General features: G+C 39.2%; 2 long non-coding RNA genes across 2 annotated transcripts; one reads left to right on the top strand and one right to left on the bottom strand.

Annotated features, from left to right (window-relative positions):
- Nucleotides 1-16881: 16881 nt before the first annotated feature.
- LOC123331800 lies at nucleotides 16882-32112 on the bottom strand. The gene is made up of 4 exons (XR_006548578.1): nucleotides 31846-32112; nucleotides 26478-26604; nucleotides 17406-17528; nucleotides 16882-17037 (listed from the first exon to the last, which is right to left on the bottom strand). It is a non-coding gene; the product is annotated as an uncharacterized LOC123331800 (long non-coding RNA).
- A 365-nt stretch (nucleotides 32113-32477) lies between these two features.
- LOC123331801 lies at nucleotides 32478-36132 on the top strand. Its single transcript, XR_006548579.1, has 3 exons — nucleotides 32478-32975; nucleotides 34460-34536; nucleotides 35932-36132. It is a non-coding gene; the product is annotated as an uncharacterized LOC123331801 (long non-coding RNA).
- Nucleotides 36133-72089: the final 35957 nt, after the last annotated feature.

The following is a 72089-nucleotide window of genomic DNA, read 5'->3' on the forward strand; positions in this document are numbered from 1 at the left end:
GGGGACTCACAATAGTAGGAACTGGAGCTTATCTCACTCACCCTTGACCTGCTCTTTGCAATTGCCCTAGCCCCTACAAACCTGCAAACCCACAAACCCACTTAATCATGCCTGTCCGTGTATAAAACACTCTGTAACCCCTTTGTTCGGGGCTCAGAGCTTGGAGTGTTAACTCCTCTGGGTGCACCAGCATAATAAACCTGAGTTCTCCAACTCTTCGAGTGTGGTGCTTGGTTTCTCGAATACTGGTTTCTGCAACACTCTGTCCATGGGATTTCCCAGGAAAGAACACTGGAATGGGTTGCCATTTCCTTCTCCGGGGGATTTAGGCAGTTTAGGGGGAAGGTCAAAACTTCCTCCTTAGTTTTTTGGGTCTGGACTGTTTTCAGCTGCAAAAAAAATCTGCATGCCAAAGAGACATTTTGAGGTGGCAAGTTTTACTTCCCCACATCAGTTATTTCTATACTTTTTATTTTGGGGGCCACGCCATACAGCATGTGGGATCTTAAGTCCCTGACCAGGGATCAAACCCACCCTCCTGAACTGGAATCATGGAGTCTTATCCACTGCACCACCAGGGAAGTCCTTAGTGTGTGTATATATATATAAAAATTCTCTGGGTGATTACTCAGAATGTACTATAAGATTAAAATGACCTTATATTTTATTATATGCATTAATAGTGTGAAATAAATTCATATTTTATGACAAGACAAGAAAAATTTAAACATGAAAAAAAAATATTCTCTGCCCTTTGGCCTACTCTCTCCCTGCACTGTGCATTGTATATCTACATTATGCATCAATCAAGCCTCCCCCATCAACAGAAATACCTGCTTATAAAAAGCAACATTCTCCCAGCATCAACAGGATAACTCCTTAAAGATAACATTTCTTTTTAATCTTGTGAGGGGCCATGATGACTCATAACCCATTACTCACTAGACTGTATAAACTGTCAATAATACATCATTTAATGTACAGCCCTCTGTCTCAATATTTATATAACTGTGCATTGATCCTCAACCAGTGGAAGACTTCTCAGAACTTTCTGAGAGCCTGTTCCCAGGTGCCTACCAGGCTTCTCCGTCCATGGAATTTTCCAGGCAAGAGTACTGGAGTGGGTTGCCATTTCTTCTCCAGGGGATCTTCCTGACCCAGGGATCAAACCCAGGTCTCCCACATTGCAGGCAGACACTTTACCCTCAGAGCCACCAGGGAAGCCCGTTTCCAGGTAATAACTCTCAATTTGACTCAAGTAAAATTTTCCATTTCTTTCTTAGATCAACTGATTAATTTTTCATCAACAGTACTGTATTTTAAGTTTTAACATTTTTAAAAAAATCAAACCTCCAATGTGCATAAAGCTGGAGACTTTATGGATTAAGTTGTATACAATTTAACAGCCTATTTCAATGAATAGCTGGGGTAAAACAGCCCATGGAGGGTGTGAGGTGTGTAACTTTTTGCTCTATTAATAGAATTCATGGAAAAGAGACTGACTTTTTGCTGCTACCAAATCTCTCATAAATGGAAACTTCATATATTTTAATTGAACACATTGTTATACCTTATATATCTCTATGAAAACATTTCTATTAAGATTTATCAGTATTCTATAAGTTTTATCAGTATTTTCCAGTTTTATATACTGAATCATCCTGAACAAGTTCCTTGGGGTGGTGAGGGGAACAGTTCACCAAGAAAATGTATAAGGCAACTGGAGATTGTTTTACTAGCAGGGTCTTCATAAGAAACTAGTCAGCACCAAATTATATGACTTGAATAGTTAAAAAATCACCTAAGTACAAAGAATGTACACATTTGAAGATATATTTATTTTTAAAAGTGAAGTCAAGTGCCTCTAGCAAGTTACACACAAGCAGCAAAGACGAGTCAGTGAGCTGAAAATGACTGACTGGTACTCTAACAGTAGGGAAAGGAGCAGGGCATAAATTTTGAAAGAATGACATAACCCAAGGACACAACATAAACCAATGATTAGAATCAAATGGGACCAAGATGGCAGACAAGACTAGACTTGATCTTCAATGAGCAAGCGAAAAGACACACCCAGAGGTGCCATGACAGTTCCAAGCCACTCTCAAAAGACCAAGGAGTGCGCAGTGGCCCAATTCCTGGAAATGTCCACCCCATCTCCAAAATAGATGGAATAATCCTCCCACTCATTAGCACGTGGGCCTATGAAAACTAACCACACCACATTTTGCAACACATTTGCCCTCTGCGATGGCTCACACGCTGTCTGTGGAGTGTACTTCTCTCTAAATCTGAATAAATCTACTTCTTACCCATCACTTTGTCTCTCTCTGAATTCTTTCTGCAATGAGACATCAGAACTTCGTTAAGTCCTGAAACCAGGTACTGTGGGTTTTGGCTGGGTTTGAGTCCCAGTGACGTGGGTTCAAGTCCCAAGCAGGGTTTTGGCTGGGTTCGAGTCCCAGTCTGAGGTAAACAGTTTCAGTACATTTCCTTCTTTGTACCTGGATCAGTTCAAATATAACCTAAAATTGAAGGTAAGCACAGTTATATATTACACATTATGATTATATATTATACTTGAGAAAACCTAGGATAATCAGTAGGCATGAATATCATGCTTAGGGTCACACGGGGTAGAAAGACATCTGTAATAATAGACCAAAGCTTATCCCATACAAATTCACGCTTGTTTTCACTTGTTAAAGAGTTTCACCACTCTCCTGGTCATTTCAGGAAAACAGTCTTGTTTCCTTCAGTGCTTCCCAGGGCAAACAGGAAAAAGTCTCCTCTGGCTGTTCTAAGCCCCATGCTAAAACATTCCTGGACCTTTAAAAGGGAGGATGCCCTCCTGGGACTGATCAAATGCTTGACCAGCTGCTGTAGGTGTGAAATCATGAGGAGGAGACCCAGAACTAGGGAGACAGTCTGCAAATGCCAACTCTTCCTCCTGCTAATTAGAGTACCTTTTATCTGGTGCTCCAGCAATATTCCCCTTAAAGCATTTATACCCTCACTAACCCTTCCCAGTCTTTTTCCTAAGGATGATGTAGTCTAGCTCTTTTATCTTTGCTCTTATCCATGATGCTAAAGTAAATTTAAGTCCTGACTCTGATGCTAAGCTTCCAGATGTAAAATGAAGCAAAACAAAGCAACAAAATCCTCATGCTTCTCTCTCAAAATACTCAGGTCTTAATAATCAAGAGTCTGTGCCTTGGTATCATGTTTATTGAAATAAGTCAGACAGAGAAAGACAAATATTGCATGATTTCATCCATATGTGGAATCTAAAAAATAAACACACAGAATAAAACCTAGACTCACAGGTATAGAAAAAATTAGTGGTTGCCAGAGGGAAGGGAGTGAGTGAGTGAGTGAAGTCGCTCAGTCGTGTCTGACTCTTTGCGACCCCATGGACTGTAGCCTACCAGGCTCCTCTGTCCATGGGATTTTCCAGGCAATAGTCCTGGAGTGGATTGCCATTTCCTTCTCCAGGGGATCTTCCCAACCCAGGGATTGAACCCAGGTCTCCCGCATTGTAGATAGACGCTTTACCATCTGAGCCACCAGGGAAGTCTAGAGGGAAGGGAGGAAGGGCAAAATTAGAGAAGGGAATTGGGAAATACAAACCCTAAGACATGGAGATATAAAGTACAGCATGGGAATACAGTAAATAATATTTTGTTATCTTTGTATGGTGACAGATGGTAATCAGACTTGTGGGGATCATTTTGCAATGTATACAAATGTCAAATAATTTTGTTATACATGTAAAACTAATATTGTATGTCATCTATACCTCAAGTTAAAAAAAAAAACAACTCTGCACATAAATAAAAGAGTTTTAAAAACTTATCTAGAAACTCAATTGATTCTTTTGTTGTTTCTGAGATCTTTTGTGTCCTACCTTCCCTAGAGCAAATAATTAAATGCCTCATTAAACTCAGAGGACTCAGTGGGAGTGGAACAATGTGAAAGAGTTAGGGGAAGGGTAGAGAAGATAATATTGGCTAGTGTCATCCAATGGGATCCCCCTACACAAAGATATATATTTAAATGACTTTTTAGGCTGGCCTGAATTAGTGATGAAGATTTGACTCAATAATAGTCACCTAATAATTTACCAATAGTCAAGGGTGACAAAGCACAGAGACTCCACCTAATATTAGTCCCCACGGCACCTGGTGAATATTGGAGTTCATCCAACTGTCACTCCAAACTATAACCAATTGATTGACAGTAACAAGGAAATAGCCGAATCACAAAAGTGTCAGAAAATCAGAGAAGGGGAAATAACATAGTACCGTCACTAGTCATTTGTCTTATCCAGAATTATCTTTCATTTATTTACCAGTACCTCTAAGCAGATATTGCCATTACTCAGATAACCTTTGTTAATGGAATATTAACAAAGGTTATCTGAGTAAATCTCTACATCTTCCAACATGAAAAAGCTTAAATAGTTCAGGCTGACTCTGAATCCATTGTGCTGTGCTTAGTCGCTCAGTCGTGTCTGACTCTGCGACCCCATGGATTGTAGCCTGCCAGGCTCCTCTGTCTCTGGGGATTCTCCAGGCAAGAATACTGGAGTGGGTTGCCATGCCCTCCTCCAGGGGATCTTCCCAACACAGGGATCGAACCCAGGTCTTCTGCATTGCAGGAGGATTATTTACCATCTGAGCCACAGGGATTCTAACACAACACTTCAGTGAACCTTACATTCACATACCACATGACCTACCAATAGGTAGATTGTTAACAATGGCTGACAGTTTGTTCATGTCTCCCTGAATCCACAATCTCAAAAAGCTTAATGTCCTTTTTTAAAGTTCAAAAGAAATCAAAACTAAATAATATATGTTCAAAGTAAGAGTATAATAAATACCAAATTTTGGATAGTGAACACCTGAGGGTAGGAGGGGAGTGATGGAAGCAGGGGAATGCAATAGAGAAGGAGCTTGTGAATAATAAGCTAATGTTAAGGATGTCTTGTTGGATTGGTTTGAGTGATAAATTCCTGGCTATTTATTATGTAATAAACAGACAAATGAAAGCCAAGCGTGAATCAGTGATGATAATACATTGTAAACCAATAATTATGTTTAATTGATCTGTTCAGCTGAGGCTCCACAAAATTAACTAATAAATGGATGGCAAAATTATATAAATAAATGCAAATAAAAATAATTGGAATACTATTCCTAATATATTAGTTTAACTGGAGTTCAGGTCACAAGTTTCAAAGGAGACAAAGAAGTACACTTTATAAAAACAAATGGGGACTTCCCTGGTGGTTCAATGCTAAAGAATCTGCCTGCCAATTCAGGAGATACAGGTTCAATCCCTGACCCAGGAAGATACCACATGCTATGCAGCAACTAAGCCTGTGCACCACAACTACTGAGCCTGTGCTCAAGAGCCTTGGAGCCACAACTACTGAAAGCCCGCACCCTGTAACCCATTCTCTGCGATAAGAGAAACCACTACAATGAGAAGTCTATGTTCCACAACTAGAGAGTAGTCTGTGAGGCGAACACGGAGGGAAAAAAAGAGTGAACCAGGCATTCAGGCAGAGAAAGATTTATTATAGGAAGAAAATGACTGACTTTAGAGAGAAACCAGTGCTCACCCTTTACAGCCAACCCTTCTTATACCCTATTGATGGGAAATTGTGCCCCGAAGGGAGGGGGACTTTGCTTATCTTTAGCCTGAAGCTGGGGTCTCTGATCATGTAGTTGGAGGGGTCTCATGGTTTGGGTGGTCACGTGGTCTTGAGAAACTGGCACCAGCAGGGAAAAACAGGATATCACCTTAAGGAAAAAGCAGGATGCCCCCAGAGCAATGTGGCCACTGTGAATTCATCCCTTGTTTGTCAGGTGACCACAATGGGCCATTTTTAAATAATATGCTATGAGCCCCTTGTGGACCCTAATGTAGTTCCCACTCACTGCAACTAGAGAAAAGCCCACACATCAATGAAGACCCAGCACAGCCAAAAATAAAAGAAATTATTTAAAAAATAAATGGCAAAATTCACAATGAAGTTGTAACACTTATGAATAGGAGTTGGTGATGGACAGGGAAACCTGGTGTGCTGCAGTCCCTGGTGTTGCAAAGGGTCGGACACGACTGAGCAACTGAACTGATACATCAGATAACATGGCAAAAATATTCATAAGGCAAATACTGCAAATAGTAAAAGAAAAATGAGACAGACTAACACTGGTGACGGGAGATAATAATTTACATTTCTTGGTCTATAAAAGACCAAAAAGACCAAAAAATCTCTAAAGAAATAGTATATGAAAATAGAATATTTAATAAAATATAAAGTGAACCAAATGCTGTATTATTAAAGAAGACAATACAAATTCTTTTCAAATAACCCAATCTTAAAAAAATCTTAAAATATTCTTAAAAATCAGTAATATGTTAGCCACAAAGAAAATCTCAACAACTGCAAAATGTAGAAATAGAATAAATGATTAACATTCTCTAATGAGAATACATCAAAATGTTAGTAACAAACCCCAGAAATTAAAAAACTATTTTATCTACTAAAATTTTTACATATTTTCATATATTAGTTGAGCCAAAAAGGAAATACTAATGGAAAATTAAGAGTATCTAGAAAATAATCATTGAAAATTATGTATACAGACTGACAACTACAATGAGATATCACCTCACTCTGGTCAGAATGGTCATCATCAAAAAGTCTACAAAGAATAAATGGTGGAGAGGGTATGGAGAGAAGGGAACCCTTTTATACTGCTGGTGGAAATGTAAATTGGTGCAGCCACTATGGAGAATAGGATGGAGGTTTCTTAAAAAGACCCAGAGGGATGGTATGGGGAGGGAGGAGGGAGGAGGGTTCAGGATGGGGAACACATGTATACCTGTTGCGGATTCATTTTGATATTTGGCAAAACTAATACAATTATGTAAAGTTTAAAAATAAAATAAAATTAAAAAAAAAAGATACAAAAAGAGGTATCATATGATCCAGCAAGTCCACTACAGGCATATATCCAGAAAAGATGAAAACTGTAATTCGAAAAGAGACATGCACCCCAATGTTCATAGCAGCACTGTTTATAATTGTCAAGACAGGGAAGCAACCTAACTGTTAAACAACAGAAGAATGGATAAAGAAGATGTGTTAAATATATATAATGGAATATTACAAAGTCATAAAAAAGAATGAAATACTGCCATTTGCAGTAACATGGATGGACCTAGTGATTATCATCCTAAGCGAAGTCAGACAGAGAAAGGCAAATATGATATCACTCCATAGTGAAAGTGAAGTCACTCAGTTGTGTCCGACTCTTTGCGACCCCATGGACTGTAGCCTACCAAGCTCCTCCATCCATGGGATTCTCCAGGCAAGAATACTGGAGTGGGTTGCCATTTCCTTCTCCAGGGGATCTTCCCGACCCAGGGATCGAACCCAGGTTTCCCACATTGGAGGTAGATGCTTTAACCTCTGAGCCACCAGGAAGCCCATATCACTGTATATGTGGAATCTAAAAAATAATAGAAATGAATATATTTACAAAACAGAAACAGATTCACAATCATAGAAAGCAATCTTATGGTTACCAAAGAGGAAAGGTTGAGGTGAGGGATAAATTAGGAATTTGGGACTGACATATACACATTACTATATATGAAATAAAGAACAAGGATATACTGCATAGCACAGGGAACTACATTCAGTATGTTGTAACAACCTGTAATAGAAAAGAATACATATAACTGAACCACTCTGTTGTACACCTGAAACTAACAAAGTATTAAAAATCAACTACACTTCAATTTTTTGAAAGTATCTATTAGGAATAATTAAGTAGCTAACTTTTGCATTAACCAAATCAAGAAAAGGGGGGAAAGTAAATAAGAAATAAGTAAATTTCTTAAGTACTTAAGTAATTACTTGTGAGAAATAAGTAAATAAGAATAAATAAGAAATAGGTGAGGAAATTAAAAGTATCATAGGATGCTATTTTGCTCAATTATACCTAAATTGGGGTGAAATAGATAATGTGCTAGGAAAATTAATTTACCAAACTAACATAAAATAAAGGATATAGAATACTGGATTTCTGTAGGAGAATTAGGAAAAAATTTATCTAATGGCTATTTCATGAAGCACTATTGACAACTCTACTAGGTGAGTCAATCTGGGTTCTCCAAGAAGCACACGTCAAGACAAGATCTGAAGTGCACAAAATCTTTTGGAGAACTGCCTGTGAAAGATCAAGTGTGACTGAGAGAAGTCAAGGGAAGACTTCAGGCCTCAGTGTAGATCTAACATCTGTAAGGTGGAAGGATGAGGAAAGGGAATCCAGTAAGAGCCTTAGACTGGAGCTCAGCTGTGGGAGGGTCTTGGCCATGCTGTCACAAATCCAGCAGCCGCTGCATCCCAGAGGGGTCTCACCTCTGTCAGAAGTGGCCCATTTCAAGCATACCTCTTATCTCCTCAAAAGCATTTTTCTAGAAATTATCTTCAATCTAGCCTACTTCATCAGTTTTTCTCTCTTCATCAGATCCTTCTGATCAGCACACAAACCTGCTGCATGATCTCTCATCTCATAAAAATGTCCCCTGATGCTCTTTCCCAGAGTAGATATGACCCCATTTCTACGCTGTCTGTGGCAGCAAGACTTTTCCCAAAAAATTGCCTGTGCTTACCGCTCCTCTAATTTTTTCTTAGAACTAATTCATTTGATTTTACACCTCCACCACTCCAAGAAAAACATATCTATCAAGTTCTTACCAGCAACCTCTAATATCTCTAAAACCAATGGACAGTTCTCAGTCCTTATCTTAGCTGATCTATCTGAACAGATGTTTTCTTCACTTTTTTCTTCTTCTTCATGTTGTTGTTCAGGTGCTAAGTTGTGTTGACTCTTTGAGACCCCATGGACTGCAGCATGCCAGGCTTCTCTGTTCTTCACTATCTCCCACAATTTGCTCAAACTCATGCCCATTAAGTCAGTGATGCCTTCTTCATCACAGATATATATATAAAGGCTGAGGCATCTTACAGTAATAGATTTATAGATCAATAGTTATAGAATAGTAGCAATTTCACATGGCTAAACTGTGTGTGTGTATATATATATATGTGAGCTTCCCTGGTGGCTCAGATGTTAAAGCGTCTGCCTGCAATGCTGGAGACCTGGGTTCAATCCCTGGGTCAGGAAGATCCCCTGGAGAAAGAAATGGCAACCCAATCCAGTACTCTTGCCTGGAAAAATCCCAGAGGAGCCTGGTAGGCTACAGTCCATGGGATTGCAAAGAGTTGGACACAACTGAGCAACTTCTCTTCTTATATGTGTATGTGTGTGTGTGTGATATACATATATGCATGTATTTGGGTATGTGTTGTTATGTGTGTGTGTAATTGCAAAATAACTATATGAGTTTTAATATTAACAATAAATCTACTAAATAAAATTTTAAGATGACTTTGATATTATTTTTGTCTTTGGAATATAACTCCTCAAGGTTATTCAAAGTACTATGTTATAAAGTTACTTGAAATATTATACTTCCTCTCCCTGGGATTATGCCACCAACTTGATACACAGGTCATTTCTTTCAATTTCATATATATTTTTAAACTTTTCAATACAATTTGTTGTTTTTAAATTTACATGGTTCCTTGCTTACACTGTTGGTGGGAATGTAAACTAGTGCAGCCACTATGGAGAACAGTGTGCTGCTGCTGCTAAGTCACTTCAGTCGTGTCTGACTCTGTTCGACCCCATAGATGGCCTCCTACCAGGCTCCCCTGTCCCTGGGATTCTCCAGGCAAGAACACTGGAATGGGTTGCCATTTCCTTCTCCAATGCAGGAAAGTGAAAAGTGAAAGTGAAGTCGCTCAGTCGTGTCAGACTCTTAGCGACTTCATGGGCTGCAGCCTACCAGGCTCCTCCATCCATGGGATTTTCCAGGCAAGAGTACTGGAGTGGGGTGCCATTGCCTTCTCCGGGAGAACAGTGTGGAGATTCCTTAAAAAACTGGAAATAGAACTTCCATATCACCTAGCAATCCCACTGCTGGGCATACACACCGAGGAAACCAGAATTGAAAGAGACATGTGTACCCCAATGTTCATCACAGCACTGTTTACAATAGCCAGGACATGGAAACAACCTAGATGTCTGTCGGCAGACAAATGGATAAGAAAGCTGTGGTACATATACACAATGGAATATTACTCAGCTATTAAAAAGAATGCATTGAATCAGTTCTAATGAGGTGGATGAAACTGAAGCCTATTATACAGAGTGAAGTAAGTTAGAAAGAGAAACACCAATACAGTAAATTAATTATATATGGAATTTAGAAAGATGGTAATGATGACCCTAAATGCGAGACAGCAAAAGAGACACAGATGTAAAGAATAGTCTTTTGGATTCTGTGGGAGAAAGCTAGGGTAGGATTATTTGAGAGAATAGCATTGAGACATGTATATTTTATATGAAATAGATTGCCAGTCCAGGTTCGATGCATGAGACAGGGTGCTCCAGGCTGGTGCACTGGGATGACCCTGAGGAATGGGATGGGGAGGGAGGTGGGAGCGGGGTTCAGGATGGGGAACACATGGACACCCATGGATGATTCATGTCAATGTATGGCAAAAACCACTACAACATTGTAAAGCAAATAGCCTCCAATTAAAATAAATTAATTAATTTAAAATAAATAAATAAAAAAGAAAGTGAGCCCAAGTTCAAAAACAATAAATAAATTTACATGGTTCCTAGGTTAAATTATAAAATTTTGCACATTCAGAGAGGTCTAGTTTCCATTTCAGTCTCCTCTTTTCCCTTTTACAGTCATATTAATTGCTTATAAAACAAAATTTTATTTTTGAGAATATAAGTGGATAAATTTCCATATTTCATTCAATTTCTTATAAAACATGTAATTAGTAAACGTTCTCTTCTGATCTTTCCTTCTCTTTTTCCTTCCTTTGTTTCTCTCTTTCATGCAACATCTTACAAATAATTCAACAGAAATATTTTGCAGTCAAATTTTCTCAACCCCTCTCACCCCCATCTCTCCACACTGCTACAGAGCAATTGTACAGATGTCCCGTATTTATTCAAACAGTGCACATTTGATGGACTTTAGAGTGATTTTGGTCTCTTTCTCTTACATCAAGCTAGTGCTCAGTCACTCAGTCATGTCCAACTCTTTGCGATGCCATGGACTGTAGCCTGCCAGAGTCCTCTGTCCACAGACTTCTCCAGGCAAAAACACTGGAGTGGGTTGTCATTTCCTTCTCCAGAGCATCTTCCTGACCCAGGGATTGAACCCGCATCTCCTCTTGGCAAGTGGATTCCTTACCACTAAGCCACTGGGGAAGCCTTGTTTGTGTTCTAATCTCGTCTTATAAAGACACCAGTCATTTCATTAGGGCACATCCATATGACCTCATTTACCTTAATTATCTCTTTAAAGGCCCTATTTCCAATACAGTCAAATTCTGAGGTACTGGGGGTTATGACTTTAGCATATGAATTGTGAGGGACCACAATTCAGTCCGTAACACAAAGGGTTAGTCTCACCAATATGTGCTGTGCTTAATCACTCAGTTATGCCCAACTCTTTGTGATCCTGTGGACTGTATGGAGCCCACCAGGCTCCTCTGTCCATGGGGATTCTCTAGACAAGAATACTAGAGTGGGTTGCTTTGCCCTCTTCCGCGGGATCTTCCCAACCCAGGGTCAAACCCAGGTCTCCCGCATTGCAGGTGGATTCTTTACCATATGAGCCACCAGGGAAGCCCAAGAATACTGGTGTGGGTAGCCTATCTTTCTCCAGGGGAATTTCCGGACCCAGGAATTGAACCAAGATCTCCTGCATTGCAGGGGATTCTTTACTAGCTGAACTACCAGGGAAGCCCCTCACCAATATATATACATATATGTGTGTGTGTGTACCCTTAAGAATTCACAGAACATCCAGTTTTCTCTCCCCTTTATATGGTCTCAGGTAACCATTGCCAAACTCCACCCTCAGGCCAAATCCAAGGGGCCTTATTAGAATACAGCCACACCCATTTGTTTAGATATTGTCTACAGTAGAATAGTTAAGATAGAGGTTACACGGCCTACAATGCCTAAAATATTTACTACCCAGTCTTTTATAGAAAAAGTTTGCCAACATGTGGTCTAGGGTACTGACTGGAAGTGATAGGTTTACTAGGGGAATAAGAGTTGCAGGGATGGGCCAGGCTGTATGATGGATAGGATGATCATACATCCAAATATGCCTGGGACGGTGGCAGCTTCCAACTATCATTCCAACATACTTAGTAACAGCATACATTTTTTGACCCTCAACAAACTGGAAAATTCTTAAGAAATGGGAACTAGATACTACTAGACCACCTTACCTGTCTCCTGAGAAACCTGTATGCAGGTCAAGAAGCAACAGTTAGAACTGGACATGGAAACATTTAGAACTGGACTGGTTCAAAATTGGGAAAGGAGTACATCAAGGCTGTATTTTATTTAGCTTATATGCAGGGTACATCGTGTGAAATGCTGGACAGGATGAATCTCAAGCTGGAATCAAGATTGCCAGGAGAAATATCAACAACCTCAGATATGCAGATGATACCACTGTAATGGCAGAAAGTGAAGAGGAATAAAGAGCCTCTTGATGAGAGTGAAAGAGGAGAGTGAATGAAAAAGCTGGCTTGAAACTCAACATTCAAAACACTAAGATCATGCCATTAGGTCCCATCATTTCATGGCAAATAGATGGGGGGAAAGTGGAAACAGTGACAGATTTTATTTTCATGGGCTCCAAAATTACTGCAGACTGTGACTGCAGCCATGAAATCAAAAGACTCTTGCTCCTTGGAAGAAAAGCTATGACAAATCAAGACAGCATATTAAGAATCAGAGACATCACTTTGCCAACAAACGTCCATCTAGTCAAAGCTATGGTTTTTCCAGTAGTCATATATGGATGTGAGAGTTGGACCATAAAGAAGGCTGAGGGCCAAGAAATGATGCTTTCGAATAGTGGTGCTGAAGAAGACTCCTGAGAGTCCCTTGGACTGCAAGGAGATCAAACTAATCAATCCTAAAGGAAATCAACCCTGAATATTCATTGGAAGGACTGATGCTGAAGCTGAAGCTCCAATACTTTGGCCACCTGAAATGAAGAGCCAACTCATTGGAAAAGACCTTGATGCTGGGCAAGATGGAAGGCAAAAGGAGAAGTGGGTGGAAGAGAATGAGACAGTTAGAGAGCATCACCGACTCAATGGACATGAAGTTGAGCAAACTCTGGGAAACAGTGGAGGACAGAGGAGCCTGGCAAGCTGCAGTCCATGGGGTCAAAAAGAGTCGGACACAAGCCAGCAACTGAACAACAAGAATGGTCACTGTCATGGGTTAAACTTTGATCCCCCCCCAAATACATGCTGAAGTAATTATCCTGAGTACTTGTGAATGTGACCTTAGTTGGAAATAAGGTCTTTGCAGGTATATTCAAGTTAAGATGAGGTCATTAGCATGCGCCCTAATCCAACGTAACTGTGTCCATATAAGAAAAAAAAAATTGGACACAGAAACACACAGAAGAAAACACCATATAAAGACACACAGACACAGAAGGAAGATGGTCATGTGACAACAGAAACAGAGATTGGAGTGATGCATGTACACGTCAAGGAGTGCTGAAGAGTGCCAAATTCTGCCAAACATCCAAATACTTAGTAGCTCACAAACATCCTATTCTTGCAAATTCATAAAGTTATAACCCTCTGCCTTTTTTGTTTCTTTGACAAGAAGTCTGCATGAAAGATTCACTTGAGGCACATAAACTACATTTAGTGGCCAGGTTCAGCTAACTTTGGGAAAGACCACAAACTCTTTGTTGAACCCAAGTGTGCTAAACAGAACCCTAGATAAAGATGGACGTTCAGAGGGTTTTTCATGCTCATGCAGGGTCAGAGGCATCAGTACATTCTTTCCAACCAGTGTCTACATATTGAAATACCATTCTTTTCACAGTGAAAAATAATCTCCAATAGCTAATATGCAAATTATTCAACCTTCTTGCATTGCTCTGATATGAGACAACTGAAGCCAAAACAGGAAAGCATACTCTAATTAATCTGTTCCAATGCTAATTTACCACACCTGAAGTATGAATGCTTAATTAGGGCATTTCAAAGTTAACCAATAGTATAGGATTAAATATCACTTTCCAGGCAAAGATATTTGAAAGTCAACTAGAGACACTATAGTAGGTGTGAACTAAGGATGGAAGAGGGTGGTTTTTTCCTACCTGACCTCAATTCTCTGAAAGCAGGGCAGAGGAACAGGCTTAAACTGTCATTTCATTGATCTAGGTGAAACTCAAATGCCTGATAGGCTCTGATGTTTGTCACAGTTATGGGAACCATCCCTCTGAGTGTGTTTATGAGGTCCTACCTGAAAGCGGGGGCTCAGCGCCTTCCAATTCCAATAGTAGCTTGTGGATAGTGTACATGCAGCAATCATTTTTGGATTTTCAAAACTGTTGCTCCTGATTTCTGTCCACTATGTGTATGTGTGTTTGTATATATACATTGTATGTATGAAGTTAGGTGTATTTGTGTGTGGTGGAGTTTTGTGCAATCATACTGACAGAAATAACTATTTTGAACCTTCCCCTATCTTTTGCTACTGAAAATAGGAATCTTTGAAAATATATAAAAATTTCATACCATATCAGACATAACTTGATATGTGACCATTTTATTAATTTATCTCTACTACTACAGCATGCTGTGAAATTTCCACACTCCATTTAACTACCATAGGCATCTATTCTCATGTAAATAACTCCCAGGATATCTAACTTTCTTTGATGATTTACCCCACTTTGAAACTAATTATTATACATGCTTAATTGTGAGATTTAGTTATATGAAAAAAGATGACTTGCCTGATTTTAATTCAGGACTTGTATCACCTGAATTATTATAACTCAGTACAGAGCAATGTCCTCTATCACATTTGATACAATAAAGTGATTATTACTGGGTATCAGTTTAGTGTTGGGTTGCCCACTGAATATCTAGACAGAATTTAAGGAACATCTTTAAATGGTGGGTGTTTGATTTTAATTTGGGGATTTTAGGTGGGACCAACTTACAGCAACAACTCTTATGGGAATGATTTTAAGTTCCAGAAGGCAGACATATTTCCAGGACAGAGGAAATTACACTTTTAGCATGGTGGCCTCAGGGGAGATGGCAAGATGTTGAAGAAGCAATGGAGTATAATGGAAAAAAACCTCAGAGCGAGAATTAAAGACCTTCGCTGCTATTTATTAACTGTTTAACCTTAGGCAATTCACTTGGCTTCTTTGAGACTGAGCTTCCTTTTATTTAAGGATGGGGCAATTATACCTTATGAAGCTCACAGGATTGTTGTGAGGTCCAATGAGATAATATATGTAACATCAGTTCCATTCCTTCTCTGCTATTTCCTCCATGTTTCCAGCTCAATGTTCAACTCTTAATGATCACTCAGTCATTCTCCCTCCTTATCTTGCAGGAATGAAAAAGTGGAGCTTAATTCACACACACATACACAAGGAAAAGAAAGACAAGATTTTGAGCATCCTTCCACAAAAGTATCTGAATTTTTTCTTTTTTCTCATTAGATTACTGGTTTATTATAAGAGGATATAACTGAGAAACAGCCAGATGGAAGAGATGCACAGGGCAAGGTAGGGGAAAAGGGCTCAAGCATCCATCCCTCATAGCTCAGTCAGTAAAGAATCTGCCTACAATGCAGGAGACCTGGGTTCGATTCCTAGGTCAGGAAGATCCCCTGGAGAAGGCAATGGCAACCCACTCCTGTGTTCTTGCTTGGAAAATCCCATGGATGGAGGAACCTGGTGGGCTGCAGTCCACAAGGTCGCTTTCACTTTTCACTTTCATGCATTGGAGAAGGAAACAGCAACGCACTCCAGTGTTCTTGCCTGGAGAATCCCAGGGACAGGGGAGCCTGATGGGCTGCCGTCTATGGGGTCGCACAGTCAGACATGACTGAGGCAACTTAGCAGCAGCAGCAGCAGCATAGTGGTAGGTTCCTCACATTTTGCCAGGAAAGGGGCCATCTCTTCTGGGACAAGCATGGGCCTCAAATCATACCACAAAGGAGTCATGAACTCCAAAGCAGTGCTCTCACCTTGGGCAAATAGAAGACAGCCATTTAAATTTTCATTTACTTATTTATTTTTATTTTAAAGCAATGTTCAAAAGTCAGGATTTTTAAAAAAAATTCCATGGATTGAGTGTTCCAGGAGTCAGGAAACTTTTTCTCTTAAGGGCCACAAAGTAAGTACTTGAGGCTTTGTGGGCCATAGGATCCCTGTCACAACTGTCCCCTTAAGCATGGTAGTGCCAAAGCAGCCATGGACAATATGGAAACAGATGGACATGACTGTGTTCCATTTAAAGTTTATTTACAAAAACAGGCTGTGAGCTGCATTTGGCCAATAGGTCACAGTTTTCTGACACCTATAGCATTCCATCTACTCCTATTCCTTTTTTTACCCTTAGTTACACAAAAAGTAGACATTTTCAAGGGACAAAATATATTGAACAGCATTAGTTCCCACTTCGCCTTTGGCCCCAAATAGTGTACAGAATACAGAATCAGAGAAAGCAATGGCACCCCACTCCAGTACTCTTGCCTGGAAAATCCATGGATGGAGGAGCCTGGTAGGCTGCAGTCCATGGGGTCGCTAAGAGTCGGACATGACTGAGCAACTTCACTTTCACTTTTCACTTTCATGCACTGGAGAAGGAAATGGCAACCCACTCCAGTGTTCTTGTCTGGAGAATCCCAGGGACGGGGAAGCCTGGTGGGCTGCCGTCTATGGGGTCGCACAGAGTCGGACACGACTGAAGCAACTTAGCAGCAGCAGTGTACAGAATTTTCTTGGCCTTGTCTTCACTATGTTCAGCCCCTAAGGCAAGCATGATACCCAGGAGCTGACCTACAACCAAATGAAATAATGATCAGGGACAAATGCTAACAAATCTTTTCATCTACTTCTCCTGAGTGAAAGCTCAGGATCTCAGATGCAGGGTAGGGAGCACTTGTAAAACTCTGCTTGGAAATGTGGTGGTCCCATTCTTCCTGTGGCTAAAATGAAGATCTTGACAACTGTGTGCTTCCTGTGCCTTTGAAACCTGAGTGTTCAGTGCACCAGGACTTAGGGAGAACCAACTGCCCACAGAACTGTACGGGAATACAAAATAAGAGACACATTCCCTCAAGGATCCAACAGCCTAGTTGGGGAAGCAGAACACACACAGAAGAAAAATACTAAACAACCCACAAAGCCAAATGTCAGATTAGTACCTCTTTGTAAAATACGGGCTGACAGCATCAGTGCTGAAGAAGACTCTACAGAGGAATGGTCAGTTAGGTAAGACATTTTGGAGGAACCAAGGCAGAGTGAAATTTTTCCCCTTCCTCTAATTCCTGCCAAAACAAGAGAAAAATCTTTCAGGAGAAAGGAATGCCAATTTCCTTTGCTGACAATGCTTCCCCTTAAGTCCAAGGGTAGTAAGAACTCCGAAGTGCAGAAAAAGAGGTAAGATATCGGGATCAATAGTAATGTCTAGGTACAAACAGGTTTATTTCAAATTTCATATATATTTGAATTTAATACAGTTGGATCAAAAAACTGGTGGGCTGGTCAACACACAAAAACCTATTTAATCCCTAAATCCCACACATCCCATGTGTTGACAGTCAGTCTGCATTTTAATATCTACAATAGATTATGAAATTCTAGAAATTGTATTTGAAATATAACTTGAAACTTTTTCTTCACATTGTGTGGTTTTAATATTACATTGAGTCAAATGGGTATAAATACAAAATTTCCAGGTATAAACTTTGAATAAAAAATATATTGAGAGATTCATAACTTCTATGACGTTTGGATATTAAAACTTCATATTTTCCTGGCTTGCTTTCTATAATAAAGAATGGCCCTTTTCATTCTTTTTATGGATATTAGAAGATGCAAACTATCATATATAGGGTGAGTAAACAGCAAGCTCCTACTGTACAGCACAGGGAACTATATTCAATTTCCTGTGATAAACCATAATTGAAAAGAATATTAAAAAAAATGTCTACATGAGTATAACTGAGTCGATTGGCACAACATTTGTAAATTAACTAGACTTCAATTAAAAGAATGATCCTTTTCTCGAACTTTTCCCAACTATGACATTTGACTATGCCATCTGAGTGTTTTTTCGCTAAGAAACTACCCGATATAGAGTGCAATTTAACATCCAGGATATGTGTGGATGGGTTAAACTCTCTGAGAGGCCCTCTGCATCCTTGCATCAATCTGATAGAGGGAACAAACAAGCTCCTGGTTTTCTAGAATGTTCCCAAAGTTTGATTCTGAACTTGTCCTCTATCCAACCAATAATTTATAGCATTGTCTACACCTGATGTTGACTGAAAATTTATTGGAACTCTCCTAGATTGCTGTGTCTTCCTCCTGTACAGTTTGCATGTAAGATATGGTATGAACACACACAAGGACTGAGGCCTGAGACTTTACTGATTTTACAGGTTGGGTTGAGTTATTTACAGGTTGGGTTATTTTTGTGCCTGCTGACTAATACATTTTGGTTCACAAATGTTTGAAGTCTCTTGAATTCATCTTCAAACTTTTTTCAAAAATGTGCTGTAGTAAAATATATAAAATAAAAAATTCATCATTTTTAATTATACAATTCAGCAGCATTAATCACATTCAGAATGCTATGTAACCATCACCACTATATATTACCAGAGCTTTTTAATCATCCCAAAGAGAAATACTGTAACCATTAAATAATAACTCCCCTGACTCCTTCCCCATTCCCTGGTAACTTCCTATTCTACTTTCTGTCTCTTTGAATTTGCATATTCTAGGTACCTCATATAAGTGGAATTATACAATATTTGTCCTTCTGTGTCTGGTTTATTTCAGTTAGCATACTCTTTTCAAGATTTATCTATGTTATAACATGCATCAGAATTCCATTTCTTTTATGACTGAATAATATCCCATTGTATTTATATACCACATTTTTTTATCCATCCATCTGTTGAAGGACACGGTTGTTTCTACCTTTTGGCTATTATGAATGTGCTACAGTGAATACTGGTGTAAAGGTATCAAACTTGCTTATACAGTAAACTTCCTAATACTGAGATGATGAGGGAAGCCTGTTGCCTTTACCACCCCCTTTAACTAATTGGATCAGACCATAATACTAAGTTTCTTCATTTGTTAAATGGTGGTACTAATAGTACCCAACTCGTAGACTGTTAGGATGATTAAATGTGTTAATTCCCATAAAGTGCTTAGAAATCTATCAGTCATAGTATAAGCATTGAAGAAATACAGTGTCACTATCCTTCATCTTTTAAGGACATATTATCTTGCTGCTACTGTAATTGTAATTTACTGACTACATTTAACATTCTGCCCTAACCTCTAATATGTTCTTGTTTCAAAGTCACCCACCTCCTCAATCAAAACTCTCCTCCCAAGTAGCCGATCTTATCAAGATAAGGAGTGAGACTTTATTGACTCATTCAACCCTGAAATATAAATTACTGACACACTAACCATGGACATCTATATAATGCATACCTTTTGCATCTCAGGCTCCTCCCAGACTTGTGGAAAAAAAAAAAAACACAAAGATGCAACATTTCCAGTAGTTACTTCAGTATTTCCCTTTACCATACTTTCAAAAATGACAATCCAGCTTAAAATTCATGACTTCCCCTCAAGAATAAGAGAATTTAAAGAATCTTATAGAATTTTTCATGGTCAGGGGAGTGATAAACATCTGAACCAAAATCTTTAAAATGGGCAAATCTAAATTGACATTTCTCCAAAGAAGACATACAGATGGCTAAAAGTACACAAAGAGATGTTTAACATCACTACAATGAAAAGCTCTTAGAGGAAAACATAGGCAGAACATTCTCTGACATAAACCACAGCCAGACCCTCTATGACTCACCTCCTAGAATGATGGAACTAAAAACAAAAATAAACAAATGGGACCTAATTAAACTTAAAAGTTTTTGCACAATGAAGGAAAACTATAAGCAAGGTGAAAAAAACAACCTTCAAAATGGGAGAAATTAATAGCAAATGAAACAACTAACAAAGAATTAATCTCCAAAATATACAAGCAGCTCAAGCAGCTCAATCCCAGAAAAACAAACAACCCAATCAAAAAGTGGGCAGATGACCTAAATAGACATTTCCCCAATAGAGATAAACACATGAAAAGATGCTTAACATTGCTCATTATTAGAGAAATGCAAAAAAACTACAAGGAAGTGTCATCTCACACCAGGCAGAATGGCCATCATCAAAAAGTCCAAAAACAATAAATGCTGGAGAAGGTGTGGAGAAAAGGGAACCCTCCTACACTACTGATGGGAATGCAAACTGATACAGCCACAATGGAGAACAGTATGGAGAGTCTTTAAAAAACTAGGAATAAAACTACCATATGACCCAGCAATCCCACTACTGGGAATATATCTTGAGGAAACCAGAATTGAAAAAGACACATGTACCCCAATGTTCCTTGCAGTACTATTTACAATAGCTAGGATGGAGGAGCCTGGTAGGCTGCAGTCCATGGGGTCACTGAGGGTTGGACACGACTGAGTGACTTCACTTTCACTTTTCACTTTCATGTACTGGAGAAGGAAATGGCAACCCACTCCAGTGTTCTTGCCTGGAGAATCCCAGGGATGGGGGAGCCTGGTGGGCTGCCGTCTACGGAGTCACACAGAGTCGGACATGACTGAAGTGACTTAGCAGCAGCAGCAGCAGGACACAGAAGCAACCTACTTGTCCATGAACAGATGAATGGATACGGAAGTTGTGGTACATATACACAATGGAATATTACTCAGCCATAAAAAGGAACGAATCTGAGTCAGTTCTAATGAGGTGGATGAACTTAAAGCCTATGATACAAAGTGAAGTAAGTCAGAAAGAGAAAGACAAATATCATATATTAACGCATATATATGGAATCTAGAAATATAGAGTACTGACGATCCTACTTGCATGGCAGCAAAGGAGACACAGACATTTTGGACATAGTTGGGGAAGGAGAGTGTGGGATGATATGAGCAAATAGCATCAAAACATATACGTCATTACATGTAAAACAGCCAGTGGGAGTTCAGTGTACCCAAACCCAGTGCTCTGTGACAAGCTAGATGGGACAGGGAGGGAGCTGGGAGGGGGGTTTAAGAGGCAGGGGACATAATGCCAATTCATGTTGATGTATGGCAAAATCCATCACAATATTGTAAAAGAATTATCCTCTCATTAAAAAAAACCTACATGAGGTTTCACCCCACTTTGGTCAAAATGGTCATTATCAAGAAGTCTACAAATAATAAATGATGGAGAGAGTGTGGAGAAAAAGGAACATTCCTATACTGCTGATGGGAATGTAAATTGGTACATTATGGAAGTTCCTTAAAACACTAAAACAGAGCTACCATATGATCCAGCAATTCCACTACTGGGCATGTATCTGGAGAAAACTAATTTGAAAAGAGACATGCACCCCAATGTTCATTGCAGCACTCTTTACAACAGCCAGGGCATGGAAGCAACCTAAACATCTGCTGACAGAGGAATGGATAAAGAAGATGAGGTACATATATACAACGGAATATTACTCAGCCAGAAAAAGGAATGAAATAATGCCATTTGCAGCAACATGGATGGACTTAGAGATTATGATACTAAGTTAAATAAGACAGAGGAAGAAAAAAATATCATAGGACATCACTTATATGTGAAATCTAAAAAAATGTATTTATTTACAAAATATAAATAAACTCACAGACATAGATAACAAACTTTCAGTTACCAAAGGGGAAACGCTGAAGGGAGGGCTAAATTAGGAGTTAGAGATTGACATATACACACTACTATATATAAAAGATAATCAACAAGGACATAGCACAGGGAATTCTCAATATTCCATACAAACCTACAAGGGAAAAGAATCTGAAAAAGAATGGATGTATGTATATGTTTAACCGATTCACTTTGCTATATACCTGAAACTAATATAACATTGTAAATGAACTATACTCCAATATAAAACAAAAATTAAATTAAGAAAAACAACAACAAAAAGATTTGTTTTTACTAAAATCTGATAAATATTTATTGCCTCAAGTGAGATTCAGTTATCTACATAGTTTTAAATAAGATTTAAAGTGGGTTCAATAAATCCTTTTTTTTAACTAGCTAGTGGGTGCTATACAGTAATAGATATGAAACTTCATGAGTCTAACCAACTTTTTCAAGCATTATAAATATTATTATCAGTTAATCTGTTAACAGTTCTGTGCTACATTCCTTCAGAGAATGAAGATGTGGATGAATGTGGCTAAAGTATTAGCATTTGGCATTGTAAATCAGGAGACCTGGATTCTAAGGTAGTAAACCATTAGCTAGCTGTTTAAACTTTTGGGGAACTTGGTTTCTATAAAAATTAGTGATTTGGATAATCACAAATGTCCCTTCTTATTAAAAAGATCTACACGAAACAATTAGGTTGGATCCTGTATGATGAAAGATGTGAATAGAGATAAGGATTTAGAAGACACCATCCTGACCACAAGAAACAGTGATTAGCTATGTAACAGTGGATGAGATGGTTGGATGGCATCATCGACACAATGCACATGAGTTTGAGCAAACTCTGGGAGATACTGAAGGACAGGGAAGCCCGGGGTGCTGCAGTCCATGATGTCACAAAGAGTTGGACATGACTTAGTGACTGAACAACACTGAGAATATGTACTACTTGAATATCACATCAGATTGTCAAGGATTGACTTCTCTGTTTTTCCATTTTCTATATTCTCTATCTTAGCTTCTCTACTTTTCTATAAGTTTCTTGAAGGGAGGGATTTTGCTGTCTTCCTTCTTGTTTATCCCAGTCCCCAGCACAGAGCCTTACACATAAGACATTCTTGAGTGTGTAAACGAAGCAGAAGGTCATGATTGGTTTTCGTGGGAGTTCATGCCCACTGTGATCCCACAATAAATAAATATGTGCAATCACCATTAGGGACAAAAGAAATAGCAACCACAAAACAAAATATGCAGAGTGGCTGAGATCTGTGTATTTAGTGCAGGAAACTTCTCGCTTTGATCTTACCTTGGAGAAGCTACAGACCAAAGGCTCTCTCTCATGAGCCTGGTAAATCGGTGTTAAGCTGTGAAGTGCTATGATTACTGTAAACTCAAATGTATTTCTTTCCATATTATTTCAGATAAAGTAGATATGTATGAAAAACCAAAAAGATTTGATGACCACAAGTTTCTAATCTTTAGGTGAGGCCCACTGGTCACATCATAATGTCCTTTCATCTATCTGTCCGTCTATATACAGAATTTTTAATACTGTCTTCATAAAATACTCTTAAATAATATAAAGCAAGTCAGAAATTTGTCTTGAAATAACTGACGACTCATCTCTTCAAGTTTTGCAAGGACATATTTATACTTGGCACAGACTATAAATAACAGCTGGTAATTTTGCCACAACCATTTTTCACTCACTTCTACTTTTTCCCACATTTATTCTTATTCCCATATTCAGTCTCATTTAAACTCAAGTACCAGTTTAGAGTTTGCACTGGATTGTGCCTAGTGACTTGTTCTGTGCTTTAAATCCTTTTTCTAACACATGATAAAAGGAGTTATATATGGCTACTTTCATAAAATTAATATTTTATAAGAACATAATGCTCTTAGGCAGAGATACTGATAATTTGCAGTAAACTGAAGGAATAGATTTGGGACCTGTAGACCCAAAGAAATGACAGAAGCTCTAGTTTTAGCAAAGTAACTTCCAAAATAACCACAAAGTCTGTAGAGAAGAACAAACAAAAAACATTTACCATGCTTTGGAAACTTGCTGTCTTGTGAAATGAACAGAAAAAAGTAAAAATTAAATAGGAGAGCCTGGAGTCTGGGAGGAGTACATCAACAAAGTATGAGCTAGGAGTGAAGGAGTAAAGGAAAAATCAGGGTAAATGCTATTAAGGAAATTTGGGGGCAATTTCATGTAAAAAGGGATATTTAAGTAGGAGGCAAAGGCATCCCTGCTGCTGCTGCTAACTCTCTTCAGTCGTGTCTGACTCTTTGCGACCCCATGGACTGCAGCCCACCAGGCTCCTCTGTCCATGGGATTCTCCAGGCAAGAATACTGGGGTGGGTTGCCTGGAGAAGATCTCCAGGGGATCTTCTCCAGCCAGGGATCCAACCCGGGTCTCTTACATCTACCTGCATTGGCAGGTAGGTTCTTTACCACTAGTGCCACCTGGGAAGTCCAGGCATCCCAGAGGGCTGCAAAAGCCTTGGTTATGCAATGATGGCATTTCGTTCCTCTCCTCCGGCATCCTCCACCCCTAGCTCATTCATAGCCAGGTAGCCCAGGACACTGTTTCTCTAATATCTGCAATACATGTTGTGCATTATTTCATTATGGTTATTGTCACAATTTTTGTCTCCTTTATGAGTCTATCTTATCTTATATCTCTAAGAGGGCAGAAACCAGGTCTTTTTGTTTTGTATACCCCAAACCTAGCCTAAGTCAAACAGTCAATAAACAAATATTACAACAAGAGCTGGAGTATCAGGTTAATGTGAAAAACGGGTTGAGATATAGAAATTGATGACGTAAGTCTAGAAGTCTTTGAATACTAGTCTAAGATTGACCTTATTCCAACAACGATACGAAGATATACTAATAGCTTCTGTTGATGTACCAGAAGCTTTACATAAGTAATCTCATTTAGTCCTCACAACTACTGTGTTAGCTGGGCACTGTTATCTCCATTTTGCAGGTTATGAAACCAAGGTTAGGGAGGTGAAGGTTAACCAAGGTCACTGAGGACCTATTATGTGACAGGTGCTCCTCTGATGCTGCACTGAGACACAAAGAAAAACCAGGTCCTCATACTCCCTGAGCTTATGCTTTGGTCGAGTGAGATTGACTTGACACGAAACCACCGAAAATAAGAAAATTTACAAATGAGGATAAGTGCCCTAAAGGAGAGTAAAACAAGCTGATGTGCTTGGGAGTGACTGGGGGTGAGGCAGAAGAGCCTGCCTTACTCAATGGCTCATGATAACCCCAATATTACATTCTGGTCTTATGTTATTCAGAAGTGATCAAATATTAATTTTGGAAGGAAAGCTAGTGGTAATGCAAAGGATTTTTACACAACAGTATTGATTAGGAGACAATAATTTTTTTTCCAAAATAAAGATTAAGAAAGTGAATGGGGAGGAGTAATAACTGTAAGAGAAACCACTGATATGTTTTATAAAGAGTAAAACTGATTTGAGATAAAAAATGTGGAGGAGGGTGGAGACAATGATGGTAATGTGATGATACTGGTGATAATAGCAATAATGATACATCTTGATCATTCACTCAGTACATGTCCAAGTTTACACAGTTCTCTTAGATGGAAAGCTAATTTTTAGTCACTCAGAATATTTTTCAAAGTGTTGGACTCTCACCACAAGGTATCCAAGATGATTTGGGGTGATATTTAAATAATTTAAATTGCAGTGGAAAAGGCATTAAAGAATGTAACTAACACATAGGGGAAAATGCTATTTCCATTTTAAATCTCTTTCAATCCCTCTAATTATGTCAAGAGAAATTCTCAATTTGAGCTATTTGAGCTATTTTGACTTAACACCTCTCTAACATTTGCTAATCTCCTTTTTTAAACAAAGAGTGAGCAGGCCTTATGTTCAGAGCCTTCAGCAGCCAGCAGTATCTAGCTGAAATTCAAAAGTTTATTTTCATTGTATTTATTTTTACATTTACCCTCTATTTATGGTCAATGATACTAGTTTACCATTTATGGTAGTGACATGCTTTTATCATGCATGCATTTAAGTAAAAGAATGAGCGGATGTACAGAAAAATATTAAGAGCATTGTAGCTAATTTTACTATGAAGCAAAAATGTTGAAGGTGATAGAAGACTGGAGTTTGACAATACTACAGTAAATGACGAAAGCTACCTTGGCTTGGATGAAAGCTCAGAGGTTTGGAGTCACATTTATAGAAAAGATTTTGGGGTCACTTAGTAATTCCCAAAAGATGAGTTAGTAGATCATAGACCATGACAGATTCTGATTTACGCATACTCGGTTTTAGGTGACAAGGAAATATCCTCAAGCATTCTGGCACTCAGTGGCCATTCAAGACAGAAGCTTCAGCCTAGATCTGGATGAGGGTTCTAGGTTTAGAAGTCATATGAATTTTCTATTGCTGCATAACAACTTACTGCAAATTTAGTGGCTTGAAATGACACATACTTTTACCTCACAGTTCTGATCATCACAACTCCAGGTGGATTTTTCTGCAGGGGGGCTCAGAAGGCCTAAGTCAATGTTGGGCTCTTTTCTGGAGACTCTAGAGAAGAATCCACTTCCAGCATCATTCCTGTTGTGGGCAGAATACAATTCCTTGAGGTTATATGACTGAAATCCCTGTTTTCTTGCTGGCTGTTGGCCAGGCATTGTTCTCAGCAACCAGAGACCTCTCTTAGATCCTTGGCCTGTGGCCACGTCCATCTCAAGAGAAACTCCCTCACAAGAATCCCTCTCTCATTTCTAATCTTTCTGATATCTGCACTGCTCTCAGCCAGAGAAAACACTGCCTTTAAGGGGCCAATGTGATAAGATTAGGTCTACCAAGATAATCTCTCTATATTAAAGTCATCTCATTAATAACCTAATCATGTCTGTAACATTTCATTTGATTGCCATGTAACCTAACAGCATCACAGGAGTAACATGAGGAGATAACAGATATTAAGAGGAGGGACTTCACTGGTGGTCCAGTTGGTAAGACTTCATGCTTCCACTACAGGGGGCATGGATTCTATCCATGGTCAGGGAACTAAGATCCCATATGTCATGGGGTATGGCCAAAAAACAAATAAAACAAAGATAAGAGGAGGCATCTTATAATTCTGCTTACCACAGAAGTCATCTGTATACTCATACATCCATGTATTCATTTATTAATTCAGCAAACATTCACTGAGTTCCTATTATACTACCAAGCAATTTGATAGTCATTTGTGTATTGTACCATGGAATCATGTTCCTTATACCTATGCTGTGGAACATAACATTCAAACACTTTTTGGCAAGGGGATGTGAACAGGGCCCTTGAGAGTATCTGCTGTCATCCACCCCTTGCACCATTCAGTTCCACTTGTGTCCACATTAAGTTTATTCTGCCTTGGCACTGCTTCTTCAGCCAGTCATTATTTCTTTAAAAAAAATTTCAGAATAAAGTCTTTTTAAACACAAGTATCATACCACTATGGGTGATCTTGAAGCCAGAAGCAAGATTTTTCATTTCCTACATCTAACAGCCATTTCTGATTCTCAACACTCTGGCCAGCATTTGTGCTGGTCTAGGTTTCTTGCCCTGTGGAAACTGGGGTCCTGGTTACCTTGTCCTTTTCGGGCCATGATTGAGGCAATTGCCTGTTCAAGGTTATCAGCAGGCAGAGAAGCACCAAAGGCCACTCCAGTGAGTCTCCTGAGTTCCAGAAACAAATACTTCCCTCTGCTTGGGTTAGAAAAATCCAAACGAACTTTCTGGCCAACCCAATATTATGTAAGGGAATGGCAACCCACTCCAGTATTCTTGCCTGGAAAATCCCATGGACAGAGGAGCCGGCCAGGCTAGGGGCTATGGGATTGCAAAGAATCAGACTCGACTGAGCACACACACACATGAATATTATGTAGCAACAATCCTATCTGCTCATACTCATCAGGGTCAATAAGTCAGGACCATATAGTAAATCCTCTCTTTGCTTGATGATCTACTGATATGAGGAACTCAAAATAGTCACTCTCAGTACCTTTGACTTTAGCTTTAGTGGCACTTCACTTTGTCCCCTGGTAGATTCCACCACCACCCTCTGGAGCTACAATTTCTAGTTCAACTTAACCTAAATATGGATGAATGGGAAGTATAAATTCCCCAAGTGGGCCCTTGAGACTAATAATGAGAAAGTTAATTCCTAATTCCACTTTTTTGTTCCCAAATCTGTATATTCTATCTATGAAGAATACAGTAACCTATATAATGGCTGTTGGTTCACACATTTCTTGAATCTTGAACAGTGTCCCAAACTTATAAACTCTCATCTCTAAGCTCCCCTTAAGCCATTTAAACATGAAAATAGACCAGGTAATAAGGCATATGGGAGGACCAGGGAATCCCAGGGACCCGTGCATGCAGCTCCCAATTTCACCTTTCAGGAAGGTGAATCCCTGTGTATAAGGCTATGTTCCATGGCATTCTATCGATATAATAGTAAATAAGACACTCTGTGAACTTTCAGGTACTAGTGTCAGCATTACTATCACAGGCAGGGAAGCCAAAGCCATACCAGAAACTCATGCCAAACTCAGTAAGAACAGATTTCTGCTTCATCTTAAGTGGAGGGTATACAGTGGTCTGAATAAACAGATCAGGTACTGATCCCTGGAAACTGTTACAGTGTATGGGGGAAAGTCTTTGTGGATGTGATTAAATGAAGGATCTTGCCACGGGGCTATTACCCTGAATTATTCCAGTTGATCCTAAACCCTTTCAATCATGTGTGGTAAGAGAGGGGACAAAGGGTCTCTGCCACACAGAGAAGAAGGTAGTGGGACCAAAGTAGCAGATTGGAGTGATGTGGCCACCCACCAATGAATGCTGCTGCTGCTGCTAAGTTGCTTCAGTTGTGTCTGACTCTGTGCAACCCCAGAGACGGCAGCCCACCAGGCTCCCCCGTCCCTGGGATTCTCCAGGCAAGAATTCTGGCGTGGGTTGCCATTTCCTTCCCCAATGCATGAAAGTGAAAAGTGAAAGTGAAATCGCTCAGTCGTGCCCAACTCTTAGCAACCCCATGGACCACAGCCTACCAGGCTCCTCCGTCCATGGGATTTTCCAGGCAAGAGTACTGGAGTGGGGTGCCATTGCCTTCTCCGACCAAGGAATGCTAGCAGCCACCAAAAGCTGAGAGAGACAAGGAAAGGATTTCCCTCTAAAGCCTTGGGAGAGAGCAGTACCCTGCCAATACAATGAATTTGGCTAGGTGATTTCTGATTTTTGGCCTTCAGAACTGTGAGGGAATAAATTTCTATTGTCCTAAGGTACCAAGTTTGGGGTTATTTGTTACAACAGCCATAAGAAACTAATACAAGGATTCAATGTAATCTATTTGTCATCAGCGGTTATTCTCCTTTAAAGATGGTCCTCCACTGAGGGTTCTTCATTGTTCTCTGCCGCTGACAGGCTGGATGTGCAGACGTGGCAGTAGATAGACCAGCTTGGGTGTGAGAGGCCCATGCTGCTGTACCCATGTGCAACCTTCATCCTGCCCACATGGCTACGCCATTCGGGGAATCATCATGCCATAAGGAATCCACTGGGGTGCTAAGGATAGAGGTTGCTGATGTCCACTGGACAATCATCCTGTTCCCTTTCTAATGCAGTGCCTTTTCTGTGCTGAATGATATTCAATAGGCATTGACATTCAAAACAAAGATTCACAGACTTTACACCTGACCACTCCCAGAGATAACAGCTACATGCCTTCTCATCTGACGTCTGATCTTTGTTTTTCCCATCGTGCTCCTTCAAAGAGCATCAGACAACAAGCCAAGTCATTTACCACTTCCAAGGATTCCAAATAGTCTTAGCTGAGGCCTAATAGGCCACCACACAAGTTGATGAGCAGGTGTACCACCCAAAGCTCTGGGGTATTTTCACCATCACCTCTGTCATTTAAGGCCACCCCTCAGTAGGGCTTGATGTATTCATTTCTGCTTTCACTAACACGTTGAGCCACACATGTACCAGAACAGAATTTTAACTCTTTCATCAGTTCATCACTGGGAAGATTCTATAGAGTCATAGGTGAAAGCTCAGGGATAAATGTCAGCACAGAGGTGGGCGGCATGGAGGTTTGGACTATTTGTTTATGTAACATACAGCTACCTTCCTAGAAATGTCATGCACTAAAGAATTCTCTGGCTTTCCAAAATCCATTTAACAATGCTCAATTCTTAAAGTAAGTCAGAAAGAGAAAGACAAATACCATATGATATCACTTATATGTGGAATCTAAAATATGACACAAATGAAGTGAAGTGAAAGTCATTCAGTCATGTCTGACTCTTTGTGACCCCATGGACTGTAGAGTCCATGGATGGGATTCTCCAGGCCAGAATACTAATGAACCTATCTACAAAACACAGACTCATGGACATAGAGAACAGACTAGTGGTTGCCAAGGAGGAGGGGGTTGGGGAAGGTATGAAATGGGAGACTGGGGTTAGCAGATATAAGTTTTTATATGTGGAATGGATAAACAAGGTCCTACTGCATAGCACAGAAAACCATAGTCAATATCCTATGGTAAACCATAATGGAAAAGCATATTAAAAAAAGAATGTATATATACATATAACTGAATCACTTTTCTGTACAGCAGAAATTAACACAACATTATAAAACAACCATACTTCAATTTTAAAAAAATAAAACACCAAAACTCACTTCTCTAAGTTTTTTGATGATAGTCAATACTCTGCCAAGGTATTCCCAGCCACCTCACCAGGGGACTTCCAGGCACCGAAGGAGACATGGGTTTGATCCCTGGGTTGGGAAGATCCCCTGGAGAAGGAAATGGCAGTATTCTTGCCTGGTAAATCCCATGGACAGAAGAGCCTGGTGGGCCACAGTCCATAGGGTCACAAAGAGTTGGACACGACTGATTTAGCATGCACGCACACCCGTCTTTGCCAGGACTTTAAATTCTGATTCAGGAGAGTGCCTCGATAAAATCTCTACCAGCTTTAAGTTCAGTGACCCTCATCCCAGTCCAGCACCCACAACATGTTTCTCAGATATGTTTTCCCATTTCCTACTGGTATATATCTTCCCGGTAGAGCCAGAATGGAACTCCCCAGTGCAGGCCATGCTGAGACTTGACCGGTTATTGGTAGAAGCATTGAGGGTAAAAGAGAGCAGATCTATTGCTTCAAGGTTTTTCAAGGGCCTGTTTTCAAAAGCCTCCAGCCCGGCTTCCTTTTGTGGTCCGGTGGTTAAGAATCTCCCTTGCAATGCAGGGGACACTGGTTCCATACCTGGTCCAGGAAGATCCCACATGCCACAGGGCAACTACTGTAGCCCACAAGCCACAGAGCCATTCTCTGCAACAAGAGAAGCCACTGCAGTGAGAAGCCCACACAACTAGAGAGTAGCCCCCACTCACCACAACTAGAGAAAACCCATGCACAGTAACAATGACCTAGCACTGCTGCTGCTGCTAAGTCGCTCAGTCGTGTCCGACTCTGTGCGACCCCATAGACGGCAGCCCACCAGGCTCCCCCGTCCCTGGGATTCTCCAGGCAAGAACACGGAAGTGGGTTGCCATTTCCTTCTCCAATGCATGAAAGTGAAAAGTGAAAGTGAAGTCGCTCAGTCGTGTCCGACCCTCAGCGACCCCATGGACTGTAGCCCACCAGGCTCCTCCATCCATGGGGTTTTCCAGGCAAGAGTACTGGAGTGGGGTGACCTAGCACAGCTATAAATAAATAAATATATATTTTAAAAAGTCCCCATCCCACTTCTGAGCATTCCTCTTTCCCCATCAGGGCTTACCTTTAGCCTAGGATTTGCAGGAGCTGCTTATTCTGCCTTCTTTGTAACTACCTCCCTTTTAAAACCAGATCTTGGTAGCGATTCTCAGCACCTTCTGCCCTCTGGTTCTAGGATATGAGAATCTCCTTAATGGCCGCCGAGGAGCATTCTGACTTTCACACTACATTTGGAGAGCTGGTTGACCTCAGCTCGCAATTTTCCTTCTTCAGGGCTCCAATCACAGTTAACAACAGCCAGCTGAACCCAATCCTTATCATCGCCTTTCATTCCCACCTTATCCCTGGGGCACTGGAGCTAATGCAGCTATAGTCCGTCCCAGTTTAACCACACCTGAAAATCGTTGTAATCATGATGCTACAACAGGCCAAGACCCATCAGCAATCCTCCTCTCACCACCATCAGTGGATCTTTGTTAGCACTCATGTGGCAAGTGGTCTCATTCCAGCCTTTCTTTCTGAGGTTCTGCTACCTAGAATCACTTCTGGTACTATCTTAATTTGGGATTTCTAAGAAGCAGATGCTGAGACAAAAATTGAAAAGAAAGTTATTTATTTGGGAGACGATTCCCAGGGAGCATCAGCAGAATAAAAAATGAGAATGAGAATGAAGAAAGCCAATAAAAGGTGTATGAACAACCCTGTGCCTCCACTCTTGAGTGGGATCTCTGGGAGACAGTACTAAATGTATCTGAAGATTTAGCCCCTTGAGGAAGCTGGAGTGTCTTCCAACTCCCATCCCATATTGGCTGAGGATTTCTCAAAACCCAGCACTCCCTGCCAGCCCCTTCTATATAAGGGCTGAGTTAAGCTCAGGCAGAGTCACAAATGTTTGCAGGAGGACACTGTCAAAACGTACTGGAACTCTAACAGTATGATGGCTTCTAATTGGGATATTCAGATTGCTATGAGAACATGGATTCATGCTGCTGGGGAAAATTCCAAGAAGGTTTCAGAAACTTGGTAACATTTACCATGGTAGATGATGTCATGAAGTAGCTGCAATTTCCACAGAGACAAAAAAATAATAATAATAATGTGCAAGAATGGCTAAGACTAGTGTCAGAGGAATGCCTATATCTGAGGAGCGGCTTGAGAAAGAGTAGACAGACGTCAAGTTCAATGTTAGTAAAGGTCAGTGCTAATGGGTGGCAGTCAGTTTGCAGACTTTCATTGTCTCTAACCTCTTAACTATTGGAAATTTTAATCGGGAGGAAATTTTTTAAAATATCCCTTATTGAATCTGTTCAGTAGGTGACATTATAAAACAAAGGCGATAGCAAAAGAAAATACCAAATATTAGTGTCTCTTATGCCATGCATAATTTTGTTCTCTTTGTAAGGATTCACACAACAGCTAGCTATTCAGGGGTTTTGAACACAAGCATGAATGTTATTTGGTTCTGACTTTTGTCACTGGAATAACTAAGTGATTTTCAATTCAGTAGTTATAAATCTTTCTATAAAAACATGCACACAATTTTTTATTCCCACATTGCCACCCTCTTTGCCACTTGCAGATGAATTATTAGAACAAAGTTATAAACCTCCACACATTGGATATCTGTAGTAGAAAGTACTGACACAACCATAAAAAGTGCTTTCATTTTTGTCAAGCTTTGCTCTCTTCTTCAGCCTTTATTCATCTCCTTTTCCCCTGGCCCTCAAAATATACAAGCCAGTAGCATTTGCTTTGTTTTGTTTTTTTTTTTTCCCTCTTGCCTTACTGCCTTTTCAAAAGGGGATGGCTTGGGTTAGAGACATGCTTTAGGTCTGATACGTTGTTGAGGGAATTATTAATGTTTGCTGAAATTGACTTAATTTCTGCAGGCTAATGTTTTGTACTGTTTATTTGTTTCAAAGAAGCATGTGAATAAAGCCAGAGCCTCCATTTTTTTCAATTAACAAAAGGATGGAACAAGTTGATGGTTCTAATAGTCATGATTAATAATTTTTACTATCCCAAGGAAATTGCTAGCATTTTTTTTGCTTTAATTCTTCACTGTTAAAAATCTATTTACTGCTTATATTGATTAATTTATGGAAGCATGCATCCTAAAACAATTTTTTTTGACATTTATATCAAAGATATCTTAATGATTCAGGACCGACCTGGCCATGTCACCATTTCTTTTTTCAATTTACATTATGTCTAAAAGTGAACACACATTTTACTGTATTTTGTTGTTTCTTTAAAAAAAATTGTCTTCTATGTAAATATTAAATGTTTAAAGTTATGCTGAAATTTTTGTGAGTAAAAATGTTTTCAGGGCTTTAGCCTGGCATGGTGGCCACCATTTGCACAGTAGTCAGTGAGTATTCACATTACATCATCTCAAGGCCGCTATAGAGGATTCTCTAGTGGATGGTAGGGGAAGAAAAGTCATCAAAGATATTTTGAATAAATACTAGGAGTAAGATATTGTATGATATTCAAGCTGGGGTAGTTTCCTTATGGGTAAATAATGTTTTCATTTCATGAGTATAAATGGTGTTAAAATGAAGATGATAATTATGATAAATAATATCTAGAATCTATTAAATACTATTGGCTTAGCAGCATGCTGAAATCTTTACATAATTATCTTGTTTTATCCTCATAACAACCCTGACTTAAAGATGTTAACATCTTCATTTTATTGATGAGAAAACCACGCTCAGAAATGTGAAGTACTCCTTCAAGTCACACATTGCAAGTAAGTGACAAACCTGATATTTAAACTAAGTCTGTAACTAAGGTACATTACCTCTCCAAATATTCTCTGGGAGCCAAGAAATATTGACTTAATTTTAAAGTGACATAAATGATTAAAATTAGATCCATTTTGAAAGCAGGATATAAATGGGAGAAACGAGCAGAAAAGCACCGGATACTTGAAAATGGGAAGGAATGTGAGATACACCAAAAATAAATGATCTGCAGAATGGAAGGTTACAGAAACAAAGACAATCTAAAGTCACCCAATTTCATAATTTTGCTAAAGGCTAACCTGGAAACAGGGACTATTAAAACCAAAAATATATATCAAGACTAAAAATAATCCTATTACCTGACAGAGTAATTCCAAATCTAATACATGGCTCTTTATACATAATTCAAAATTCTAACCCATACAAAATAAAACAGCTGCAACAAAGATGTTTATCTATCATTATTTTAATATTAAAAAGAAAGCCAAAATATTTAAAAGAAGAAAATAGATCAAACATGGGTAAAAGGTTAAGTAAATTATAGAAAATCATTTCAGTGGAATATTCAGCAACAATGAAAATTATGTTTAGAAAGAGCATGCAGTAAAATGGTAAATGTTTTTTGAAATGTTTTTAAAGAAAAAAGTAGGGCTCAAGATTTATCTACCTTATGGTTACAACTATATAAAAGAAATGACACTATGATTGGGGGAAATTGTAGGAAATAGGCTGAAATGATTGAATATGTTAAATGATAGAACTACAAATATTCTTTTACAAGGAAAATATAAACAAAGGATTCTAAAATAAAGGGGAGGAAAATGCCTTCAGAGGGGAATATACCTGATTTTCCTCTTACTGCATTTTTTCCTCTGAGGCCCAAGAACCAAATCTCACTTCTCTCTATTGAGAGGCACTACTAATTACCTAACACCCCTTCCTTTAACTTACTAAAAGAACTTCCATTTGTTTCACAGCTGGAGTGGACAGCGTGTCCAAGACTTTCTTGCAAGTAGGAATGGTCTGGCCATGAATAGGTTTTGTGTGACACGTGAATAGTGTTGCCATTTTTTTATAAAGCAAAATACAGGATGCCCAGTTATGTTTGAATTTCAAATAAACAACACATAATTTTTCAGTATAAGTATACAGAAAATATTACATGAGACATACTTAAATACTACCAAAGGTATTCATCATTTATCTGAACTTCAAATATAACTGAGTGTCCTGTATTTTTTCTGGCAAGCCTTGGTAAAGAACTTGGAAAGGTAAAGTTTTTTGATGCAGTGTGTATTGAAATTATATAGCCCTGTTAGTTTGGATTATGTTTCACTGTAAGTAACAGGAACCAGGTGATAATGGTACACTGAAATAAGATCTTACTTTTCTCATACAAGATGCTGGAAAGGAAGAAATCCAGAGGGCACACCTGCTTGCGGAAATGAAGAAATAAGGCTCCTTCAAGCTTCTGCCTGCACCACCAAAGCCTGTGTCTCCGGTCCTAAGAGTGGCAATATGGTGGCCCCACTTCTAGGCATCTCGTGTGGATCCTGGAGAAAAAAAGAGAATAAAGGCAATGAGTGAAAGGTGCCTGCCAATTTAGTCTGCTTTTTTGTCCTTTCCTTGTTATTATCTTTTTTTTTTTTTTTTTTTACTTTTTAGCTGAATGGCTTGACAGGTGGGACCAGGGATTGAACCCATGCCCCCTGAGGTGGAAGTGTGGTGTCTTAACCACTGTATCACCAGGGAAGTCCTATTATTATCATTTTTAATCAGGAAAACTAGCTTGGCGAGGGAAGCTTTACCTGGTAACTTAGTGGCTTTCTGTCACATTACATTCTATTTCTTATTAGAAAGCACTTTCCTTCCACCAACAAGAACAACATCTACTCATTATTCATTATTCCCCTGCTTAAACTCCAGTCCCTTCCTCAAACATGCTCTGCATACATGAGTCCTCTGTGATTCCTGAACATTGGAAAATGTGGGTATGTTCCTTAGAGTTTAGTTCTGAACTAAACTCTTGCTTGTATTGACCCTTTTGCTTGATATAATTGTGTTATCTTTATAAGTGGACAGTATGATCTTTGAGAGAGGGAACTATGCCTTCTTCACAATATGCCTGCAATGTACCAGGCTCCCAATAAATGTCTATTGATGGGTTTCCCAACTTCACCAGGTTTAACAAAATGCCTTAAGAAACCTCTAAGTATAAGCCTTCTAAAGCTGGAAATAGAAAGGCGGAAGTGAAGCAGAATGCCTTTTATTTTTACTTTATTTATTTATTTAATGGTTCCCTGCATATGCAATGCATTTACATGGTTTAAAATTCCAAAGATATAAAAGACTGTACAGTGTGAAATATCTCCCTTCTGCATCCTTGCCCTAGCACCTAGCTTCTCTCCCTCATGCAACCAACATCATCAATTTCTTGTATTCTCTAGAGAGAACTTTTGTATTTACAAGCAAATGTGCATATTTTAAAATTCATTTTGAATATTAAACAGTCTCTATGTACTGCGCTAGCTGCATTACATTTAATCCTCCCAACAACTGAATGAAGCAGGTTGTTCTTGTTTTCCCCAGCTTATTGAGGTACAATTGACAATTAAAAATTGTATATATTGAAGGGGTAAAATGTGATGATTTGATATACATATACATTGTGAAATAATTACCATGATAAAGCTAATTAACACATTCATCACTTCACATAGTTACCTTTTTTTGCATGTGGTGGGAACACAAGGTCTAGTCTCTTAGCAGGTTTCAAGTACATAATACAGTTTTATTAATTATGGTTACCAAATCATCAGAGAAATGCAAATTGAAACCATGATATATTACCTCACACCAATTAGAATGGGTGTCATCAAGAAGACAACAGATGACAAATGTTGGATAGGATGTGGAGAAAGGGGAGCCCTTGTGCACTGTTAGTAGGAATTTAAATTTGAGTAGCCACTGTGGCAAACAGCACTGAGTGGCAGGGGCGGGGGTTCCTAAAAAAATTAAAACAATAACATCATATGATCCAGCAATTCTACGTCTACATGTTCATCCAAAGGAGGTGAAATCACTATCTTAAAGAGATATGTGTGTTCCCATGTTCACTGCAGCATTATTCACAATAGTGAAAATAGAGGAAAAAAACCTAAGTGTCCACTGAAAAAAGATGAATAAAGATAAAGAAAATGTTATGTATATATACATATATGTGTCTACATACACATATATTAGAATATTATTCAGTCATAAAAAATAAGGAAATCTTGCCATTTGCAACAACATGGATAAAACTGGAGGACATTATGCTAAGTGAAATAAGCCAGACATAGAAAGACAAACACTGGACTACCTCATTTATATGTGGAATCTAAAAATGTCGAACTCACAGAGGAAAGTTTATCTATTACCTTCATTTTGCAGAGGAGGAAACTGAGACATAGAACCACATGACTGCATAAACCACAGTTGATATTTGAACATAGGAAGTCTGACTCCAGATGCCATGCTCTTAACCACAAAAATACATTTTCCTTATATGAGGAAGAGCTTTATAAGAATTATTCAAAATAAATCTACTCTCAAAGGCTTAGATAGCCCACAGAGGGGAAAAATTATCTCCCTGTATCTGGAGAGAATTAGATATAGTACTTGTGCATTTCTTAATTAAGGAAGTGTAGTTGAGAAATTTCAAGATTGCGGACTTAGATCCTTTATCTCAAGACAGAATTTGTCCCTGTGGTCATATGACTACAGCTGAGCATGAACACAATTTGTCCCCGTATGGCGTGGTAAAAAGAGTACAAATGTGGAACAATTGGACATATTTCTCCCACTGAAAGTGAAACCGGGTTTGCAAGGAAGATCATTCATTCTGTCGGTGCCTCTTAAGTAGGATTCTTGTCTCTTTGCCTTTATTTCAGACACCTCCAGGCTCCGATCTTCAAACTGCTTCCCTTTCTTCCCTGTCCTAATTCCTCTGTGTCTGTCTGGACTGCTCCTCTACACTTCTTTACATCTGTTAATCAGCCCTATGATTTCAGCTCGGCTATGCTATTCTGCGTCCTTTTCCAGGAAACTGCTGGCTGCTTCCATGTAATAGAGGGAAAAGATAACGGGTGACACAAATAGACGTTTTATGCATAAACCCAAAATAAACAATATGACCTAGAGTTAACTTCATGCTAAAAGTGCACAATCAGGCTACAGAAATTCTTAGTAAATTCTAAATAGTTAATGAACATGATTTACAGTTTTTGAAGAACTGCAGAACTTTGCCAACTTATACAAAAGTAGGGAAAAGCAAACTCCAGTGGACCCAGTTGCAGAAAGCAAAGAAGAACTAAAAAGCCTCTTGATGAAAGTGAAAGAGGAGAGTGAAAAAGTTGGCTTAAAACTCATCATTCAGAAAACTAAGATCATGGCATCCGGTCCCATCACTTCATGGCAGATAGGTGGGGAAATAATGGAAACAATGACAGACTTTATATTGGGGGGCTACAAAATCACCGCAGATGGTGACTGCAGCCATGAAATTAAAAAATGCTTGCTCCTTGGAAGAAAAGCTATGACCAACCTAGACAGCATATTAAAAAGCAGAGACATTATTTTGGCAACAAAGGTCCATCTAGTCAAAGCTATGGTTTTTCCAGTAGTCATGTATGGATGTGAGAGTTGGACTATAAAGAAAGCCGAGTGCCAGCGAATTGATGCTTTTGAGCTGTGGTGTTGGAGAAGACTCTTGAGAGACCCTTGGACTGCAAGGAGATCTAACCAGTCTATCCTCAAGGAAATCAGTCCTGAATATTCACTGGAAGGACTGATGCTGAAGCTGAAACTCCAATACTTTGGCCATGTGATGCAAAGAACCAACTCATTTGAAGAGACCCTGATGCTGGGAAAGATTGAAGGTGAGAGGAGAAGGGGACGACAGAGGATGAGATGGCTGAATGGCATCACCAACTTGATGGACATGATTTTGAGTAGGCTCTGGGAGTTGGTGATGGACAGGGAAGCCTGGCGTGCTGCAGTCCACGGGTTCACAAAGAGCTGAACATGACTGAGCAAAAGAACTGAACTGAACTGAATGGATAGTGAGCTGGTGAGCCCTCAGGGAACTCAGGAAGGAAAGACCTGCCATCTAGCAGCCATCAGACTGCAGCCACTCCCTACCCTGAGCCCCCAGGAAGCTTAGGATGTGAAAACAAGATACTGGTCCCAGATAGCTGAGGTGCATATCAAAGGAATGACTTCAGTTAGCCCAGAGGCTTTCGTCTTCCCCTACATAGAAAAGTACTAATTTCCTTAACTTGAAATATCTGGTTTTCCTTTAATCGACAACAATATTTTGATGTTCAGAATACCTGCCTTTTGTTGCAAACCTTCTATATAATCTGGCTCCTCCCTTCATCTCCTCAGAGGAGTTTTCTCAGGGTTATTTGAGATGCTGTCTCCTGGGCTTGAAGCCTTAAATATTGCCACTAAATAAAACAAAACTCTCAACTTTTAGGTTGTGTGTGTGTTTAATTATACAGAGGCAATAATCATTTGTATGGGATACAAATATTTTTATAGGCTCGGAAAAAGCCAGATTTTTAACAGCAAGCTACAGAATCTCATTTGAAAGAGTCTGGGGCGGGGCTTGCTGTAGGCTAGGAGAGGAATTTCCACTTACAAATTTGATGAAGTCCTCAATTCACAGTTTTTGCCAATGATTTATTACTTTTTTTCTCCTAAAAGTCAGAAATAGGGAGTAAATTGGCGTTTATCTCACAGATCACTTTAAGCTGTCTTGGACTATATAAATACAAGCTATCATCATAGTCTAGTTAGGTTTAGGAGTGGAGAGCTGAATGTTTTCAAGTCAGAAGCTGAAAGAGAATTGAGGTTGGGGGTTTTTTTAATAGAGATGGGAAGAAGAATCTTCTTAAGGAGGAAAGAGCCAAGAAGGTGTTGACGGGCTGGGACCTGAGAGAGAAGAGGGGCAAGGACAAATAACAATGTTCCCTTCCTCGGGCTTCAGTTTCTAACAAGATGCTGGGGGCCACTCCTGATGGCTCCCCTGAGAGCTGCCCCAGGAAGGAAGCCTAAGGGAGAATCATTAAAAAAAAAAAAAAAAAAAAAGGAACAAAAGTGTGAGAACCCCATGTTGTGATAGATGGGGAGTGAGGGTGGGGGATAGACTTTTCTGATGTGATATTGGGGGATGGTCAGGGAGGTCAAGTTTGGCCTGGGGCTGGAAGCTACCAGACTGCTTTGCAAGATGGGGTGTGTGTGTGTGTGTGTGTGTGTGTAATAGAGGAGTGTTGTAGGAATACTTCTCTTGATTCTTCTTTACTTTTGTCTTCTGTCTTCACATCTTTAACAATTTAGAACTTGGGTTGAAGTGGACATTAGTTAAAGCAGTAAAAACACTATTCAACAACTACTGCAGTAGGGGAAAGAGCTAAGCTCAATTCCTAATTTGCTCAGAAAGTGGGTATGGTTTTTTGTCCCCAGTCATTTTCCCAGAATTTATTTTTCCTTGAAGCACAAATCCCCTTTTCTTGTTAGACTATGAAAGTGGGTGTTTTAAAGGGGGAATGTGGGAGTGGTGGGGAGGAGGGCACAAGCTAAGTCAAGGAAGTGAAAAATAACAAAAGGCGAGTAAGAGGGTTGGTCACTGTTACTGATTAGGCTTCTGTGTCTGCTAACTGACATTTATCAAAGTTCTGCTTCCATACTTCCAGAGAAACTGACAGAGGCTCTATCCTTCCTGGTGCTTACATTTCAAAGGAATGGCATTCAGGGCCTTGAGAAAGATACCTCTGTGATGCAGATGCAGGAGATACATATACATCTTTTTTTTTTTTTTTTTTTTTTTTTGCTACAAAGTGCAGCATGTGGGATCTTAGTTTCCCAAACAGGGATCGAACTGCATCCACTGCAATGGAAGGGCAGAGTCAACCATGGACTGCCAGGGAAGTCCTGACATCTTTTCTTGATTTCAGAAAGGGAGGTCAGGGGCCAATCTTCAGGGTGTTAGCTGGAACAAAGAATGACTTCTTTTGGCAGCTTCCAAGCTTTTCTAGATAGGAATTCAAGGGGAGACTGGGCTGTCCCAGAGACCTAAGTTTGTTCAAGTCTCTCAGGGCAGGGACCTGGATGGGGCCACATGATCAGAGAGTTTTTAGTGTCCACAATGATAAAAGCAAGGCTGCTCAGAAGCCCTGTGCTCTTGGAGCACTGAGAAAATTAGAAGGACAGAACTGGACCTCTGGTACTTACTTCTCCACACCGTGACCCCCAAACACTCAAGTTGGACGTTTACAACATCCCTTCAATGTTATTTTTCCTGAGGGGGTAGAAGGGATGCAAATCGAAGCCGTGATCCCAAGGAGCAAAGGGTAACTGGGCCTGGCTACAGTTTGGGGAGGCCTGTTGCTATCACTTTAGGGCTTATCCACTGCTCCCTACAACACTCTGAATGAATGGGCCTGAATGAATGAGTGATGCTTTCTCCTACTGTACTGCCTTACAGGGGAGTCAGTAATCTGCAGGGGGAAAGGATGAGCTCACAAGACGTTCTGAAGAGCGCATCTCCTTCAAAAGGAAAATAAATCCCGTATTCCACATTCTACTGGAAGCAGAAAGTATTAGAGCAAACAAAGAATTTAAATGTATCTTAAAAATGGTGTGTTTAAAAAAAGAAATGATTGAAACAGAAAATGATAGAATAAAGAGCAGAATATTTAACTGAGGAATAAATTAATGAATTTGGAGACCAGATTGAGGAAATCTTGTAGAAGTTACAAGCTTAGGAGGACTTCCCTGGTGGTCTAGTAGCTAAGATTCCATACTCCCAATGCAGGGGGCCTGGGTTTGTTCTCCTCTTGGGGGAACTAGATCCCACATGGAGATCAAAGGCCCTGAGTGCCACAATTAAAATCTGGCACTGCCAAATAAAATAAATTGAAAAGATAGGAAAGGAGACTACATAAGACAAGCCAAGGGAAATGGAAGATGGGTGCAAAAGGTCTGATACCCAGAATAACAAGATAGAAAAAAAGAGAAAAAAAATGGAGATGAGAAAAATATTTGAGGACACACACAAAATGAACTAAACATTTTTAACAACTTCACACTGAAAGGGCCCAGAAAGTGCCAAAAAAAGAAGTTTTTTTTTATTAAAAAAAAAAAAAAGCGAGAGAGAAGTGTTTTGTTTTGTTTTGTTTTGTTTTAAATCCATACCTGGGCATATTATAATGAAGTATAAGAATACAAAGACAAAATTCTAAGCACAGAAATAAAACAGTGGATGTCATACAAAAGAAGAAGAATCAGACTGATGTCAGATTTTTCAACAACAGTGGATGCAAATGGGTGCTTTCAAAGAATTGAAGGAAAATAACTTTGAACATAGTATTTTATATCCAACAAGATGTCATTTAAATAAGAGGACATGATAAAAATATTCTCAGGCATACAATATTTTAAAATCTTTGCTACACAAAAATGCATATGAAACACTTCTGAATAAGTTCTTTAAAAGAAGAGGAAAGACAAATTTGGAGACCTTGGAAGAGAGATATGCATTAAAGGTTGTCAAATACGTAACTTACTAATGGTTGTTATTACCCACTTCAGTAATTGTGCCTAGGAAATCCCATGGAGAGAAGCCTGACAGGCTACAGTCCATGGGGTTGCAAAGAGTCGGACATGACTTAGTGACTAAATAACAACAACAATGGGTGCTATTGTTTAAAAAATAATAAAGATCAAATAAAAAAAGGGAAAATTTATCTGTAGTAACCAATTACAAGCAGCCCTCCATATCTGTGGGTTCTGCATTCATTAGAGAGGGCCCACTTTACTATACAATTTTATGTAAGGGATTTGAGCATCTGTGGATTTTGGTATCCATAGGCATCCTAGAACCAATCCCCTGATGATGTTAGTGACTCTAAGTTTACTGTGCATATGATACCTGGAACTCTTGTTTGCATGCAGATTCTGATTCACTAGGTCTGCAATGGGGCCCAAAGTTCTGCAATTCTACTAAATTCCCAGGAGTTGCTGATGCTGCTGGTCCTTGGACCACATTTTAAGTAAAATCCAGGTCACTGGTCTGATCAACATGATGGGTATAGGAAAGAAGAGCAGACAGGGGGTGAGAGAGCACTTACTTTATTCAGGGTGAGATATAGCTTCAATTAAGAAAATAAGATAGGAGTAAAAAGAAATGTAGAATGACAGAGACACATTGGAATAAGAAATTTTGAGTGAATGACAGTTGTTCAGTCATGTCCAACTCTTTGTGACCCCATGGACTGTAGCCTGCCAGGCTCCTCTGTCCATGGAATTCTCCAGGCAAGAATACTAGAGTGGGTTGTCAATAATGATGATAAATATGAGGAGAAGAAAACTACCAGTTCAAAGATACAGATTAATAAATAGGATAAAAAGGTCAAATCCAGATTTAAAGAATTTACATGAGAAACATTTAAAGCATTAGGGCATGCTAAAGTTGAAGGGTAAGGAATGGGGAAAAATAAGACACAACAGGAAAACCTCAACCAAATCAACAGCTAAATAATATTAAATTACAATAGATTTAAAACAAAAAAAAATATTGGGAGTGGAGATAGTCATGACACAATAAAAAGGTTCAATCCATCAACAAAGTATAGCAATTCTAAACAAGTATACACCAATAAAATAGGCTCAAAATATATGTACTGATCAACAGATAGTATTATATTAACGAATTCATTATCATTGTAGGGAATTTCAACACAAGTTACGAAATATCAGTTTAGCAAAGACAGAAGAAATAAATAGCACAATTGACAAAACTGATTTAATGGAGATTATATACATAAGGAGAGAAGAGAGAGAGAGAAACCCACATAGTTATTTCTGTTTCCTCTAGGGAATACACAATTATTTATCATGCACATGTGGAATATTTATAAAAAACTGATCATATAACAGCCAATAAAGAAATCCTCTAAAATTTCAGATCTTATATCTAACCATAATATCATAAAGTTAGATGGTAAGTTTAAAAATTAAAAATATCCTTGAATATTTGGAAATTTACACACACACACACACACAGGAATAAATGACTCTTAGATTAAAGAAAAAAAATCACAGTGAATTCTGAAAATTTTGAAAAAACAGAATGATGGAGGAAACATTAGATACCAGAACCTATGCATGGTAAAAGTGATTTAAGGAAGACTTACAGCCTCAAATACTAATATTAAAAAAGAAGAGAGTCTCAAAATTAGTGACTTACATATCCATCTTAAGATGTTACAATATGATTAACAGAATAAACCTAAAGAAAGTAAAAGACAACAGGTAGCAGAAAACAGTATTTTTAAGAGCTCTCTGCACCCCTATGTTCATTGCAGCATTATTCAAAATAACCAAGATAAGGAAGCTACCTAAGTGCCCATCAACAGATCAGTGGATAATAAGCACAGGTAACAATTATGTACCTGGATATATACATGTATATATATATATATATATATATATAGAATATTATTCAACCATAAGAAATAAGGAAATCCTTCGATGAAACTAGAGGGCATTATACTAAGTGAAGAACGTCAGACAGAGAGACAATTACTGCGTGATAATCACTTAAATGTGGAATCTAAAAAAGGCAAACTCAGAAAAACAGTAGATTAGTGGTTACCAGGGGCTGGGAGGTGAGGGAAATAGGGAGCTACTGGGCAAATTCTGGGGATCTAATATACAGCATGGTAATTATAATTCATAATTCTGTATTTACATACTTAAAAGCTGCTAAGAGTATATATCTTAAATATTCTCACCACAAAAAAGAAATATTAATTATGTGACAGAATAGAGGTTTTTGCTAATGCTATAGTGGCAATCATTTCACAATATGTGTGTATCAGGTCAACATGTTGTACGCTTTAAACTTACACAATATTATATGTCAATTATAGCTCAATAACGCTGGAAAAAATTAATTTCAAACAGAAGAGCAGAATTATATAGAAATAAAAGACAAAAATACAGTAAGAAGGTCAACAAAATATGATTAAAATGGGGGCTACAACTACAGAAAATATTAGTTAGAATCTGGTCCTCACCTGCACAGGGTGAGCCCAGGAATTCAAAAACAAATTTGTGAGGTCTCTTTCTTGAATCTCTGCCACTTGCAATCTTCCTGGTACATTTTGCCAGGGGTAAAATGTACCAGGGGGTACATTTTGCCAGGGGTAAAATGTACCAGGGGGTACATTTTGCCCCCACCCTTTCTGGTTTCCTGGCCAGAAACTGGGGCTCCATTATCCCCCACTGGCATGGTGTTGTGGAATTTTGTGATTAGACTCATGTCTTGGTTCAAAAAGAAGGACAGAGAGTGAAAACAAAACAAAACAATGAGGGTCTGTCCTATCCTCTTAAAACTGCAGCACCATAAAACAGAGAAGGTTCCCTCTCTGAGTTTTCATTCTTGCTGGTTCCAGTAACTTCAACTGCCACCTCCAGCACCACGACCAGCTTCGTGAGATGGTTGTATGGGGGGCCAGTGTTGGGGAGGGAGGTCCAAGAGGGAGGGGATATATGTATACATATAGCTGGTTCACTTCATTGTACACCAGAAACTAACACAATATTGTAAGGCAACTATACCCCCAATAAATAATAATAATAAATTTTTAAAATGCAAAGAACAAAATGACAAGGTTGTGTAAATGACAGAGTAGCATAAATGTGGATATTTTGCAATAAAACTGTTGTATCATCCTTTAGGGAAAAAAAAGAAAGGGGAGAGAAGTTGAGGGAAGATTTCTATACTCCTGAGCATTAAGAGCTCCTTACCCTTTGGAGCAAGAGGTAGAGGGCTTCCCTGGGAGTTCCCTCTGTCTGAGCTCATGCCCAAGTTTCCTGTTGTTGACTTCAGGTTGAGAGATAATCATGGGGAGAAAAAGGCAAACTCAATACAAATTTGTTGGTACTTCTAATGCAAGTGCTCATTCCTGATCTGCCTACTACTATTTCCTTTTCTGGGTTTTCAAATAGCTGCTCCATGCATTCTGTCCAGGGTTTAATGTAGTCACTGGAACAGAAAGAGTTAAGTGTGCTTGCCACATTTTATCCAGAACTAGAACCGATAATCCTTTTATAAAGTTAAAACAACAGAAATTTAAAATCTGCTTTAGGAATACCTGTAAGATGCAATAAAACTATATAAAAAAGAAGTCAAAAGAATGATGCACATGGAATTCGGGATGGTGTTTTCTTCAAGTAAGTAAGGGGAGGCAGATGGATACGTTGACAGTGGTACCTTGCCATATGTTTGATACAGGTTATTATCAAGATGCTTGTTTTTGTTTTGGATGGTGTTTTCTCGAGCATTTATAACCTCATGAAAAACAACTAACTAAATAACTATGTGAATAAAACTGGGCTGCACACAGACCAATAAAAACGACTATTAACCAAGTATCAGGAACCATACAATTTGGTACACCTAAGATTCAAAAAAGAAAAAGAAGAAAAGTTCTCCTTGCCTTGAAACTTCCCTGGTAGTCCAGTGGTTAAGAATCTGCCTTCCAATGCAGGTGACATAGGTTTGATCCCTGGTCCAGGAACTCATATACCACATGCCATAGAGCAACTAAACCCATGCGCCGCAACTACCCAGCCCAGGCGCTCTGGAACCTGCACACAACAACTAGTGAGAAACCAGCTCGCCGCAATGAAGATCCCGCATGAGGCAACAAAGATCCCGCGAGAGGCAACAAAGATTCCCGTGTGATGCAACTCAAGATCTCGCCTGAGGCAACTAAGACCCAATGCCGCCAAATAAATAAATTAGTCAATAAATATTTTAAAATCTCCTTGCCTTTGAATGAATCAAAGGTTACAAATCAGGGTGGACTAAGCTACATTATACTAACAAATATACCTGATATCTCTAGGCTGAGTACGATGAAAGTTGGCTTCTTACTCGCACAAAGCCCAAGCCTGATGCTTCTGGTTGCACAGCTTTCCTCTCAGCGATGACTGCTGCTGCTGAGTCGCTTCAGTCGTGTCCGACTCTGTGCGACCCCATAGATGGAAGCCCATCAGGCTTCCCAGTCCCTGGGATTCTCCAGGCAAGAACACTGGAGTGGCTTGCCATTTCCTTCTCCAATGCATGAAAGTGAAAAGTGAAAGCGAAGTCGCTCAGTCGTGTCCGACTCTTAGCGACCCCATGGACTGCAGCCTTCCAGGCTCCTCCGTCCATGGGATTTTCCAGGCAAGAGCACTGGAGTGGGGTGCCATTAGCGATGACTAGGATCCTACTTAGAATAACTAGGGAGTTTAGATCCTTCTATCACATGACTCCACTACCTTGAAGCCTTTTCCTTCAAGCCATGCATATGAGGGTTTCCCAGATGGTGCTAGTGGTAAAGCCTGCCAATCCAGGAGCCCTAAGAGACATGGGTTCGATCCCTTGGTCAGGAAGATCCCCTGGAGGAGTGCATGGCAACCCACTCCTGCATTCTTGGGTGGAGAATCCCATGGACAGAGGAGACTGGCCGGCTACAGTCCATGGGGTCGCATGGAGTTGGACAAGACTGGAGCAACTTAGCACACAGCACACATGCATATGAAGAAGGCAAACGAGGATAAAGACAGAGGGGGGAGACCTCTCTGGAGATTCAAATGATGGAATCTGGAAGCTGTGGGCCACACATCTGTCCCCAGTCCTTGTGGTACCAGCTAGATGCAAAAGGACTGGGAAACATAGTGTTTTTGTGTGCTTAAGAAGGAAATAAAAACGTTTGATGAACTGATACCATTGTCTCTGTCATGAGAGCACTTTACTGTAATGATATTTAAGATTCCATTTTTATTACCTATATTATGCCATGCTGTAATCTCTGTCTAGTACCTAGTTCCTGCTATATCATCACCTCATTCCAGTATATTATAATATTCTTCTAATAACTGGTAAATATTGGGTTAGCCAAAAAGTTCATCTGAGGTTTCGTGCCAGCTTATGGAAAAACCCAAACAATCTTTTTGGCCATCCCAATAAATACACATCACACACATGCACATACACACAAATTTGGCATGGCTATCTAGTTGTTAACATTATCTATAATATCTCCTCTTGTATGATTTACTTGAGAGTTGTTTTTCTCAGTGTAAAAATCAGTTCAGAAGGTCATACTGATATTTACATAAAGTTAACATACCCTTCATTGTACTATTCTTAAGTGTTTAAAAAGTTGAAATATTAACATTTTCCCCAGGAAAGTGTAATTTCCTCATTTTTCCCTTCATTTAACAGAAACATAATAATTCACTTAGATCTCCTTTAGGAAAAAGAGAAATGAAGCAGAGTGATGCACAAAATCAAGAGCTCCATATCCTGCTGGGGAAAACCATGCACTTGAAATTTTTACTGATCTGCCATTAACTCTTTTGCTTACAGTTTGCCGTATTAAGGAATAAATGAAGCCAATAAAGGCAACATACAAGACATGGAACTCCCATGTCTTGTCCTGGCAGAGTCCTGGCAGACTCTTTGCTGCCACTGCAGGGTGCATGAGTTCAATCCCTAGTTAGGGAACTAAGATCCCACATTCCCTGTGGCCAAAAGATAAAAAATTAAAAATAAATTAAAAACTAAAACACAACATACAAACCAGATATAAAAATGATGGTTTTAGCTAAGTGTAGTATGGAGAATATAGTCAAAAGTTAGAGTGATAGATCAGAGTAGTGATTGAGAGAAGGTACAGTTTCCAACTTCACCACTGTAAGACATTGAGCAAGATTTATTAATACTCTTTGTGACCTGGTTTCCTTATCTGTATATTGGTCATGACAACAGTACTTATTTCTTCTGAGGATTAGTGAGTTAGTACATAAAATGCCTCCAACGGTGCCTGGCACATAATAAGTACTGAATAAATACTAGCTATTATCATTCACAAAAGAATTGAACAAAGCTTTGATTGACACTAAAAAGTCAAAGACATGATTATCTTCATTGTCTAGTTCCTCTTCTATGTTACATTATATTAAATTATGTTGCAAAAAGAGAACCCCATTTATTTCCTGAAAACACCTTTTAAAATAAACAAACCCTGCCTTTTTATATCCTTTTGCAGGAAGACCCTCATATTTTAAAGTATTTGACTTTCACAAACGCCTGCCAAGAGTTTGTTTTATTAATTTCTATTGATCATTATTAATAATGCATCATTGATGTGTGAGTTAAACTTTTTGCTTCTAGTTTTAAAACAAACTTCTTTGTAAAAAACTTTTTAATGAAATATGAAATAGATTTCAAAAGTACATACATTATATGCATGTTCAATGAATTTTCATAATTGATTACACTCGAGTAACTAACATCAGGATTAAAAAAAAACACAATTTTACTAGCACCTCCGAAGCTCTCCTTAAACATACTTCTGGTCACTTGTCTCACTAAGGTAACTACTATTCTGATGTTTTACAATGTGGATTAGTTTGGGTCTTTCTGTAAACACAGTCTTACAGGATGTATTCTTTCATGTCTGCTTTCTTTTGCTCAACATTATGCTTATGAAATTGAAATATATTGTTGCTAGTAGCCGTGATTATTAGTTCTCGTTCCTGTAGGGTAGCCTGTAGTGAGAATATACCACAATGTATTTATCCATTCTACTGTGGATGAGCATTTGTGTAGTTTCCAGTATGGAATTTTTTGAATAAAGCTGCTGTGAACTTTCTAATACTTGTTTTCGATGGACATACATCTGCATTTCTCTTGCGCATGTACCTAGAATGGAACTGATGGCATCATAGATTATACCAATTTTTAGAGTTAATAGGTGCTGCTGAAAAGTTTTCCAAGGTTACTGAAAAAAATTTTACTTACCCAGGACGCGAGTTGCCATTGCTCCTACCCTTTGCCCACATTTTCTATCATCTATTATTTCATTTTAAACATTCTGGTGAATGTGTCATGATAGTGCATTGTGGTTTAAATTTACATCGTCATTATATCCTATGATGTCAATTTTTCATACATTCATTTGCCATTTGTTATCCTCTTTTGATCACTGAGGAAGGCTTTCTTATCTTTCCTTGCTATTCTTTGGAACTCTGCATTCAAATGGGTATACCCTTCCTTTTCTTCTTTGTCTTTCAAGTCTCTTCTTTTCCCAGCTATTTGTAAGGCCTCCACCGACAACCATTTTGCCTTTTTGCATTTCTTTTTCTTGGGGATGGTCTTTGATCACTGCCTCCTGTACAATGTCACGAACCTCTGTCCACAGTTCTTCAGGCACTCTATGAAACATTCCACTCTGTGGAAAATTCTTAAAGAGATGGGAATACCTAACCACCTGACCTGCCTCCTGAGAAATCTGTATGCAGGTCAAGAAGCAACAGTTAGAACTGGACATGGAACAACAGACTGGTTCCAAATTGGGAAAGGAATACATCAAGGCTGTATATTATCACCCTGCTTATTTAACTTATAAGCAGAGTACATCATAAGAAATGCTGGGCTGGATGAAGCACAAGCTGGAATCAAGATTGCCGGGAGAAATATCAATAACCTCAGATATGCACATGACACCACACTTAAGGCAGAAAGCAAAGAAAGAAAGAGCCTCTTGATGAAAGTGAAAGAGGAGAGTGAAAAAGTTGGCTTAAAACTCAACATTCAGAAAATGAAGATCAAGGTATCCAGTCCCATCACTTCATGGCAAATAGATGGGGAAATAATGGAAGCAGTGACAGACTTTATTTTTGGGGGACTCCAAAATCACTGCAGATGGTGACTGCAGCTCCTTGGAAGAAAACTTATGCCCAACCTAGACAACATATTAAAAAGCAGAGACATTACTTTGCCAACAAAGGTCCGTCTAGTCAAAGCTATGATTTTTCCAGTAGTTATGTATGGATGTGAGAATTGGACTATAAAGAAAGCTGAGTGTGAAGAAGAATTGATGCTTTTGAACTGTGGTGTTGGAGAAGACTCTTGAGAGTCCCTTGGACTGCAAGAAGATCCAACCAATCTATCCTCAAGGAAATCAGTCCTTAATATTCATTGGAAGGACTGATGCTGAAGCTGAAGCTCCAATACTTTGGCCACCTGATGAGAAGAATTGACTCATTTGAAAAGACCCTGATGCTGGGAAAGATTGAAGGTGGGAGGAGAAGGGAATGACAGAGTATGAGATGGTGGGATGACATCACCAGCTCAATGGGCATGAGTTTGAGTAGGCTCTGGCAGTTGGTGATGGACAGGGAGGCCTGGTGTGCTGTAGTCCATGGGGTCGCAAAGAGTCAGACACGACTGAGTGACTGAACTGAACTGAACTATCCTCTTTTGCAATGTGCATAAAATAAACTTCTTTAGTTGGCAAATATATTTGTGAGTATTATGTTTACCATTATTGTAACTAGCTGCTTAAAAGAAGTAGACTCACCTACACAGCTTGCATCGAATATAGTTGAACTGGTCCTGAGATGCTCTAAATTAATAAAACCATGAGTTTCAGGCATAGATAGGGTAAGTCTTAACCAAAAACAACACCCATTTTTTTTATTTTGCAAAGAAGAAAACTATCTTACATAAATGTCTGATTCTCTTCCATTCTATAGCTAGTACTAAAAAAAACACAAACAAAAATTAAAACATCCTTGTTTCCACTTACACCACTGTAAAATTCTCTGATTGGAAAAGAAAAGAAATGAAAACAAACTAAAGACAAAATGAAACAAAGCATGCTTCTCTCCTACATCCTGTGTTCTAGGCACTCTGCTAGGTTCACATGCTAAAAAACCCCCAGGAGAAATTTATCTTATTAAGTTCATTTTTTATAGGAGGACACTGAGACTCAGAGAAGGCAGAGAATTTTCTCAAGGCCATATAGTGATAGGCCAGGATTCAGAACAGATCCTATTATATCAGATATCTCTATTATGTCCTCAATTTATCTTTTTCAAGAAAAGGCTGACAGGCAATATGGCTGAGTCATGCTAGAAGAGAACTCCTACCACTTCCTAGCTTTGTGAGTTTAAATAACTATGTCATTCGGCCAAGTGAGACTCAATTTCCTCTGACTAAAATAAAGAGATTATTCAAGGTTATCTCTAGAGCCCCCTTCAAAAACAGATTCTCTGACTTTAAACACTTTTGATTTCTACTCCCAGGACCAGTGCTATTTCCTTCTAGGTCGAAGAAAATTGGTCTACTTAGATGTTACTCTTTATTCCTGGTCTTCACTCATTTTTGTGATTTTATTTTTTGCTCATCCCTCAAGGTCACTGAAATAACACCTTCTCTGTTCAGTCTTCCCTGACTCTTTTTGGCTGAATTCAGATCTCTCTTATAGAACTCATCACACTGTACATCGCGTGTGACATTTGTCTTTTTCCACTGCTAGACTTGAGTCCTGAACGGCAGGGACTGTGCCTTATTCATCCTTGGAGCCCCCGCATCCCACAGTGCCTGGCACATAGTATGCAATGGATAAACCATAGACAGGTGGGTCAATGAATGATCTGTTTCCAGTTATACAGGCTGCCAATTTAAAAGCTAGAGATGGGACTGCTATGATTATTTCTCATTAACCTCTATGTTATGTTCCCAGCCACCAACCAAGCCTGTGATTACAAACAAAGTCCCAGCTTCGGCCTGATGTCAGAGGGGATGTCTACATTGTAAATTATGCCTCAGAGTTTTTCTGTACTGTAGGCAAAAGAGTTAGGGGTTTTCATACTTCAGTTGATAATGAGTCAGTCATTGGCTAAGGCAGAGGAGGTCTGTACACTCGCTATAGGCAGGTCAAGCTGCCCCAGTAGCCTAAGAATAGTAGTCAAAGAAGATGCAGGGGCTGACCTTTAGATGAAAAACAGAGAGAAGCAAGTGATGGCTGTGAACACACAGAGGTCTGGGCTGAACTATGGCAGTGCCTGCTTCACTCGTTTTTCCTGTTCTACTTTCACTGGAAAAATATTATAAATCTAGTAAAGTCAAGAGACACTGGCATTTGATTCCATATTCTATGCTCTGAAACATCAGCTCATACTGCTCTCTTCCTTTACTAAGTTATTTTATATGCCTTAATTATCATGAAGTGCCCTGAATCATTTCAGTGGAAATGGTCTTCCATGTATAGACAATGATACCAATTCATTTCATTTCTCAAACCCAGAAGACTTGTAATGCTGCCCTACCTCTTCCAAATCATTCAATGCAGGAAATGTTATTGTCATTTTTACCTGCTTCAACCACAATATTGTGAAGCTATGTTTTGTGCGTGATCAATTGAATGTAGAATGCATTGCCACAGGTCATGTGTCCTGGATACCATGAAGCCTGCTGAAAACACATTATAAAAGTAGCAAGTAGTCTGTTTTGGTAAAACCATAAGCAGGGATCAGAAATTCATCAAGAAATAGGGCTTTTAACTCCCCAGGTCTGGTCAGATTTCAGTAAAACTGAAAGCTTGACCATATATATCCATAATGTTACCCTCAGTACCTCATACTGTGCCTGGCACATAGTGGGTTTCAACGCACATTTCCAGAATCAATTATAATTTTGCCCACCTGAAATATTGTTCTGTGGTTTTATTTAAACTAGTTGTCAGCATGGAATGACTTTTGCATTCTCTCCTGGAAGTGGGTGAATTTCCATGGTGAGCAATTCCTCTATATACAGTTTGCAAATCATTTTGGGAACCTTCCAAATGAAAGGCACTGTATAAATATACCCTCCCACCAGCAGCCAGCCGGCTTTCCACCGGGATGTATTTGCATCGCTTATGTACATAGTGTTTCATTTGGGGCATTGCTTTTATTTTTATGACCATAAAAGAAATATTCACAGTATGAACAATAATGTAAACTGCATTCAAGAAGATATATATTTGTATATTTCTATGATTCAAAACTTAGAAATCTGAAAGAAAAGCAGGCCTGGCATTTTTCTTTCCTATTGCTGTTTGCTTTTTTCATAACATTCTTTATTATTTCTGAACTTTATATGGTGGAATTCTGCTGAAATGCTCAAGTCTTTGTCTGTACATCATTTGAGAATATGTGGTGGTGGGTTCAGATGAATGTTGCTGGTAAAAGGCCTGAAAATGAAGGACGCTTGATTTTGCATTTATTCATGTCTACAAAGTAGTTTGCTTTAGCAATGTCTTTTTTGTGGATGGAGTACTCTTTAAGGACAGAAAGGGAAAAGTAAGCAACCTTAGGTATAAAGTACTTTCTAAGTAACTTAGCATGATAATGGGGACTTTCACAGATGGAAGAGACTTTGAAGAGACATATTTTAGCCTTTATAACAAAAGGGGGACTGATTTCATAGAACAATACTGGGGAGCTAGACTTTGAATTTATATCATACAAATAATGTTTAATGAACTTAGAAATAAATTGCCAACAGAGCTAAATCAAAACCTCTATAAATTATGTATTTACCTACACAGAATCATCTGCATACAGAAGATGGCTTGAATTATAACTCCTTAATTTATATGTTTCTATAATTAATTAAATTTAAATGGAATGAAATATCCCACTCCAGACATATTTCCCAGATACTCCAGCCTTAAGGATTTTATTAAAAAGAGAAACTACTCTGAATATTCAGAGTATTTTGTATACAAAAACATTGAAAAAGGTAGATGAAATAAAACTCTGGTTCACTTCATTGAGGAATGATGTGCAGTGTGAGAAATTAAATGTAGGCGAACAGTAGTTAAAGGTGGATGCAATAAGAATTTGAATTTTCTGTGTCCACGTTATGCTTTAAGAAATGCAAAAACAATAAGTGATTTTGGAAACCTTAGCCATTGGATAGGAACATTAGGAACTAACGCACTCAGGTTATTATTTGGGGCTTATGAAGTAAGTGTTACTGTATTCTCCATCTCCTCGGTTAGAATATTATTGGAGTTAAACTCTAATTTCATACTTCCAGTAATACCAACTTTGTTTCATTAAAATGAATTTCTTATTTAAAATATATCGATAGTCTTCTTTTTTTATTATTAGAAAATAAAACAGCAGTTCCTTCAACTGAGAAAAGCTATAAGCATGGAATGGATCTGCAGCCCATTTTTACTACAAACCCCATAATGCTTTGGATTATAGCCTACAATCCCCATACTGCAGCACCACTCTTACTGTTAACCATCCTGTTACTGGGGGGAGAAAAGAACAGAACATTTGAGAACTGTGTAATATGCAAGGATTCGGCTAGAATAGTCAATTATTGAGTTTTGTAGTATTCTGGGATTTATTTGCCTTTTACTTTAGTAAAGAAAAAAACAGGTGTATATATGGATATGCACACTATTTTTTCATCCCGAATGTAATATCACTTTAATCACAAACAATGTTCCAAGGTATATACTTCCTATGTCAATGTCTTTTTTTTTTTATAACCATCCTTGAGTTGTGCAGTTTTTGTTTTTTTTTAACACCCTCCCCTTTGGAGGTAGGTCAGCTTTACTCAGATTTTAAAATAAAATCACAATACATTGTTTAATGTTCTAAACATCTGCAAATGAGAATTCGGTGAAGTAATTAAAATTCTTAATTAGATGCACCTTGCAGCTGCTGTTAGTCTTAATCGGCAATAATGCAGCTACATTGTGTTCTGACACATATCTTCAGAAGAGTTAGAGAGAGAACTGAAGGGAGACAAGAGGAAAATGTTCCCACACAGTTCAAGACAGTTCGCACAAAGAGGATCCCATGGCAACAAACAGGGAGGCCCACAGTTGGCTCTGTAAGATCCAGGAATAGACAATGCCTCACCTCAGATTCAAACAAACACTTTCCTTCCCGGATCTGAAGAGAAAGCGCTCAAATTATCTCTTGCAAGAGGAATGGAAATAGTCAACTGTTCGTTCGCGTCTTTAACACACTTTTCAAAGCTTCTGGATCCTCTCTTCAGCCCATGTCAAGGTACTAATTCGAACTCTTGCTCTGTGTAGAGTAACAAACTGACTAGCAAAAGTCTCACAAATAGAGGACTTGATTTTGGTACCACGTGGAGCTGGAGTAGACCCTGGCAACCGGTTCATTTCAACCTATCATTTTACAGACAAGGAAACCGAGGCCAAGAGAAACTAGTGATTCCCTCCGATAATCAGAATTGCTTTGGAGTAGAAATTGGGCTTCCCTGGTGGCTCAGACGGTAAAGAATCCTCCTGCAATGCGGGAGACCTGGTTTCGATCCCTGGGTGGGGAAGATCCCCTGGAGGAGGGCATGGAAACCCACTCCAGTGTTCTTGTCTGGAGCATCTCATGGACAGAGGAACCAGGCGGGCTACAGTCCATGAGGTTGCAGAGTCGACACGACTGAGCACAGCATAGGAGTAGAAATTAGACTCAGATCTAGGATTTGAGCCTACAGCCCAGGACTTAGCCTTCTCAACTTTGCTTGAAGCAATTAAATTGTTAATTGTGCCCCCTCGCAATCCATTTGAAGTCAACTTTACCTCTTAAATGGGTCAACTCAAGGACCACGAGAGATGGTGCTGAGACTGTGGGTCTCGTGCTAAGAGAGGCATGCGTGCGTGCGTGACTATTCAGTCACATCTGAACACTGTGACGCCGTGCACCGTAGCCCGCCAGGCTCCTCTGTCCATGGGATTCTCCAGGCAAGAATATTGGAGCTGCCATGCCCTCCTCCATGGGATCTTCCAGACCCAGGGATGGAACCATCAACTTTATCGCTGAGCCACCGGGGAAGTCTTCTGTGAGAGGAGGAGAATATATATCCCCTCCACCCCTGATTCTCAGTATATTTTGTATGCGAGCTTGCATGGAAGGAGCAGGGAAAGGTGAGCGGCTGGCACGGATGTCGTTAATCTCCTGGAAAACCACATAACACTTGCCTACACATTTTAACCAGATCTTCCCTCAGCTCGAATTGGAAAGTTCATTATACTGCTCCTTCTTTTTAAAAAACTACAGGTTAACCTCCCTATCTAGCCGCCTAGCCCTCTTTCCATCTCACCTGTGCCCTGAGTTTATCTTGCATTTGTTTAGTTCGCATTTGACCTAATATTTGCAAGGGTTCCCTTGATCTTCCATTGGGATTTACTCCCCAGATTAAGTGAAACACAGTTCTCTAGGGTCAAGAATGCTTTGCCTATTTAGTGTTCTATTTGGGGGCTTAGCCTGTTTACTCTTACATTACAAAAGCTTGTGAAATACCTTGTAGAGAACGGGTTAAGGTTTTCTGGAACCGGGGCTACAAGTGGCGTGTGGGAAAAGTTGAAGGGTGGCGAGGGGGAGGGGTGGTGACTGGAAAAGTGTTTCTTAGCCTTTAGCTGCCCAGCCCACCTCCCTGTCAGAACCTGACTCCTGGGTTGCAGTGTAAGACACATCCCTAGAGTCTTGCTACTCCAAGTGTGGTCCATAGCCCAGCAGCATCATTATGGTCCATGGACCAGCTTATAAGTGCAGACTGTCAGGCCTCACTCCAGACTTACTGAATCCAAATCTGCATTTTAACAAGCCACCCAGGTGATCAAGCCTACGTTCTAGTTTGAGAAGTATAGAAGTATATGTATTATACAATCCCAAGGTAATATAAAGGGCACAGATCTTCACCTGAGCAAATATCCTAATTTATTTGACCACTGCCTACTTTGTCCCTCTTCCCATCACGACTCGGTCTCCTAATCCGCAGCGAACTCTGTGACACCGCCGAGGGGAGGAGCATCGTTTTCCATCGCCTCCTCTTCGCCCCGCCCCTCACCTCTTCCCGGAGATCCTGCTCCTCCCCAAACTGAAAAAGCCGAGAGGTGGAGAGTTTCTGCCTGATGGACTCACAATTTACATCCCAATACGGGCAGAAGCACTTTGCAAAACTGCCCTTTAGAAACAATTACCACCTTGCCGCCAGAGGTTTGGAGCCACCGCCTCACACCCCGCTTCCGTTTAAAATCTGGCTTAAAGTGATTTAGACAATGGTTCTGTGTGTGTGTGTGTGTGTGTGTGTGTGTGTGTGTGTGTGTGTTTGAGAGAGTGAGAGATCGCTCTCAATAACAAATCAGGTCTAAAGAGAAGTGATGAAAAGGAGGTTATTATGAGCGTGTCAGTGTAGGCATCGATCTGTGTACCTTTCTGCTTCCTAGAGAAATGGAACCGTAATTCTAAGGTGGTTCATGCAAAACTGGGTGAGCGTCCGCAGAGGCCGGTCCACTTTTGCCTGAAAGCACACAGTCTCGTTATTCGAGGCCTCTCAGGGTCCTTTCCTAAAGATTCCCAAGCTACGCTCCTTCTTCCTTAGTCTTCTGAAAACTAAAACTCTCAAAGCGGTGGCGTTCTGTGGATTGGCTAGTACTAAAATATCCATTGGGTGGCAGTAACACTATCCTCTTTATGACTTGCAGCAAACCAGAGAATGCATTCAATCAAATGAACCGATCTTGTAGAAACACTGGAATCATTTATGCATTGCAGTTTCTCTTTCTTGTTTTCGCTCCTTCTTCCCTGGGATATTTTGAGTGGATTGTGGCTATTAATCAAGATCTCGTGCTAGTCGTGGTTTCCTTGTCGTTTTCGCTCAGGATTAGCATCATTCAAGGCAAACGCAAAGCTGCTTCCCCCCCCCCCCCACTCTTTTTTGAAAAATCATTTTTGGGGGCTGCTGAAGAGAGCTAGGACCCAGGAGACACCTTCCCAAACAGCAGGGGTTGTGTGCTTTCACATAGCAGTACTGTACAAGGAAAACCCCGTCGGATCGGTTATTGCGGGATACTTGTGAAATATACATAGGATTCTTTCATATGGCTGCATCCCGGATCTGGAAATTTTACTTGGGGACCAAGAAGATTTGAAAGGCTACATGTATACAGAAGATTTGCAAGCAAGACTCCGGTTCTTGTCGTAGAGCTCACAGACTTCCTTACTTACCGGCCTTTTTCCTTCCTTCTTTTAAAAAATTTCTTCCCTCTTTTTCTGCCCTCTCCTCTCTCAGTCTCTCCTTTTCTATCTGCCTCTTCTTTTTTTCTCCTAGTTTTCTTTTTTCCCCTGCTCTGCACCTGGATTGTATCTTCACCAAACAATCGGGCACTTTGAGAACTAACTGGAGGCAGCCTTGTAGGGAAGAGCTGTATGGAATTATCTGCTTTTATGGTGAACTTGGCATTTGTGAATGGGTATCTTGTTCACGATATTAATTGCTAGCAAAAACAAGAAAAAGAGCACAGGAGTAAAACGTGGATTTTTCTGAATTCGCATTGTGATGACCAGCAATTACATTACCGACTGATAACCAGAGGAGAATAATTTGGAAGACTCTTGTGGGTAAGGTCGTTTTATATATGCAAACCCATTCGTGGCGTGAGCAAACTTGGGCGTTTGTAATGGGAATGGGTGACTTGGATGATTGCTGCATCGCATAGATGGCTCTGATGTGGCCGTTATTGGCACTGAATGGAATAACTGCAGTTGGGTGTGTTGGTGTGTGTGCGTGTGTGTGTGTGTATGTGGGTCTGTATTCTGAGTGTAATTGAAAATAAATCAAAACATGACTCCCCCCTCCAATTATTTTGATATGGAAGAGTGTCTTGAATTAATTTTGAGTAGACACTCTTTGTTTGGATGCAATATTTGTGGCTCCTATGTTCTGGAAGGGGTAGCAATCACGAAAGGAACACTTACTAAAGAGCCCTATTTAAAAGGAAACGAGCTACTCTTTATTCATTAAAAGAAATATGTTTTCAACTCAGTGCAGCATTCTGCTGCATTTCACAGCCGCAATGGGACCAGGGACATCCCACTTGTCAAGTTCTTAAACTTTAAGGTGATAATCATTGTTAATTGTTCTCTAGGTTGTGATTATTGGAAATTATTAAGTACCCTGGGCTACTTTTTTATCTACAAGATTATCATTTGGAATTTAAAAAGGAAAAGGGAAAGCTGAAAATGATGACTAAAATAGAGAAGAACAGTGCAATATTATTTTCAGTATCACCATAATGCTTTCTTTCTTAAGTTCAATTTGTCCAATAATATAATTATTTACCCAATACCCTGTATAGCTGAAGATGCGACCCACGTGCAGGGGAGTCGAAGGTCTGGAAGCAGAGACCATCCTTTTATTGCAATGCAGCCAGCTTTGGAAATGCAGGCAATTAAACACTTCCCTTAACCTTAAGTTGAGGATGTGTTCTATTTGCTACATCTATTTTACCCTTTCGGTAAAAAGTTAGAGACTAGAGCATGAAGGATGCTTAAGCATATTCTGCCTGGGAAATGGGATAAAAAAAATCAATATTGATGACGTGGTTCAGTGCACTGTACTGCAATGCTAAAGTCCCAAATTCAGTACCTATGATGAGAGAATGGAGCATTTACATGTGTTATAAATCTCACCTGGTAGACTGATCTGAAGGGGAGGGGAGAAGATATGTGGATATGAAGGAAGATGGATGGAAGTCATGCATAATCGGTGATTATGTAACTTCATTACATCAGCGAGCTTCAGTCAACGATAGTGAGATGAAATGATTGTATAGAGAGAGGCTTCATCACTCTGTTAACTTTTGAAGGCTTGTAACAGCTTAACGGAGGAGGAGGAGGGCACACAGAGATTAGCTCCAAGGGTCCTGTAAACCCTGATCTCTGTGGCAAATTTAACATGAGTTTCCTCATAGTGACTTTCTGAGGGACAGCAGATCATGTAAGCTTTAGGGCCGGACAGGAGCAATTTTAACCACACCCGTGGAGAGTCAAAATGAGTCCGCAATGTTTCACAAGTGCCCCATTGAAAAATTGGAGCTGATGATCCTAGCCAAGGTCATAGTTCTGTACCCTGTGATTGAAATACATGACCCCAATTGAGGAGAAAGTTAAATCCATTGACATGAAGACTGTGAATGGAATGACTATTTGAGATCCTCTCTTGCATTTTTCCTGGTAGAGCTTGATGCAGATTTTGGTCTGGTGGTTCCCTCAATAAAAATGATTGCTTCCACAGTGTGTCAGAAATGAGTGTTTGGTACCTTTATCTCTGCCTTGACAGCCTGTTTCTGGGCCATTTTAACCCTCTAGGGAAAGAGAAGTAAAAACCTTCAGAGGTAATGATATCCTGTTAAATTAAAGAATAAATGGCAACGAATTCATTATTAATACAAATCCCAGGAAAAAGAGCAATCCATTTTCAAGTTTTACTACTGAATGGCTTGAAGGACATGTTGCAGCCGCCTGTGAGTTTTACCATGAGACAAGAGAAATGTGCTCCACTCATGGTACAGAGGAGGGAACCCTGCAGGATAAAATGTCATTTTCCCTGATGTTTTATTTGGAGCCGTGATTTTCTTTAAGAGAAGAGACATGTCAGCTCCTTTTGGCCTTCTGCTGTTTCAGGATCTATTCTTTCCTCAATAGATTATAGATTCCCTCAAAATGAAACTCTGCTGAAATCCTAACCCTGTTGAATTAAATCATCTTATCATCTAGTTGTGCTGTTTCCTATTTCCCTTTACATTTATTTTACCAAAAAAAAAAAAAAAAAAAAAGAAGGCTAAATGACTTCTATCCTAGAGATGAGATGATCCTTTCTGTTTTTCCTCTGGAGTCAGGTGCAAGATCCACTAAGTAACTTTGAAAAGATCTGCTTACCCCAAATCAGAATGGTGGATTGGTGGAATGAAATTTGAGCTCTGAGATTTGAGATGCGTTTCTTATTTCTGCAGGACATACCCAAATATTGATAAATATTGTGCCAGTGGATTTGGAGGTTTGGTATTCATATTGTGTAAGAAATTGGATGTGAAGTTAACTCCTGATTCCTTCCTTCAGGGGTCAGGGTAACTCTACGGCTGCCTCCAGGCTGCTCATCTCCAACTATGTGCAGAAATATAGTCTGCCTTGAGTTTTCCTGCACTCCTTATTTTAATATTTTATAAATGACTTCCTTAGCTGTTTTCTGACATAAACCACATGTATGTACCAAAGAGGGCATATTCTAGAGGTCTTAGAAGCTCAGTAATGGATGGAAATAATGCTAGAAAGGGAAAAAAATCTCTTAAAAAAAAAGACTCTGGCTGTGAAACATACATATGCATGAAATTGCTCTCCTTTTACTTGAAGACTGCATATATTCACATTAGGAAAGATAGTTTCAATCATTTTGATGGTACTTTATAACCTGTTACTTTCTTTTGGATGAGGATTATGTAACTGAGGAAGGTTATGTCATTTTTCTTAAGTAACTCACAAATCAATAATAAAAAGCTTTGCTTAAGGAAAGCATTTAAACATGAAGGCAGTGAACAATTTAAAATATAATATCTATGTATTTTATTGCCATTTTGTCAGCTCAAAGTGAGTAGTTAGATTAAAAAATATTAAAAAATAGAAATATCATTTACAAATATGAAAAGCACTAATTTTGTCTTCTGACCAGTTGCTTCAGCAAAGTCAGGAGATTTAGCTGGTAAGTGATCAGCTCAATTTAAAGAACAAAGTTAAAATGAATTTTCTTTAAATTTGCAATGTGTGTGAACAAATCCTGTTATTGTTAAAAGGACAGACAAAACGTTTTTCAGAACAACTGAACTTGTAGGATTAATTTAGGATTTCTATTTCAGAATCTTTTAGTCTGCTTAATATAAACACTGAAGGTCTGATTGTGTACTTTGTCTTAAAACAGATATGATCTTTGGTGTTTGGCAAATCTCATGTTTTGATAAAGCAGACTACTCTATAATTTGGGGCACCCAAAGCACCCAAACAAGTGTTGATTAATAAGATTTAAAAGTAGCCAGTGTTCTGCTAATGCTTGATTTATAAAGCATAATTATAATGGCACCATTTGGGCAGCTATAGATAAGGCCATGTCAGCACTTTTATTATTAAATTCCAATCCTTTTTCCATTAGTTGTCTCAGGAATCTCAAAGAGGAAGGAGCTCAGCTCTCTGAGACATCCAGGTATTAGAGGATTCAGGGCTGAGTCAGAGGCCCTGAGTTGCACTTGTCTTTTACCAGCCTTGTGACTTCTGATCCCACATTTTCCCTCATTCAGTCACTTAAAAACAATTGTTGCATATTGCACTGAAGAAATGAGATGTGTGTCTAAGTGCTTACCATCATGCTGTGCCTTAGAGATACATGTAATTATTATTATTAAGGGTTCCCCAAAGTCGTATGAATTTAACACTGCATTTTTTTCTCATGCCCTTATTGTGAATCTTTATAGACACTTTCTAGTATAAATTACAGTTATCTGGTAGATAATACCGTTCAGTAAGGAACACAGACAAATTAAAAGCTTTCGTCTGTAAGTTTCACTCAGTACTCATTTTTTTCCGCAGTACTCATATGGGAATATGGTTGTCCTAAGGAACTAGAAAAAAAAAAGTTGCTTTTAAGTATCATTCAAAGAATGGTAACACAGGGTTTTGTGTGAGAGTGTTTTAAGCTGATGGCTTTTGTTGTTGTTCACGCTCCTGAGTACTCAGATCTTTTTGTTTTTGGTACCAGGAATGTAAAACCAAGGTTCACCAACAAACTTGATGCTCCCACTTAAATTGGGTCAAGTGGGCAAAAAGCTACTCTCATGTATCACTTTATTCACAAAAGCATAATGCATATGAATACTAAGCACAATAGAGAACATAAGAATTAAAAGATAATAGTTCTGTTCTGGAATTTGCTAGTTGCAATAATTACTAATGTTCTTTAGGGGGAGGCAATCCCCCATGTGTCACTGTTAACACTGCATTTCTTCAGTGTTGGGATATCTTAATAGAAATACATTTACATATATGAAAATAGGGCATAGTTAATGATATGACCTTTCATATGTGTTGTTAAGTGGTGATAATCAGGTTAAAGAGTAAGTTTTTATGTTTTTGGTTCAGGTAGAATTGGAAAGTGCAAAATTAACCCTGAAAATAAAAGTAAATCTACATGTACTTAAAGAACTTTCTGCTAGAGAGCAACCTCCTTTTCCTAACTTCCCAGTGTCTTGCTTGCATTTTATGTTAAGGATTCCCCAATATTTCTTTCAGATGAACTTGATCGTGCCTGTTTCTCTGACTTCATTGATGCCTATAAATAGTAAGCCTTTTTTTGGTTTCCTATATTTTAAAAATGCATATTCCTGACCTCTTCCAGAAACACTTCAGATTTGCTCTAGCAGATTAACAAAGGAATGGTGTAAGATTGTAGACAGGCTTGTTTATTTGACAGATTCTGCTAATCACATTTCTAATACCTTTTTAATTTTCACCCAGAGAATGCTACCTGGGAGTATATTCCAGTGCAGAGAGCATTCTATTACAGGCCAACCACATGGCTCAAAGGAAGGATCTACCCTTGCTGCCTTCCCTGGCCATTGACTTACAATAAAAGATCCTTAATTGACATGATTTTCTGGTTCCCCTGTGTCAAAACTATATGCAGGTGCCGAAACTCAGACTCCTAAGGCTGTTAGCTTTACAGAAAGCATGACTGACCAGCCTGGTGTTGCTTTCCTATCACACCATCTGAAATTGCCAGGCAGCGAACTGTGAATAAAGCAGAGGGAAAAAGCAAAGCACTTTAATATTTTTCTCCTGAAAATCTGCGCTTTGCCTGTTTCATTTTACCACATTAAAAGTAATCTTTTTCATGACGAGCTATTCCAAGGATATGTTATCGTTACCATGTTCATATACTTATTTATATAATACAATAAATGGCACTAAATGAACTATTTTGTTCATAAGAGAAATATATCTAACAATATATATTTATGAGTAAAATTAGATTGTATTTTGGAATACTTCCTAAATCAGGAAATTGTGTGTAGAGTTTGGACTTAACAGAAAAATGAAATGGACTGTGAATTGTGATCATATAATTATAGACTTTCACTCTTTCAATATGTTTGTTAATTATGTAGCTTATACTTTATGTGAATTATAATTATAATAAATCACTGTATGAATAATCAAAAAATTATTCATACAGTGGTTTATTTTCTCATGGCCTAATCAAAGTGAGTTAATTGGTAGGTTCTCACCCTGTCAATGTTTACATGTAATACAACTGTGACTTAGTATAATGATCTTCATCATTTTTTGGTATAAAGTTCCCCTTTTTAATTGCAAAAAAGTTGAAAGAATGCTTAATCATAGTTGTACTTTCAGTGTCAGCTGATTGAGAAATGCATGATAATAATAACAATAAATTATTACAAATATAAAGTTTTTAGAAATGAATTTGTGAATACTCACAACAGGGTCTACTTTTATCTTTGAAATATATTTATCTACATAGGAAGACTGGTGTCTCTGACATTTCTAAACCCCTTGGAATAACTCCTGTAGCCCTACTAAATTAAAGCCTATATGTCTAGAGCCAAAATACATGCATTGCATATGTACATGAATTATGTTTATCTTGCACACAAAATGAAAGGCAGATGAACATGGTGGTGGAATGTGTATCAAAGGAATTGAGTTTTTGGATGAATATACTTGGAGTACCTGATTTCCTAGAAACATACATTTAAAGTTCCATCACAGGGCTTTCCAGGTGGTGCAGTGGTAAAGAATCCGCCTGCTAATATGAGAGACGCAAGAGGCACGGGTCTGATCCCTGGGTCAGGAAGATGCCCTGGAGAAGGAAATGGCAACCCACTCCAGTATGCTTGCCTGGAAAATCCCTTGGACAAAGGAGCCTAGCTGGCTACAGTCCACGGGGTCAAAAAAGCTGGACACGACTGAGCGTGCACTCACACACACACAGGAAGTTCCAACACAAGTAAATTTCACATTCAGACTTTATTATTCAACTATCAAAAATGTAAAATTGTTTAATATTACAAAAATATTTGCATTAAAAACATCTTTATTGCAGTCAAAATGAGAATGAGTTATGAATATAGCCAGAAGTGATTACTATGGCCTATTAGAAATCTGATGAAATTATATACAGTATAGGAATAAAAGGTGCACCATTATGTTGTTTTAGCCAACAAGGAAATTGTGAACCAGAGGAATGGAATTAGGTTTTCAGGATCTCACAATTCTTTGGCTCCCCCATGATGCATGATTCTGGTTTCTTGATATGACACAAGCTTTCAGTTAAGTATTTTAATTTCATAGCAGTAAGTCCTGGCATATGATTTTTTTTAGTAGTGTGCAGCATAAGAAAAATAGTTGTTCATATTGAGGCTGATTTTAGTCTGTCTAATCTTTTAACTGACTTTGACTTGTGATCACTCACACGGCACCCATCACTTAGAATTTGTGGACTTTATTTTTCCTTTCTGTGTGCTCTGCCATTCTTGACCTCATTTGATCTCTGGCGACACAAAGCAGAAAGAGTTGAGAAAATAGGTCACTGGTGGGGCCTCCTTGTCTTTCCCATCCTGTCCTCTTTCAAATGAGCAGGGAATTGGTCCTTCTTTGAAGCCCCTCCTTTTTCCTGACTATCCTGCACATCCCTGGCATTTAGAACAGCCACCATTCTTTGGAGTGTTGCATGTTGCCTTCTGGCTTTCAAAGTCCTCCACCAAGGGATCTTATCAAAGTATCTTTTAGCCACCTTTGATCTTACTTTGAAGAGATGGAATTTCACACTTCATTTCTTCATCAACAGGATCCCTGTGCTTACACAGACCATGATGAACCAACTTGAGAATCATGAAGACAGTATTAATTTTTGATCAAATTTGCCAAGTTACCACCACATATCTACTAAGGGAAAGAGAGAGTCGCGCGCGCGCACGTGCGCGCGCGTGTGTGTGTGTGTGTGTGTGTGTGTGTGTGATTTTTGTTGAAATGTTAAGCATATGAATCCTATGCTAAAGGGAAAAGTTTGGAATGACAGGCTTTTCCCCTTCGTGTTATAATAGTGCCATTTGGAGAGAATAAACCATTCATTTTTTTTTCAACCTAGAAAAAATGACTTCAATAGACTGCATTTTAGATGACAAGGTGGAGAAGGGGCTGTGGAAGACATACTTTTATTCTGGTTGGATCTTGTAGTGCCTTCCAGATGCCCATCGTACTTGTTTGAAAAAATGATACTGGCAATGAACACTGTGACATTCCCAGCCTCTCCATCAACTTTATTTCAGAAGGAACACAGCTAGGGGAGCTGAACACAGCAGTAAAAATGGAAAACTGTGAAACTTACAACGATATCAAGTATTTTGTGTAAACAAAGCTTCGCATGCCAAGGGAGAAAATTTGAATGTAACAAATGAATCTGGTGATTCTCAGTGCTCGACTTTTGAATACCCCTGTTAAAGCCCCTAATTGTTCTCACCACGACAGAACTCCTGAATGGTACTCAAGAGGCTCCCAGCTTCAGAGTGTGCAGAGTAAATGCATTCAAGGGGTCTCCGGGGCGGGGGTTGCACTCTGCTGCTTTTCCTTGTCGGGATTCTCCTCCAGGGCCCCTAATAGCACAGTCACAGAGCAACCCGCTCTGTGTGCTTCTCGCCATGAGGGAACAGCTGAGCTAAGCTCCAGGAGGCTGAGGCTTGTCTGTTTCATATTCTCAGGGCCCAGCACTGTGTATGGAGTGGTCATGAGTACACTGGTGTTACATGGATGAATGTAACACTTAATGACACTGAAGCACTTAATGACAGCAGATCCATTTTAGACCAGTGTTCTCCCAAACTCATACCGCACTGTAAACTGAGACAAAAACTACTGATAGAGGAAAGTAAAAGATATTGAGTAAAAAGGGAGTGCTCAGTCGCTTCTGTTGTCTCCGACTCTTTGGGAACCCATGGACTGTAGCCCACCAGGCTCTAGTGTTAATATTAAGTATTGAGTTAGCCAAAAAGTTTGCTTGGGTTTTTATGTAAGATCTAGATTCTATAAGATGGAGTTTCTAACCCTACAAATAGGAGGAGAAGAAATGGCTGGGCTTCCTTCCTAGTTTCTCCCTCCTCCCTTCCTTTTTTCCTTCTTTCTACTTCCTTCTCCATCCTTCTCTTCCCCCTTCCTTCCTTCCATTCCTGCCATAGATATTTGAGTGCCTTCAATATGCAGAGCACTATAAGAGAGCCTGCAATGATATAGGGATGAGTGATGTCATATGTCTGGGCCCAAAGTAGGTTAATCAGGGGTAGGGATGATAAACAAAATCCTAAATAACTATAATTCAAGGTTGTCTACTGTGTATACTTCTAAGAGAGGTGTCAAGTATGATACAGGCTCAAGAAAGAGTCAGAACACACGCACTTGCAAGGATTAAGAGATACTTGTTGAAGGAGGGGAGGTTGACATTAGATTTGAAGGATTCTCATTGGTGTGGGAAAGATAGCACATTTCCCATAGAGGGAAGATCAAGGACAAAGCTGTTGTCATTAAAAAAAAAATGAAATAATGTCATTTGCGGCAACATGGGTGGACACTTAGATCATCATACTGAGTCAAGTCAGTCAGATAGAGAAGGAGAAACATTGTATCACATCCCTTATATGTGAAATCTAAAAAGAAATGAGACATGGACTTTCCCTGGTTGGTACAGTGGCTGGGACATAGCACTCCCAAGGCAGGGGGGCCTGACTTCCATCCCTGGTCAGGGAAGGAACTAGATCCCATATGCTGCAACTAAGACCTGGCACAGCCAAATAAATAAATAATTAAAAAAAAAAAAACAATGATACAAATGAACTTAATTACAAAACAGAAACAGACCCACATACTTAGAGAACGAATCTTGGTTACCAGTGGGCAAGGGTGGGGGGACAGGATTGTTAGGTAGTGTGGGATGGATATGTACACACTGCTATATTTAAAACAGATATTCAGCAAGGACCTGCAGTATAGCACAGGGAACTCTGCTCAATGTGATGTGGCAGCCTGGAGGGGAGGGGAGTTTGTAAGGGAGAATGGATACATATTATATGTATGGTTGTATCCCTTTGCTGTCCTCCTGAAACTATCACAGCATTGTTAATCTGCTATACCCCAATACAAAATAAAAAGTTTTTTTTTAAATAAAAAAGAACAAAGCTGTTGTAAGCAGGAGCAAGTAGAGTGTGCTTAATGAAGAGCTGCTGTTCTACTTTTCTCAGGGAATGGGGTATGCAATGCAGAATGTAAGAAGATAAGGCAGGAGCCACAAGTCTCCAGGTCTGGCAGGCAGGAGCCAATGGAGTGAGGTTTAATGAGCATAAGGAAAACAAAGCATTTTATGACCTACTTGGATTTATGCTTTAGGAAGAAGAGGAACAATTTCAGAGTCTGTATCTCCAGGGTACCTTTGATTCTAAGTTTTGTGAATTTCCCAAGGATTCCTCCTGAATTCCATCTTCATTCTAAATGACTTCATGTTGAACTTCTGCTCTCAAACAGTTGTACTGAGCTTTATTCATTTCCTTTCTTTTCTCCTAAGACCAAATCACTGTTGGCAGTGCTAGATAAATACAGAGACTGAAGTTTAAAATTACCACCAAAGGCAACGTTCTTTAATGGGACTTACCTGTCCAAACTATCCTTGATTAGTAGTATAAGAAAGTTGCCACCCACCCTAGCAAAAATGCTATAGTTTAAACGTAACTGTTCGATGAGAATGTTCACAGTTTCCTTCTGTACAGTGATGGCAACAGCAAAGTGACCCGAAAGGGCAATTCATTTGGGAGGAAGGGGAAGTTGGATAAGGCCACTGGGGAGAAAAGGAAAAAGGAAAGTGTTATGTATAATATAATGGCAAGGTGAAAATATAAATTCTTAAATGGCTTTATATTAAGATCCCATGGGAAAAGAGCATTGCTTTAGAATACCATATGCATTCAGTAACAAGAAAGTAGGATTTATCCCAAGTATGTGTGAACTGTTTTGTTAACTACCAATAAAAAGAACAATTTGGAATTGTAGATGGAAATCAAAAGTGAGCCTCCTAAAATAAAAAATCTTCATTTTAGCTGAGTTTGCATTCTCTCCCTCACTAAATACTTTACACTTCAAATAAGTAGAAGATATGAAACTGGTAGGGATTTTTTCCCCATACTTTTTCTGATCACTCCATATTGGAAATTCTAGTAAGTTGGGAAACAGCCACATGTTGAAGATGAAATGGAAAGGGATGCAATTTACTTAAGCACAAGCTAAATATTATGTGCTTGATCATTAGAATTCAGCTAAAAGACCAAGTAATATAAGGTAGCTGTTGTCAAAACTTACTCCCTTAGCCCTGAGGATTCTGATTCAGTGGTGGAATGGAGCACAGGAATTTATACTTTTAAAACCTTTTGAAGCCAAGGGGAGCACCAGAGTGTGCCTGGGGTGGGCTTCAGCAGAAAGCTTTTATTTTCCATCAGTATTTCCTTCTCCTTCCTACCATATCTTCCAATGGATGCTGTCTCAATATTCCCCAAAGTGTCTTACCATCTCAACTTCCACTTTTGAGTTCAGCCCTTTTCAACCACAGTGGCAGTGGCTCAGTGGTAAAGAATCCTCCTGCCAGTGTGGGTTTGATCCCTGTGTTGTGAAGATCCGTTGGAGAAGGAAATGGCAACCCACTCCAGTATTCTTGCCTGGGAAATCCCATGGCCAGAGGTGCCTAGCTGGCTACAGTCCATGGGATCGCAAAAGAGTCGGACATGACTTAACAACTAAACAACAATGGCAAGAACCTTCTATGCTAAAATTCTGGTTTGGCCACAGACATGTTTCAGATGATTTTAGTGCAGGGAGTATGGCTCATGCAGGGAGTGTGGCTCATGCTGCCCCTTGAACCACTGAATTGCTCCTTCCAATATACATTTTAATTGATTAACTCCATGTGAGTGAATAAGAAATGCTATTTGAGGGCCCTGTCTATTGTAAGCATTGTGCTTAACATGAGATGAAGTTATTAAATAGAGTTCTTGCCTTCAAAGTGTATGGGCTAGTGGAGAAGACCCATGTCTTCTCTTGCGCTTCCTGGGAAGAGAATATTTAGTTGCTTCTGAAGTTGATGGCAGCGTGCTTGCAACCCTGTCCTTAGCAGATCTTATGGGTCATTCAAAATTGTCCAAAACTGATTCAAGGGTAGGAATTTTCTGTTCCCATATCAGGCAGTCACTGGCTATGAGCTGCCCATTGGAAGGGGGTATAAACTTGAACAAGAGACTTTCCTGCAGCTGCTGAGGGCAGTGCCCAGTGAAGGAATCAGTCATGAGCCATCAGCTACAGGATGAGTACCTAGGCCATCAAGAGAGGAATGGAAGGAATTTGGAAGCTTTGTTCAAGACATTTTATTCCTTTACTCCTTGAAGCATGCTGCAGTGATTCCCTAGGACATTATTTAGGAAATTATGGGAAGTCATATATTTGTTTAAAGGGGTAGACACACTAAACATTATTGAGTCCAAGGCCTTGCTCTGCATAATGAAGTTTCAGAGAATGGGGTTTCCTATGGAATGTATTAAATCTATATTATAATTGCTCAGTCATATCTAACTCTTTGCAACCCCATGGATTGTAGCCTGCCAGGCTCCTCTATCCGTGGAATTTTCCAGGCAAGAATACTGGAGTGGGTTGACTCCTGTTATAAGTTACCAGACCATCAATATTTACTGAGCGTCTCCTATGTGCC

This window comes from Bubalus bubalis, chromosome X (assembly GCF_019923935.1).
Source record: "Bubalus bubalis isolate 160015118507 breed Murrah chromosome X, NDDB_SH_1, whole genome shotgun sequence".
In the NCBI taxonomy this organism is placed as follows: domain Eukaryota; kingdom Metazoa; phylum Chordata; class Mammalia; order Artiodactyla; family Bovidae; genus Bubalus; species Bubalus bubalis.